This window comes from Medicago truncatula, chromosome 1 (genome assembly GCF_003473485.1).
Source record: "Medicago truncatula cultivar Jemalong A17 chromosome 1, MtrunA17r5.0-ANR, whole genome shotgun sequence".
In the NCBI taxonomy this organism is placed as follows: Eukaryota; Viridiplantae; Streptophyta; class Magnoliopsida; order Fabales; family Fabaceae; genus Medicago; species Medicago truncatula.
This window is the reverse complement of record NC_053042.1, coordinates 7413599-7485174: the sequence shown is the minus strand read 5'-3', so window position 1 is coordinate 7485174 and position 71576 is coordinate 7413599. Positions and strand designations below refer to the sequence as shown.

At 32.7% G+C, this 71576-nt stretch overlaps 7 protein-coding genes across 7 annotated transcripts; 2 read left to right on the top strand and 5 right to left on the bottom strand.

Moving 5' to 3' along the window:
• Positions 1 to 13506: 13506 nt before the first annotated feature.
• On the bottom strand, positions 13507 to 16445 carry LOC11414263 (cysteine proteinase 15A). The gene is made up of 4 exons (XM_003589300.4): positions 15834 to 16445; positions 15521 to 15640; positions 14320 to 14563; positions 13507 to 14165 (listed from the first exon to the last, which is right to left on the bottom strand). Exons 1-4 carry the CDS (start codon positions 16290 to 16292, stop codon positions 13894 to 13896), a joined length of 1095 nt encoding a protein of 364 aa, XP_003589348.2. The 5' UTR covers positions 16293 to 16445; the 3' UTR covers positions 13507 to 13893.
• A 5383-nt stretch (positions 16446 to 21828) lies between these two features.
• LOC11419223 (eukaryotic translation initiation factor 3 subunit C) lies at positions 21829 to 27497 on the bottom strand. Its single transcript, XM_003589299.4, has 5 exons — positions 27333 to 27497; positions 26470 to 26518; positions 26295 to 26327; positions 24383 to 26197; positions 21829 to 22947 (listed from the first exon to the last, which is right to left on the bottom strand). Exons 3-5 carry the CDS (start codon positions 26316 to 26318, stop codon positions 21979 to 21981), a joined length of 2808 nt encoding a protein of 935 aa, XP_003589347.3. The 5' UTR covers positions 26319 to 26327; positions 26470 to 26518; positions 27333 to 27497; the 3' UTR covers positions 21829 to 21978.
• A 16492-nt stretch (positions 27498 to 43989) lies between these two features.
• LOC11414553 (protein WALLS ARE THIN 1) lies at positions 43990 to 47160 on the top strand. Its single transcript, XM_003589297.4, has 6 exons — positions 43990 to 44326; positions 44840 to 44902; positions 45120 to 45236; positions 45340 to 45793; positions 46034 to 46185; positions 46691 to 47160. The coding sequence occupies exons 1-6, from the start codon at positions 44106 to 44108 to the stop codon at positions 46884 to 46886; spliced, it is 1203 nt and encodes a 400-aa protein (XP_003589345.1). The 5' UTR covers positions 43990 to 44105; the 3' UTR covers positions 46887 to 47160.
• A 1899-nt stretch (positions 47161 to 49059) lies between these two features.
• Positions 49060 to 50443, bottom strand: LOC11414552 (dehydration-responsive element-binding protein 2D). The gene has a single exon (XM_003589296.3). The coding sequence runs from the start codon at positions 50314 to 50316 to the stop codon at positions 49501 to 49503; it is 816 nt and encodes a 271-aa protein (XP_003589344.1). The 5' UTR covers positions 50317 to 50443; the 3' UTR covers positions 49060 to 49500.
• A 2088-nt stretch (positions 50444 to 52531) lies between these two features.
• On the bottom strand, positions 52532 to 57778 carry LOC11411567 (probable GTP-binding protein OBGC2). Its single transcript, XM_003589295.4, has 9 exons — positions 57141 to 57778; positions 56144 to 56235; positions 55735 to 55818; positions 55226 to 55303; positions 54625 to 54825; positions 54423 to 54530; positions 53633 to 53707; positions 53158 to 53339; positions 52532 to 52997 (listed from the first exon to the last, which is right to left on the bottom strand). Exons 1-9 carry the CDS (start codon positions 57709 to 57711, stop codon positions 52898 to 52900), a joined length of 1491 nt encoding a protein of 496 aa, XP_003589343.2. The 5' UTR covers positions 57712 to 57778; the 3' UTR covers positions 52532 to 52897.
• A 2031-nt stretch (positions 57779 to 59809) lies between these two features.
• On the top strand, positions 59810 to 61948 carry LOC11419222 (thioredoxin H-type). Its single transcript, NM_001422387.1, has 3 exons — positions 59810 to 59958; positions 61133 to 61255; positions 61524 to 61948. Exons 1-3 carry the CDS (start codon positions 59869 to 59871, stop codon positions 61671 to 61673), a joined length of 363 nt encoding a protein of 120 aa, NP_001409316.1. The 5' UTR covers positions 59810 to 59868; the 3' UTR covers positions 61674 to 61948.
• Positions 61949 to 65687: 3739 nt separating this feature from the next.
• Positions 65688 to 70745, bottom strand: LOC11419221 (beta-galactosidase 5). The gene is made up of 18 exons (XM_003589291.4): positions 70236 to 70745; positions 70050 to 70145; positions 69811 to 69923; positions 69619 to 69685; positions 69430 to 69522; positions 69144 to 69287; positions 68824 to 68912; positions 68600 to 68705; positions 68420 to 68507; positions 68223 to 68341; positions 67986 to 68147; positions 67711 to 67889; positions 67428 to 67537; positions 67101 to 67210; positions 66901 to 67011; positions 66549 to 66662; positions 66258 to 66460; positions 65688 to 66164 (listed from the first exon to the last, which is right to left on the bottom strand). Exons 1-18 carry the CDS (start codon positions 70407 to 70409, stop codon positions 66005 to 66007), a joined length of 2238 nt encoding a protein of 745 aa, XP_003589339.1. The 5' UTR covers positions 70410 to 70745; the 3' UTR covers positions 65688 to 66004.
• Positions 70746 to 71576: the final 831 nt, after the last annotated feature.

Genomic DNA, 71576 nt, shown 5'->3' with positions numbered 1-71576 from the left:
TCCCTTAATTATCGGTACACACAGTTCGAGACATCATTTGGGTTGTCCAAATATACTTTACTCCTCCGTTCCTTTTCATTTGATGTTTTAATTAAGGAGTAATTAAAGTATATAAATATTTGTGTGTTTTTTTACTTAAATATCCTTATTTATCATTAAATTCACATATGATAAACCAAATGTCACAACTACTTTAATAGTTTATTGTGTTTTTCAACAAGGGTAAACTTGAGAAAACAATAATAAATTCACTAAAACATCAAAAAATTTAAAATATAGTTGAAGTTCTAAAACATCAAAAAAAAATGAATGGAGGGAGTTTTTTTTTTATGAGTAAAATACTCACTCAAGAGTACAATATAAATTAAAATGTTACTTGAAAAATTGATTTATATGTGGCCTAAATTTTTAACTATATAAATTGACTTTTAAACAAACACTTTTGTTTATATTAGTAACGTATTATAGTAATTTCATAATTTACCATTGCTGAATTTTTCTACGTATATCTTTTATCAAGATTTGGACCACCTCCGATAAAACTTCTCTCTATCTTTCTCGTGCATTATTTTTCTATCTATCTCTCTCTTGATTATTTTCTCTTTCTTAATGTCTTCCTCCTTTTTTTTACTCATCTTTACTCATCATCCATTCACAATTTTTTGTTCAAGAGAGACCACAATCACAACCGCGTATGGAGGAGGATGCAAACCCCTTGGACCCTCTACGAACTGTACCGATTAATCTTCAAATTAAGTTAGATCACAATGAACGGTAAAATTCTCTCTCAAAAGTTTTAATGCTAGTATAATCTCGTAGCTAGATTCCAACTAAAGACAATTTAGTTGAGTTAAAATAGATTCAAACCATTTTATTCAAGCATCATCGATTATCATTACTTCTTAATTCAAGTGGTTTTTGAAGAGTTAATTTATTTTTTTATTTTTGTACGGAAGAGTTAATTAATTTATCGGTGCTTATAATTAGAGGACTCTTTGTATTTTCAATAATAAATTTTGCGTATAAAAATAAATTATGGTTATTAGTTTCATTACTTCATACTGTTCCTTTTTTTAAAAAGTTCACATGCCTTATTTCGTTTCTTTACAAAAATGTATTTATTTTTAAAAAAAAATTGAATGGAAAATAGTCAATATATTCTTAATAATAGAAAAAAGGTATATAGTAGTATCTGACCTAAAAACAATATGTACAAGTGGTATTATATCCAAACAAAAAAACACTCCCAAGGGTAAAAATAAATTACCTATCTTATCATACAATCTAAAGGATTTCCATACCACTCGTAAAGCAAATAAGATAGGATGTAAAATGATTTAATTTTCTTAGCAAAGAAGGTTAAATCTTTTTACACCCTACAAATTAACTATAAAGTTGTATGTCAAACCAACAACAATCCTCCGATTCTCCACATTAAAAAAGGTTAAATCCATTTACACCCTACAAATTGACTATAAAGTCGTATGCCAAACCAGCAACAACTTTCTAGCGACACGAAAAGGTCCCTCGATATAACTGTCAATAAACCAAACCAATTAAAAAAGTATACCTGCAGATCGAACAAGCAAACATGCATTTTGCCACGAAATGATCCTCCATCTCCTTAACTTCTGGGCACTACGGACACTTAGGCTTTGTTTGGGAGTTTGGAGGGCATGAGAATGAAGGGTGGAAAACATAAGGAAAAATTGATAAATCTTTAATATTTTCTAAAAGAGTATTTTTTAGATAATGATAAATTAATTTTTATGATTACTAAATTTTTAATTTTAAAAATATTTTAATATAAATTAAATTTTAAGAGTCTATATAATACCTATGAAACTCTCCTCCAATACAATTTTTAAATTCTCCCTAATGAGGTGGATTTTGTATTACAAAGAAAATGAAGCCTCAAAGCCCTTTTATCTCAACTTCCTCTATTTCTTCCATTTGCTCGTTTCTTTTTTCAAAACTCTCATCCCCCTTCCCCTTCAAACTCACAAATGAAGTCTTAAGATCCCCCTCATTCTGAATCACACACCATCCTTGAATAAATTCCCCCATTTTGGCAGTTAATTAACAAACAATTGCCAACAAAAGGATATTTTTAATAATAAAAAAAATGCTCACTTGAATTCTAAGCCATATTGTTGTTTTATGTGATCAAGGCCCTGTTTGTTTCAGATTTTTTTTCAAAAAAAACATTTTTTTTTAAAAAATCACTTTTTTCATTTTTAACTGTTTGTTTAAAAAATTTAAAAAAAATCTATTTTGACCCTAAAATGAAAAGCTATTAGGATTAGTTCTTCTCAAAATCTATTTTTTTTTCAAAAACAAGAACACATGTACAAATTAAAACTCGTATTTTTTTTTTAAAAGGATTTTTATGGATAGTAGGTAAACAAAAATAACTTCAAATTTTTTTAAAAATCTCTAAAAAAAAATTAACACAAAATCTATTTTTTATAAGCTGAAACAAACGCACCTCAAATCTATCCAACTGATTAATTAGTTGTTATTTGCTTAGTTCATTAGTCAATGTGCTTAACTGATTTGCTATTTTCTCAGAGAGAGTGCTTATCGCGAGTAATTCAATACATGATCTGATCAACTATTTTTGTATTAATAGAATTAAAATTGAAGTTGGTAATAAAATGAATTAAAATTTAAGATTAGAGTTACTTACAACTATCTAGAAATGCAATTACAACTGTATTGTGATCGTAGGGAATTGATTATCTCCACCGGAAGAAGAAAAAAAACTATAGAAAATAAATTGGAGTCTTGACCCCATTAACAAAGTGGAGATCAATGATAATATCTTCACCGTTTCAAAAATGATAATAACTTCACATTATTATCTTAAGTTTTTTTCTATCAATGGAAAGAATCTTGGTTATGTGATCTTATAATTTTTGATAAATTATGTTTTGATAATTAACATGCACGTTTTGAGGGACTCTTTACAAAGGACTCAATTATATACAGGCTCCTTAAGAGACTTAAATATCTACGAAGTGTACTGTGTACCACATCATATTAATGAATTAATTAATATCAACGTTTTGAAAACATATTTTTTAATTGAAAATAATGTTATTCAAGACAGTGTTGCAATAAATTAAACATGTTTGTTTTCACTTTTAATAGCCAAAATGGTTTCTGCATGTGTTATTTATTTTGGCATGTTTGCTTCGATTATAATTAAATATTTTTTTAAAATTGATTCAACTTGAAACTAAATTTGGAACTTTTAATTATAAAATTGATTTTAATATTCAAACTTATTGTTCTTAATAAGAATTAATTTTATAAAATTAATTCGCTCTAAATCAATTTTGTAATTTTTAACCCACTTGGGTTGGCCTGGTGGTAATGAATTGGAACTTGGAAGTGTACTCCTCCTTAATGTTTCAAGTTTGATTTTTTTTCGGTGCCAATTTAAATGGATTAATTCAGATTCTTAAAAAAAAAAATTGTAATTTTAATCAACTTGGAATCAGACAAGCACTTCAAATTCAATTTTCTTTTTGAAGGAATATACTTCAAATTGAATTGTTTGTTGGCATATGTCCTGCCAAATTTGTGAACATGAAATTGACTTTGATCATGATGCCAAAATAAATGTACTGGCAAATATTTATATCGGACAGTTAATTATGCGGCAATGACAGGAAATGTTATTATTCACTAGGTCCTAAGATTGCGCAAGTTTCAAATCAACATGAGCTGTAAAAAAACCAACATGATTTACTCACTATTCACTTCAATTTTGTTTTCTAAATTTTAACTATTCACTTAACAAAAAGAAACGTAGTTTGAGTAATTCACTTGACTTGAATAGTTAAAAAGTTTCCAGATTCTTAATTTCTACAAGAGAACTCAGAGAAACTAGGGCTTGATATGATGGTCACACACACACAACTAGGGCTAGGTAGGGTTTGTGCAAAGAATAGAAAGGAATATAGGTGATGGCCCGTAGTATGCCAACCAAGCTGTTTTCTCTTCTGCTTGTTACCTGCTCAGCAACACACACACACACACACACACACACAGTGGTCCTAAAATAAACAAAGCCAGTCACAGGACACTTTACTGCACCTATAGCTGTAGAAATTGCATGTGAGTTGTGCAAATGAGAGAGACATAATTAGTTTCTTCTGCATAAACAATTATTAGTACCTATTTTTACAGCTTTTAATATGCATAACTCGCCGATATATAGTTTTATTTTACAATTAAAATGTAAAGAGATAAGAAGAGAGAGATCTAGATAAGGAGGTAAGTGGTGGAATCACTTTTTAAGGTAGCATTAGTGGCCTTTTATGCTGGATTTCAGTGTAGAATTACAAATTGGGAGACATTTTCTTTTGTGGAAATCTTGGTTCTTCTTTTAGAAAAAGACTTTGTTTCACTTTATCCTTAATTTGAGTTATATGTTTACTAACAATATTTTCACGACTTTCAAAGTATGGATTGTATTGAAACAAACTCTCATAATTAGCCTTTATCATTTTAGATTATTTATAATTAAATAAAATATTGTGCGATCAAGTAATTGAGCTCAAGCTAGTGGTTAATGAATTTTACCAATGACGAATTATTATCTCAATTTTAAAAATATTTGCTACCAAAAAAGTTTTGAAATATAATAGTTCTCTTCTCATAATAGTTATCCTTTTACATGTTTTAGTTTTAGTCCCCAAAACTAAAAAATTCAAAACAGTTTCCAAATTAAAACTGTAATTTTAAAAAATAGTTTAGCAAAAAAGTTTTTAATTTTCAAGTTTTTAAAAACTAGAAAAGAGTTTTCGGAAAGTGTTTCAAACGGACTTTTAGTATAATTTGACCCAAAATTCATACATCTTGAGATGTTTTAAAAATTAAATACGTCCCCTTTATTTAAATAAGAAAAACAAACTATTACAGATATATGCTAAGAGTTTTTCATGCATAGATACTTCAAAAATCTCAACAATCTCTAAATTTGTTCGTAGAGGGTGATGTTTTAATACTTCAACAATCCCCTTATTTGTGCTCGGAGTATTAAAAATTACACTCTAAGCACAAGTAGAGTGCTACATATGTGCCATTTAAGTTGTAGATATGAAGCACAAGTGCCATTTAAGTTGTAGATATGAATTATATCTTATCTTTTGTAAAAAAAAAATTAATTTAAAGTTAAAGGGAGAAACTTAAAGACTATAAACCTTAACCGATGATTTTGATATTGTTAGGTTGAATACATCTTTGGTGATGCTTGCCACTTCCTTTACGATAAAAAAATGAAACTTTATTTTGGAGTACACTTGTGTGTGCATTTAATTTTCATACACGGTTAAACATCACAATCAAATATTTATAATAAGATGGTTATTATTGATCGTCCAATGTAATTACTATAAAGATCAAACTGCAAAATTGTAAAATTTATCAAAACCGCAAACTTTGAAATTTACTAGGACCAATTTGTGCTTTTGAAAATTTATCAACCTTTAATTAACTTAATTTTTATTTGATGCATTCAATCAACTTACTCAGACTCGATATTGTCAAATATTGTTTGTTTGGTTATATGTTTAACTTCTTGATGGGTCTTATAAGTTATATAACTTTATGGATTTGATGGTTGCTCTTTTAGCCTTTAATTTGTTATATATCTTAAAAAACAATCTTCCGTAATTATTTTTTAAGTCCTTTAAATACACAAAAAATACCGTTCAAAAGTTGTCTTTCGATGGATTAACAAGACAAACAGCAAATAGAGAGTCAGAAAAGCAACCCATCTATGATTTTGTGAATGCATCTCTAAATATTTTTGGTCTTACTTTTGTGTTGGGTCCTACTTTTTACCTCTTTGTTTTTTTTTTTTTTTTTTTTTTTGAGGGAAAACCTCTTTGTTTTTAAAAGCTCACATATTTTTAAAATGGTGATTTAGAATACATAAATTGTCTTGAAATCTATTTCTAAATATGTATCAATTATCCATATGTATTGAAAAAAAAAATTAGTTGGAAAAGTAATAACATAAAAATACTACCATAACATGTAAAGTAGCATAGAGACGGACAAATTTGTGCTTTATTGTATGTGTTTTATTGAATAATTTTTTTTATCAATGGCAAAAACGAAAAGAGCAACAAAAAAGGAGAGAAAAACTAAAGGCCGGGGAACAAGGATCCCCTGGCATCAGCTAAATTGTAGCTTAAAAGGGGAGATGGATAAGTTGGGATGATCTTGAGCTCATGAGAAAGCGATGCACCCAATTTAGCAAGTCAAAGTCAATTTGCACAAGAGTTTTCTTCACATAAAGTATGAGCAAACACAATATTTCAGTCCAGCGACATAAAGGAACAAATGTTATTTATAAGAGGAGCAAATTGGTGAGTAGATGGAACTCGGTCCTTGCTAAAGGTCAAAATTGTTTGAGAATTTGACTCGCAAATGATGTCTCTAAATCTAAGATCCCAAGTAAGTTTCAATCCGTAAGAAATATCACGAAGTTCAACATTAATTTTAGTAGTATGATCACAATTTGCCACAAAATTAGCAATTCAACCACCAACTAAATTTCTCGTAAGGCCCCTAAAACCTGATCTTTCAGGGCTACCGATCGAACTACAATCAATATCAACTTTAATAACATTATATGGAGGCGGTGCCAAAAAAAAACAAACCTAGAAGCATGGATAAGAGACGATGACCAAAAACCTTGGCGAATTGAAGAGAAAGTAAGTTTGATTAAGGATATACCAAATATGAAGATTAATGTTGGAAAAAGCTTTATCATTTCTAGAATTCCAAATAAACCAACATTCGATGAGAAAAGGTGTGTTATGATGGCTGATTGCGTGCATTTTATACCATAAACTATGATATTCATAAGGATCATTGTGAAAATCAAGTTTGAGTTTGTGCCAAATTTGCATGTCCTTCAGACAATCAAGCAACATATGCATCCAAGACTAGATGGAAAAAATTGAGAAAATTCCTTTTTTCACATAGGAAACTTCCTATTGACACAAGTAATTTATATAATTGCCCCCAGCGGCAGTTAACAATTGTTAGCCTCAGCGCTGGCAGTTAACAACCGCTGGAACCTAGCGGCAGTTAACTGTTGTTCACACCAGTTAACAGAACCAGTGCAGTCTGCACTAGTTTAGCCCGGAAAGTTTGTCATATTTTACCTATAATTTCAAACGGCAATTCCGGAGGAAATCAAATCGAAACAACAACATCCAGCAATCACAAACATAAACATTTCATAGGTTATCAATTATTCGGTAACATTACACAAAATCGATAATGCGTTAACGTTTCACAATTGTTTGAAATTCGTCAAATTTTCCACATTATGTAACACATTACACGTAATGTACATTAATTACTAATAAATGCGAAACTCAAATATATATATATATATATATATATATATAGAGAGAGAGAGAGAGAGAGAGAGAGAGAGAGTGTCAGGATTCGTTGACATCAGGTGTCAACAGATTCGTTGACACTAAATCATGATCATTCATTTATGTTGATCTAAAGGTTCACATTTATTCACTTACGAACCTCACGTGATCTCTCCTTCATTGAATGTACATGATTAACATGGAATTTATTTCTTACAAACCTCACGTGATTTCTATCATCTCAATTTATTTCTATCGTCGAAGAATCTGCAGTTCTACGAAGCAACCATTAACATGGAATTGGATATGTTGTCCATGGAATTTGTAGAAAAAAGCTTCCTTTTCTCCTCCAATATAATTGTTTTTAAAACTAATCATATTAAAAGGGAAATTCAATTGTTTTAAATCATGGATTCAGTCATTCAGATATGCAATTGTGGAAAAAATCTTTCTTTTCTATCGTCTCAATTTACAACCTAATAAGCCCAAATTGATTCATAAACTCAATTCAGATACCAATAATCTCATTTCTATTTGTGATCAATTTCATAAATTCTACACAAATTGGATTTTATCAAAAGGGGATATGTCTACATGGGTTTTGTGATCCATATGAGAGGAATTAAGCAAAGGGAAATGAAGATGAAGAAAGAATAGCGATATTGGATTTGGTGGAGAAAAACAAATTTTCGTAATAATTTAATTTTGAGTAATTGAAAAATAAATAAAAGTATGTGATGGAAAAAGATTCTGTAAGTAATACTCACATGAGTTAATTTTAAAAATTATTATTAGTCATTGATCATAAAAGATAGAGGGTTGAGATTTGGTGTCAACGAATTCGTTAACACCTGGTGTCAACGGATCCTGACTCATATATATATATATATATATATATATATATATATATATATATATATATATATATATAGTTAAGGTTAGTTACATATTACCCAAAAAAATTGGTCATTACATTATATATTCCAAAAAATACGCCGCCGCGTATCGACCAAAAAACGGATTAACACCGACCAAAAAGTGTCATATTTCATCTAACAAAAGCAAATCATCTAAATGTTCCTTTAACCGGAGTGTCATCAAACATAATTGGATTGTCTTCATTTGTTGGTTTTTTTGGTGGAACTGGTCTCTCTTTGTCCTCAATCTCCATGAGTGCTTGGAAACGCTCGTGTTGATCCAAGAATTCATAATCCCATGTTTTTGCCTCATCACTCCTATGATTTCTCCACTCCGTGGATGATGGAGGTAGTGGACAACCATCTTTCAACGAAAGAATGACAAAATTATTTTGGATTAAACCAAGACAAATCATGTTGCTTTTCGGATTAACCGGAGGCGCACCTCTAAGTGGAAAAAAAGTCTCGGAGACTCCAATATCAAGGGTAGTCATCTCCACCACCGGCCTATTGTAACAAGATGCAACGATGTGTCCCAATGTCAACCATTTGTCGGGAGGTGCAAAGCTACTAGGATTTTTGGGAGGATGCAATCCATCCAAAATGTACTTGTAATGGTCCGCGCTCGCATATACCTCGATGTATTTGTTTCTATGCTCTTTCAACTCTTTAATAAGTGCTCTCTGCACCATAACATGACTTTCTTCCGTCAAACCCACGCGTTCGGCAATAGCCCTAAACCCACAATGTCCGTCACCAATAACATCCACAATTCCCTCAATGTATGGTCTCATGAATTTTGGCATGTAATACATAGGATTCGATGGATCATAATTTCTTGAAACCAAGCTAGGCTTAGGAACCGGAACCGGAGAAATGCCAATGCGAGCACCTTTTCTTTTAGGTTGTGAAGATTTTATCCGTGTTGAAGATTGACTTTTCGGATGTTGAGAATCAATAGTCTCCCACTTAGATGGGATCCTACGTGTAGTTTTGATTTTATTTTTTTTTTGGAGCTCCTTTGGTTGGCACCTTTTTTGGAGGTGGTGACAACATTGTGGTCTCCGGAAACACTAACAACCGCATACCCTCTTTGATTTCTAGTTTCATTTGGAACGGAACTCTTTCGATACGTTCTTGGATATCACGCCACTCCTCCGCGATCGAAAACAAATCTTCATTATTTTCTTCTTCACCCATATACAACTTATGCCAATGCGGGTGTATCTCATCCAATCGAATGGACTTGTTGTGACGGATTTTCATAGCAATGAAGCATGCACAAGGTAGGCCATACGACGTCCTTTGAACACAAACGCAAGTTTTCTTCTCGATGCACAAGGTTTTCCTAGCACGCGCTTCTTCCACAAAAATAAAGTTCATGGCTTGTCTAGACATGTGACCCCCCCAACCCGGAGTACAAAGTGACATCTTTGTACCTATGTTCCAAGATCGTAACGCTCCTACCAAATGATGATTGTATCTCCCCAAATTGATTTGCCAACATCTCATCTATTTTATGCCAACAAGTACCCAAATCACCTTTGGAAGTGGAAAATATTCCTTCACCACACCACGAACTTCTTCAACTCTATTTGTGGTCCTACACCCAAAATGTAACACAAGGTCCGTCCATGCGCTCACTAGATTGTCCTTAAAAGGCTTCAAAATGGTAGTTTTAACATATTCAATAAACTTTGGATGATCCTTACAAGCATCTTGGAATTCCACTAGATTACCCGCATATAACTCTTGAGTAGGAGATTCAACCAATTTTTCTCATGCATCAAATATGATATCAACTAACTTACTATGACTCTCCTCGTCGACAATCTTCTTTTGGCCATCCACCACAACAACATTTTGTTTAACTTTGCAATCGGTGATGATTCTTAATCTAACATTTTTGCAAACATGGAAATAACAAAGTATTGCACTACTATCGGGGAGAACATTTGTTACGGCCTTCATCATACTCGGGTCCCTGTCGGTCACTACCACCTTAGGCATATCACTATTTGGTTCAAGAAGTTTAAGCAACATTTGCAAAGCCCAAGTAAAGTTATACTCCTTCTTTTAACGTCATAAATGCAAAACTAACCGAATATGTCAAATAGGTTGAGGTGACTCCAACTATTTCAAACAATATGGCATTCTATACAAGTTGGTTTTGTACGTGGAATCCATTATCAAAACAGTCGGAAAAGTGTTAAACAACTTTACTGATGTTGGATGAGTCCAAAATATGTCTTGAACGGCTTGACTTTCCGGTTTTTCTCTTACGTAATGAACATATTCATTCTCTTCCAACTTTGAGATTAGATATTGCATCTCCGTCAAGTCATCCTTTTTTGCCTTTTTAAATTTGTGACGTTCATTGTAGACTTGCTTGATATTTGTGATGGACTCTTTCCTTTTCTTCTTCAAATTAGTCAAATTATTTTTTGATTTCACCGAAGAATCGGTCAAGTCATATACAATCTTCTTGTCGTCCTCCATTAATCTTCCGGCAATAAAGTGCCCTGCTACATACCGCACCATCTCATGGTTGTGAACGCCATTAAGAATAGCCAATTTCCAAGCATTGTTTTCCCTCACGACATATCCACGCACCTTGAACAAACACCCACATTTTCTTGATCCCGTTGCTTCATGCTTCACTTTTGTCTTCAGTAATTTGTGCTCGTCGCTCCGTTCACAAACCAACTCCAACATAGCATTTCTACCTTCACAAGATCTTCTAATGATAACCGTAAATCCAGTCCTATTTGCTTGTCGACGGACCCAATCGAGCAATTCCTCTTTATCTTTCCATGCATCTCGTGTCGAAAAGAAATGAGTTGTGTCCACTTCGTTGTCACGAAGTTTACACACATCGAAATTGACGCTTGAAGCCTCTACTTTAACGGAAGCTTCAACCTTCACAGAAGCTTCGACCTTAATGGGAACTTCAACGTTAACGGAGTCGACAACACTACGTTTTCGATCACTCGGATCAATCAAATGTAATGGATTTTAACGTTGTAATACATGTTCATTGATGCATATTGTGTGTAGAAACGTGCTAGCAAGTCCTAGCAATCGATCAGCAATGATTTGGAACAAGATTTTGACACAAAAATATTTGAAATGGGATTTTTTTTTTTTAGGTATGGTGAGGTAAGGCGATGAGTGAATAGGAGAGGTAGGGTTTTCTGGTTTTAGGGGGGAAAAAGCAACGGCAATTAACAACCGCTATGTCCCAGCGACAGTTAACTGCCGGCGCATCTTCCAACGGTTGTTAACTACCACTAGGGGCTTTTTAGTAAATTACTTTGTCAATAGGAAGTTTCCTATGTCAAAAAAGCAATTTTCAAAAATTGAAGAGTCAATAAGTCACATAAATTGGTAATGGTGACAACACTCGTTCTAAGTCCGTAATGGATTTTCATTTATGCACCCCCTCCCTCCTCGTTTTTGCAACCTACGTCGCTAACTATACTTGGATCCTAATCCGGTGACTTTAAGACAGAAAAAATATCGTGACTTTGTGTCTACCTCTCTATTTTATCTTTCGTAAAACACACAAAATTACACTAAATTCACAATGATTTTCCCACCTTAAAGTCATCGAAGTGAGATCCAATTATACATTTATCATACAACATTCTTAAAAAAAGTTTTTTTTTTTCCCTTTTAACAAATTAGTTCATCGTTTCTAACCAAAAATATTTCAAAAGCAACATGTGTTAAAGAACGAATGAAGTGATTGATTAATAGTAAAATTCCATATTTTCCTTTGGAGGCTTACAAGCCTTTAGAAAGGAAAAAAAAAATGTTTTTTAGATCTAGAACAAGCACTCGGGTTGCCTCATGCTTGACCAATACCAGTTGATGTAGGCTTCACGACATCATGTATCCACGTGTTGATGGTAAGGGGAACTCCCAAATGCTTTCTTCCAAATTTCCAAGATTAGGTAGAGGCTTAATTGGGGAGAGTTCCAGAAAATTTTACACTGGGGTTAAGAAGTTATCCCTACATACCACCCAGTTTGTAGCTTGTAGCTAAACAATGCAACTTTAGATTGAATATGTGACCATTTTCACACTATAGCCTGATAATCTCCCCCCTCTTATTTGTCATTCTAATTTTTTGTTTGTCCCTCTAATATTAGTTTTCTTAAAGAACAAAAAGTAAAAAGCCTGTAGTTTAAGAGGAAAGGTTATGAATTTATGATTTTCAGCCGTTGACTGATCTAGTCAGTCACTACAGTTTGAGGTCAAACTATATATCACTTACAAGCTTAGCTATAAAGCTTGAAACTAGTTTTCAGATAAAAAAGCTTTGGTAGATTGATTGCTGCACTATTACTAGCATGATCTGATAAAATATAGCCTACTACTAACTCAAAGCCTGGAAAAATCTCTTTTCAGGTTACCTTTACTTTTTAGATTGATAGCATTTACTAAAGTGAAGTGAATGCCTTTGTTTGGGAGTTTGGAAGGGAGGGGAGGGGAGGGTTTTAGAAAAAAGGAAGGAGCAGGTGGAAGAAATAGAAAATATTAGGAGGAGAGGGTTTTGGAGATTAATTTTTTACTCATAATAAAAAATCTCCCTCATATGGGGGGAACTCAAAAATTGTATTGGGGGAGGGTTTTAGGGGGTTATGGAGGGTTTATATGAATTTTTCAAATTCAATCCATAAGCATTAGTTTATTATTCTCTAAAAAACTGTTTTTTCAAAAAATGTGAATTTTTTATCCATTTTTCTATATATTTCTAACCCCCCAAAGCCCTCCCCTCTCTTCCCCTCCAAACTCCCAAACAAAACTTTAAGATAGTATAAGCATTTCCCTTTACCAGTATTGCTAAATGTTACGAAAGACTTACACACGAAAGAGAAGAATTGTACTATGATCCAATTTAAAAAAAGAAGCTAGAACTGTCAATTTGTTTTTGACGGAGATAATGGGTTGGTTATTGCATGCATCTACGGCTCTCGTTCAGTCTTGCATTTCTTCTCTAATTATTCCCGTACAAATAAGCATTTCCCTTTTAATAAACATTGTTTAGTAACAAGTATATTACTAAGTTGGACATTTTGAAGTCCAAGTCTTGTGAAATTAGAAGTCCTGCATATGCAATGCACCATACAAACACTATTCATACACAAATTCAAAGGTAATACGCACAGAGAGAAGATAAACATTTTTGTATTATCCTAATAGTCATCATGGCAATACACGATTATAAGAACTGACATTGAGTGTGGAAAGAACCACTCTTATCCCAGTCATGCTAAACTGATATTCTGATATTTCACATATGCTCCACAAACTAATAAAGTTTATACTTATTATTTTCCAATTCATGTAACTGCCATGTTGCAATGGCTATAGATAAACATCACAGGAATAACAAGCATACATAATTCCTAACTACATAAATAACATGATCGTGGCAGTTTCCTGATACTATGCGGAAATAGTTTTGCCAAAATCAGAAGATAGATTCGCAACTTCATGATAATATATTTACACAAATTCAACTAGCTTATTGTCACATGCGATGAGAACCACCAGAATCAAGATTGAGCTGCAGCAACAGTGGAGACCATGGAATCCACTCCACATACATTTCGGCCTCTGCAGATCTTGTAATATCCTTCCTCACCCCAATTCTGGCCCCATGAATTCTTTATGATCCAGTAAGGTTTTTCCTTCAATCGAATGGGAGCATAGCCACCTTGGCCAAAACCAACTAGAAGAACCCCATGATCCAAACGTGCTTTGGCACAGATGTATGGGCATGAGACACCACTCATATATGTCTGCATCCACGCTGCATTAATAGCAACTGCACCAAACAAAGCATAAGTCAGTATTTCTATAATTAGCCATTCAATTCATATCCATAAGAAATTAGTGATGATCCAACAGATATATCTATGTAAAGTGTTAAGAATACAAGTGAGGCAGTAAATAATTTTTCATATAGAACAATCAGCTACCTGCAAGAGGGCCATTCTTTACTAGATTTGCAGCAATTTGGTCTTCGTCTAGAGAAACGACGCTGAAGTTAGATACGGAAGCTACAACCTTGCTTTTGTCAAACTTGCAGGATCCATCTCTTCCGGTGTAAGCATAGTCCTTTTCTGACACTACTCCCCCAGACTGGAGTATGTATTCGAAGGCGTTGTTCATCAATCCACCGTTACAGCCAGAGTCACATGATCCACGTTCCTCTGGATCACACTGCAAGATTCATAGCCATTAATTAATATACATCAATGATTGAAACATTCTGGTATCTTTTACAATAAAAAAAATGGACATCAAATGAGAATACAACAAGCATGGACACAAAGTTTAAGGGGAAATTCAATTCAATATTCTACAGATTAGCATAATATTATAATATTATGGATGAGGATAAAACTTGGAAGCCAGCCATCTTTGACCTCAGGTTTAAAAAACTAAGTCAGCTAAATGTATTCTGAAATAGAAATAATCATAATCAAAAGAGGTCACTTATGTTTCAAAGAAAAGACTCTAGGGGGGTCGTGTCCCAGAACAGATCAAGTCTGCAAGTCTTTCTCAGAATCTAACTACTGTAAAGAGGGAGTGAGCCCTTTAGGCATGGTCATTTCACTTCACTTCTATCTTTAAAAAAGAAAGTACTTATAGTCTACCTTACTTTGACATCAGAGCGTGTTTGCCCATTGAAACAGCTAAGAAGAATCATCGCAAGCCAAGTGATTCAACTCTACTCCATATAGGAACACATTATGATCAGAAATTCTCAGCACTTAAACAATTTTGATTTAGAAAATTCATTATTTACAAAGTCAAAGAAAATTAAGATAATCATTCTAAAACAACTGGTTCCATTTATTCTGATTGACAAATTTATCTCATCATACGCAAACCATAACCAACTCAACCAATATGTGGATTCAATTCAAATTCAGTTCACCAGGTTTGTAATCCACGTGTAAATAAATAAATAAATAAACAAACAAATGAAAACTTGTACAAAATATATGAACAAAATGAACAAATAAATATATATGAAACCATTATTGATTCGATTCAATTCATGAATTAAGTTTAACCAAACAAATAATCACCACAAACCATACACAACAAATTAAAAAGAACCTACAAAATTAAACAAAAAAAAAAGGAATAATCAAGTGATTGAAAACTAACCACATGATCGCAGTCCACAAGCTGTTGCTCACTAAGACTCGTTAGCTTCCCAGTCGCCAAATAGTTTGCTCCTTCCAAAGCTCCAGTAGTACTAAACGCCCAACACGAACCGCAAGAACCCTAATCACACCAAATCAAAACAAATCATTAATTAAATCACCATAACCATGCTTAATCATTAATTATTAACTACTTAACTACTTTATCCGTTCCAAAATATAACAGAAAACTGAGTCTGGTTCAAAAACTGGATCAGATACATCACTTTTGTTAGACTCAATTTTCTGTGTAACATAATAGTGGTTGTACATGCCTGATCCTTGACGGGAGTGACGGCACCTTTCTCGCGCCAATCGAAATCCTCTGGAAGATTGTTAGTAGGAAGAATCGGAGCCTTCTGAGCGTGAGCCGGCAAACGGAGACGTTTGTTAAGTCCAAGAAACTGACGACGGAACTCAGACGCCGTTAAATCAGAGAATTTAGTGATTCCGTGTTGCGCAGAAGGATCAAGCTTCTGGTGAAGCTTCGCTTTGATAAGATTTGATTTGAACACACCAAATCGGTAATCGTGTTCTTCTTTTGTTGCGTAGTTTTTGCTGAACTTTGACTTGAATGATGTGAAGTGATGCTCTGCGTTTAGTATGTGATCTTCTGCGGTGTCGACAACTTGTCGGATGAGAAGATCGTCGGAGTTTGTGTCGTCGGAGAGGGTTGTTGCGGCGGTTGCAACGGTGGCGAAGAGGAAGAGAGCGATGAGGAAACGGTGGGCCATGGTTGTTGGGAGAGAAAGTGGATTTGGTTAGAGTGAGATAATGGAATCGAAGTTCTGTTTCAATGATATTTTATAGGAAACTTATCCATTGGGATTGGGACACGTGTTGTTTAATAAATGGTGGATTGTTTCTGCAATTTGAGAGTGCACACTTCTCCAAATACCTACTATGTTCATTGATTTTGTCATCCAATTTTGTTTCAACTTGCCCAAAATTATGGGAAATATAATTCCACCTTATAACGAATTTTCCTTAAAAAATAATATTATTGTATTTGTTTATGAATTTAATTAATAGTGTATACTTTAATATACTCTATGGCCCCATAAAAAAATATAAATATACTTCCTCCGCAAAATCACACTTATTAAAAAAACTAAAATATAGTAGTTTGTAACATAGTTTTTTGTGTTATCTTTGAAATAAATTTTATAGGAAGATGTAAAAACAATTTTCATTGGTATTTGATTATAGAGAAAATGAAAAAAAGAGCAAATTGAATGCACTTTGCATTTAATTTTCCTTTGGAAAAGATAATTTTTTGAAAAAACTAATTAAATATGATAAAAGTTAGGCTTTTTTGCTTATAATTTGGGACAAAGAAAATGAATTTTTTTTACTTATAATTTAGAATGGGGGGTATATGATATATAGTTTTTTACACATTTGCCAAAATATTTATTGTCACACCAATTAATAAATATGAGTTATATTTGTTAATTCATGTGACAATATATAAAATAATGGTATAATGACAAATAACACTAAGTGGACTCTTTAATTTTTTATCTTTTAGAAAATTTTTAATTTATACAGTTTGTTCGAAATTATTAGTTTAATTTTATTTTTTTTTAACAATGAAAAATGGAATATATAGAACACAAAACAAGCAACCCCCACGACCCAAGGTGTGCTAAAGGAGTTACTAAAATACACAGTGTCAGTCAAGCATATACAAAACACATTAGATTATGCCCAAACATTGTAAGGGTTCGAACACCACCTATCCGTGCCAAATATAAACGTAGCCTTTTTGGATTTCAACCATGTTAGGGACACATAATTCACTTTATCCAACAACCTGGGAATAGGAGTTACAACATTATTAAACACCCTATTATTACACTCATTCCATAAGACCCAAACACAAAGGAGCCAAATGAGCTGAAAGAATAACCTCTTTGCTTTGCCACCACCTGTTGAATACATAAACTGGAAAAAAAATGATTGGAGAAAACAGTGGTGTCGACACCCATAAAACCAAGTCAATGTCGCACCATAGGCCACAATGAAGAAAAATCATAGCAAGCTAAAAATAAATGTTGCGCCGTTTCTATGGAACCACAATTTGAGATACACTAAGAGGCTTCTGATGAGATGACCCCTCTCGTCACCAAGTTTGATTTAATAGACAATCTGTCCCGAAGCAACATCCAAACAAAAATAGAGACCTTCAACGACACCTGGTTATGCAAAATCATAGATGATTTGAATCCGCAAGAGGAGTATCCTTTATTGTTAGCAACTAATAAGCACCACGAACTGAGTAACCCTCTCGAGGGCCCGGTAGCCACACCCAACGATTTGAAACATTAGCATGCAAAGAAACATCAAGCAGTAAAATCCTACACTCCTCTAACGCCTCCTCCTCCCATACCAACAATTTCCTCCTCCACTTCCACGCTTCCCCCCGCGCCACACTGAGTGAGAACAAATTCGCCACTGTAATGGATTTGTTCTCGTATAAATCAAACAACCGACGGTAACGCACACACAGATGGACTAAACATAACCATTTATCATACCAAAACAACGTATCAAACCCATCTCCCACCTTCTTCGACACACATTCCCTAAACCAATCACCACCCACACCGCCACCCCCATCCCTACCCGAGCTACCTCCTTCCACCAAGCATAACAAATCCGGCCCTCAACCTCCCACCTACTTCGCCATAGCGGGCGACTAAAACTCTATATCAAAAACCACCCATATCAACCAACATCCTCCAACACCACATGCCTAAAAAAGCATAATTAAACTCCCTCAACTGTCTAACCCTCAACCCTCCATACTCCTTATGCAGACACACATTATGCCAACCTATCCAAAAGATTTTCCTATGGTTCTCACTCCCACCCAAAAAAAAAAATTATTTAATAAAGATTCAACGGAAGAGATTATACCTGATGGAGCTTTGAAGAAGGAAAGATCATAGACAGACAAAGAGGTCAAGACAGACTTTAACAAAACCAAACGGCCGCCAAAGGAGAGAAAACGACTCTTCCAACCAGACCCTAGCCTTAATACGATTCACAATAGGATCTCAGAAACTCAATCGCCGAGGATTATATCCAATAGGCAGACCCAACTACATGAAAGGCACCTTACCCACCTTGCAACTTAAAACAGCTGCGACCTCATTTAACCAAGAGGGGGCGATGTTCACACCAACCAACATACTCTTAGAAAAATTCACTTTCAACCTAGACATGGCCTCAAAAATAACAAGAGCAGCTCTTAAAGCTCGGACATTAGCCCAAGTTTTAGTTCCCAACAACAGAGTGTCATCATGATTAGTTTAATTGTTAATGTAAAGACTAGTAAATTGGATAATATCGATGATTATTTAGGTACAAACCTAATCTCTTTTTTGGATAAGGGGAGAAAACAACTACTCCAACCAGACATCCTAGCCTTAATACGATTCACAATAGGATCTCAGAAACTCAATCGTCGAGGATTACCTCCAATAGGCAGACCCAACTACATGAAAGACACCTTACCTACCTTGCAACTTAAATCAGCCGCTGCCTCATTTAACCAAGAGGGGGCGATGTTCACACCAACCAACATACTCTTATAAAAATTCACTTTCAACCTAGACATGGCCTCAAAAATAACAAGAGCAGCTCTTAAAGCTTAGACATTAGCCCAAGTTTTAGTTCCCAACAACAGAGTGTCATCATGATTAGTTTAATTGTTAATGTAAAGACTAGTAAATTGGATAATATTGATGATTATTTAGTTACAAACCTAATCTCTTTTTTGGGTTTATAAGTTTTCAAATGATGTCTATTGCTTCATATATAAACCATAATAAAATAATATAATTCGAATGACAAAAATATACAATGTTTATAAGGTCACAATCATTAAACGTGTATTTGGTTTAGCTTTTGAGATTGCATAATCATTTTTTTTGTAAGTCCTTCGACTTTTACGAAAAAGTATCATAAGAATGTAGAGTTCGGTCGTGAAATAATGATAATCTAACTAAGAATTGTTCTACGCAATAATTAAATTCGGATTTTTCCAAATAATTCGTCTTTGGTGAAACAAATTTATCACTTGAACTCAATTACTTAAGTTTGCAAAATCATGTTTAGATAAGATGTGCAACCAAAAATTTACTAAATTATTTAAGTGCACACGTAAATGATAAATTACTTTCAATATATAGTGGTGTCAATTTTGTGTATAATATAATTTTATTTTATACAGATTTTTTTTTTTAGAAAAATTTATTTTATACAGATGTAAATGTAAAAAGCATCCTCTTTTGTACCAAAAAAAAAATGTAAAAAGCACAATTTGAAACGGCATAAAAAAAATACACAATTCGATGCAAAGTAATACTCGTGGATTGGCTATAATTGTTGTTTTCTTGCAACTTATAAATTCCTTTACTTGTTTTTTCTTTTGCGTCTGACAATAAAGTTATCAAGATGAGAGGAGAAAAAATATCTTCTTTATTCAAATTTGTTTGTACATTTCTATCCTTGATTTTTATTTGATTTTGTTGTCACGTTGTCGCTATCGCTCATTTTAAATATTGTAGTCAATTTTAGGAAAGAAGCATTAAGAAGCAACTTATATTCCATCCACACACAAAAAAAGAAGCAACTTATTTTTTGGTACACTAAGAAGCAACTTTTGTTGCTATCTAATTTCTTCACCAGCCGTTGATTTTTTTAAAAATATATAATATTTTGAAACTTTACAATAGTTTTTTTTAATATAAGTAATCATACTTTTAAATATAATTTCAAAATAATTAAAATTAGATCATACTTTATAATATTTTTTTTTTCATTTTTAAAAGTAATTAATTGTTTTTAGGAATAGAGATATAATTGATTAATTACTAAACTCCGCAATTCATCTATTCCTGTCATAAGTTTTTTATTTACGTAACAAATTATTTAGAATAGGGAAATATTAACTCGTACCCTTAGAGCAGCTCCAATGATAATCTTTATAAATGATTATTTTGTGGATCCCATTGTAACACATCATTTTGAAACAACCCACTCAATTTCAATTCCAATCGCGAACTCTAAAAAACTTATATTGGATCCCATAAATTTACCTCACATATTAATGTTTTGTTCATATTTAATTGTACTGCAACTTAATATATTAATTTTAGTGTTTTTAATTAATATTAATATGAAAATATTTGAAAATAAAATTAAACGTAACAGGTAAAAAAAAATCAATTTAATAAAATGGTAAAATAAATTAATACACTGCATGTTTACTTATCAGAAATGGTAACATATATATTATTAAGTACAAGTCAAAAAAGAAAACAAAACTGTGGTGTTGATATTAGTTTTTTACTCAAAGTAACCCATGAGCATTGTTACTTCAGCAGGTAACGATGGCTCCAAGCTGGCGGACCTCAATGGTTATACTTGCAAAATAACCAACTTTTTCCAACTCCATGCTGGCGGACTGGCTTGAAATAACTGCGTTTAAGTTGCTCTTAAGGTACATGTTAAAAAACTTAAAGTAAAAATTTTATTTAAAAAATTGTGTCAATTTATTCTTTTAAAAAACCAGCACCAACCAAACGAATCCTAACCATATTCATTTGGTTCATATGAATTTTTAAAAGTTAATCAAACCAAATCGAACCGTTAATTTCTTTTATCTCGCAGCTTAAACCGAATCAAAGGGACTGCAAACAACCTTAATAATAACATTAAAATTATAAAGGGACGTTCTTAAAATAAATGCAGATGTTAATAGAGAAGATAGAGAGAGAAAAAACAAACCATTATTCAAGAAAACCTTAATTATCCTTAAAAAAAACCTAATTAAAAAGAGAGTTTTTTTTGGACAACAATTAAAAAGAGAGTTTGTATGGATTAAAATTGTGCACTTATTGTACGTTAAATTATGCAATGTTGTATAGGTTAGAAAAACTTATACAACATTGCATAAGGTTAAAAAAACCCATTTATAAAACTAGACAAAAAAACAACTATTGAGATTTTTATAATAATTTTTCTTTCTCTCTCTTAACCTAATTAAGAATTGGTTTTATAAGTTTTTTTTTTTTTTTTTTTTGAGTAAATGGAATTGGTTTTATAAGTTGTTCCATTAGTAGTACTACAATTTTTTCCGTTCATATATGATATATCATTACTCTTCATTCATTTATCACCGCCAAAAATCAGAATAAAGATTGGCACAACAAAAAACACTGGGAATTTGGGGAAGGGGGATGGAATTGAGAACATGTATAAATAAAAACACAGAAATTTTCATCAAAACTCCAGAATCTAGATTAAGTGCATAATGAAAATAAATGGTACAAAAACGAAAGACAGAAAACAATATCCTTTAAAAAAACAGAAAGTTGTAATACTGAGTTAAATGGAGTAAAAGCAATGTCAAGCACGAACTCCCCTAAGGCTAACCATGCGGGTAGAAGTATCTCCGTGGGGTCCCCTCAATGCTGAACCCCCTTGAGTCCTCCCTGAATTCTGATAGCCGCCTCCACCCGTTCCCCGTCCTCTAGAATAGCCACCACTCCCACCAGCTTGACTGAACGATAATGCTCTTCCTCCACCGTATCCCGTACGTCCACTGCCTTGCCTTGTTTGAGAATAGGACAAGTCTTGCCACCTGCCACCTGAAGACGTTCCACTACCACCGCCAGCAGCTGCAGCGGCATAATCCTGCCCATCTCTCCGCCTTGGAGGCAGATCCAACCCACCGCCGCCTAACCTTGCTTCTGTAGCTCTTTCATTACTCTCTGCAAGGATAGATAATTTCTCAGTCAACTGGAATGCCAAAGCCTGCACCCTTGAGTGTTCAACATTTCGGAAAATAATGCACCCAGTTGGTTGATCCCAGCTTGCATGAAGCTCCTCATTGACCATCATCCTACTGACAATACTATGAACACGAGGAAGAGAGAGATCGAAAAAATTTGTGAGCTGAACCACGCTCAAAGAATCATATGATGAAGAGAAGGTAAATAGGTATGTCCTAAGTGCCTCTTCCTTGATTTTGTCCTTAAGCATTTCTAGCACGGCGTCTCGATTTTTCACAAATTTCCAGACGTCAAGAGATGCAATAATGTCAAAGGCCTTCTGGAAATCTCCATTAATAAGAACCCTTGTGGCAGCCATAACATGATCCCTGACAGTTTCAGGAGGACCGGTGAATGTTTGTTTCTCGCTGACCTCAAGCAAGCGTCGGAAATTCTTACTGATGATCTTACGCTTTGCATCATGAACATTGGCTGCCATGTTGGGAACTTCCAGCAGCATAGCAGATGTAAGATGCACTGATTCCAGGAGCTCAAGATTTATATGCATATGATATGGCATCTGCCGTCTTCTTTCCAACCTTTCCTGAAAGATAATTAAAGAATAGTTGACAGTGTGTTAAAGATTAAACCCTCACATTTTCATGGCAGCCGAAAGAAACTGACCCGGTAGATAGAAATATGGCAAAAAATGCCGATTAGGATTTCGAGAAATCCAATATAAAGTATGAGCCTTTATTGTTTGTGGTATTCACAACATCATAAAAATCGTAATCCAAAATTTTGGGGTTTGAACCTACCAAGACAGAAAACTTTCTGTGATATCTAATACAGTAGAAACTCTTTAAATTAATACTCGGTAAATTAATAAACTCTCTAAAATAATAAATTTGTCCGGTCCCGACTTGGGCCAGTGTAAAAAATTGAATAATTCGATAAAATAATAAGATAATAATTTTTTGGGAGATCCCTTTATAATTTTCGGTCCCAAGAAAATCATAAATTAATAATTCATAGAAACTGAAAAAAAAAATATTACACTTTGTTGAAATATGATTCAATAGTTGTTTGTTTTCCTTTAAAGTTCAAGTCTGTTTGGAGCTCATCTCTAACTTTTCTTATTGCATCCAATAGCTGAGGTGTTGTATTTTTGTATTGTATAATTACGATAGCCACATTGGTATGTACAGTATAATTACTTAAAAACTCTTTAAATTAATAATTATTAATTTATCGATAAATTAATAACTCTCTAAATTAATAAATTTCTCCGGTCCCGACATTATTAATTTATAGAGTTTCTACTGTAGAATGTACTCATCTTTTTTTAAGAAATGAAAAAAATGTCATGCTCTGATTTCACTACATGGTTATCTAAAAATCTCACAAAAGTTCCCTCATCAATTTCAGTTATGCTAAAATTCAGGCACACTTTGTTAGTCAAACTGAACTACCAATGGCAAAAATAAAAAATCTTGAATTGAGTGGGGTAAGAAAAGGCCACGCTTTCCCTCATGCTTTATGAGTTTAACATTATCCTTCTCCCTTAATTTGATATGGTTTATACAACAAGGAGACTCAACACAGTATTTGTAAACAAAACAGACCCCCCCCAGTAACAAGATAAAAACAAAAATGAATAATAACCTTAGAAACAAAAACAAAAGATACGTGATTCAATTGAATATGATGATTCAAATGAAATTCAGCAGCAAAGAGAGCAGAAATATGCAGCCAATAATCAAATTTAACTTCTGTTTGAAGTAGCCCAGTTGAGCAATAATATTATACCACAAAATTGATTAACCCCCACTCAATGTCAATGTAAAGATAAATAAGGCAGCTAAACTGCAATCCAGATCACCTTTTATTTTTTTTCTATTTCTATGAAAAATCAAACAGAGATTTCTTTAGAGCAGTGACATTGGATCTATTAAAATTATATTACTGAACATCAGATATAACGTAAGCACTTGTATGCTATGGGACATCTATTTGAAAAAAAAGCTGGGATTTAGTACCTGTTCTGGGGTCTTTTCATGATAACGGCTCTGTGAAACTCCTTGCGCAAGCAATTCCTTCACCCGTCCACCAGAATAAAGTTCAGACAAACAGCCATGCGCTTCAGAAACCAGCCCAGCCCGAAAAGCACAAAGACCTAACTGTGACATAGCCCTGTTAAAAAGTATTTGTGTCGAAATGTCCATGTGGTGAACATTTTCTTGCAAATGACTCATAAGCAACAGATCACGGGCTACTGCAAACTCATCAAGAAGAGCATGGTGATATATATCACAAAGCATTGCGCGTGCTTTAGTGCGCTCATCTCCGTATTTATATATCAGTGATACTAACACATCCATTAAGGTCCTGCTATTTTCCGGGAAGGTGGGTTTCCGCGCCACAAGTTCCAGGGTAACAACAAACGGAGCAGGAATTCTTGTATCCTCAAAACCTTTTGGCTCCTCACTCATCTCTCCATTATCTCCCTCTACTGTCATCTCAGCCAATTTTCTCGTTGCTTCGTAAACCTCATGTGGTTTGTAGTAAATGAGTTCAACCCTCTTCAAGGCTACCTTAGAAGAAGCTTTGAAATCTCCAATGCTTTCAAGATATTCCTGGACATTCTGTGCAAGAACAACAAACTGAGGCTCATCCCTGAGTCTCTCAACATATTCCCGTGTGTGGGGATCAATGCACTGCAAGCTCTTGAAAAACTCGGCATCTATTTTTTCTAAGAAAGCAACTAAGTTGCCCCAGACATTAATGGGTCCGTTATAGTCATCCCCTTTCTTAGTTTCATTCTCGTCTAGCTCCACAGAATCATCAACCTTTATGTTTGGGTGCTGCACGAGAATGTCGAGAATGACCAGCATGTTCTGCACACACTTTTTCCACACACTTATGGGCATATGGCCACTGAGGCCTGGATTAACATCAAACTGAGCAGAAACCACACTGAAAAGAATTTGCAGCTTCTGAGCAGGTGTTTTAGCAACTTTTGTTAGGAAGGTAAGCTGCTCAACCTGTTCAAACCTTCCAGTTCCCTTCCTGCCCCTGGCTTCCAGAATCTCTTTGAACTTCTTGTTAACCGTGTCCCATGTGATCTCACTAGGCTTTTTCATGAACATTTTTTCCAAAAGCCTGTCTTTCTTGCTAAGTTTTTGATCCCAAGGAGCATCGCCATCATCACCAGGCCTGTCATTACCAAGCTCAGAAGTTTCAGAATCCGATACAGGCTCCGGCTTCCTGAGCTGATCAGGTTCAATCATCTCATCATCGGACTCATATTCGTCAGAGTCTTCATCGTCTTCATCCTTTTCGCCCTCACTCTCAGGACTCTCCCTGCATTTGATAATCAAGTCCTCGTATTGCTTATTGTTCTTCTTTAATTTTTGCTTCATTGAGTTGAAGGCTTTGGCATTGCTGGGACTCATCTTCTTTTTGGCATCCTTATTAGCAGAAGCCTGAGCGAGGAAATCTTCAAGCATTACGAGCGCCTTGATGTAGAGATTGGGGATCTTTTGGGACTCGATAACACGCATAACTTTCTCGAGCTGTTTGTTGATCTTGTCAAAGCTCTCTTGCAAGCTGACCCAGTCATTGATCTTGATAGCATTCTTGATCTGATCAACAGTGGAAGCCATCTCATCAAAACGCTTATCTTTAGCAGACTTAACAACACGCTTTTGGCCATCATCATCGTCGCTGTCATCAGCATTACCACCAGCCAAGTATTTGCTTTTACCGTTTGGATCTGTTGGAGCGGGTTCAGTATCACTGGGTTCGTCATCAATATCAGTGGGTTCATCGTCGGTATCACTTTGATCACCACCCTAACAATAGAAAAGAACATATTATTGGATGAGACAGTGAGTGAGTGAGTGAGTGCGCGAGTGCGAATAAAACAACAAGAGTAAGAAATGAACATACCTGGTAAAAGAATCTGGAAGTCATGGTAGGTTTCTGTGTACGTACGTATATGAAATGAAAGTAACAACAATGTCAAAATCATATCTCAATTGTGTGTTTATCGATTAGATAACATAACATAACACGAGAATAACAATAATAAACAACAAAGTCGAGAATTAAGGTTATGGTGTACCTCTTGTGTGATTGTCTTGTCTTGTCTGGAAGATGGATGCTGAAGAACCCTAAATCAACAACAGATTAATTTAACAACCATAAACAAAAATAAAAAATCTGCTATCCAAAGTAACATTGGGTGCTGCAGACATCAAGCAAAAACTAGATTATGCAACACCAACACATACTGTGTACAAAAAACAGCAGCAAACATACTAATATAACAGAACTTATCACAATGACTGGTAAAATACATTTGAATACCACATATCATACAGAAACCACATTTCAAAGTGCTAGTACTATTATTAGCCACAAGTACATGCTGCAGAAATGAGTTGGAAATGTAATATAAATTTGAAAACTAATATAGCAGAACTTGCTAGTGTATTGATACCTCAAAATCATTGTAAAAGCAACAAAATAGGCTTCGACTAATCAATTCATAAACGGAAAGCTACGGTTCAGATTCAAACTATGACAAAAAAAGTAATGTGTTTTGGAACTCAAAACACATATATTTAAGTTCATTTTCGATAGGGCACAGAGAATTAAGGGAGAAAATGTATTGGAGAAACATGATTGTTTATAAGGAAATAAATAGTTTGAAATGCAGTAGCAGAAGAATAGTGAGCTCATAAACAAGTTTAGATATTGCAACTTTGGAATTAGAAAGTAATGAAATTAAATCAGAGAATCCAAATATATGCTATTTTTACATAGAATGACAGGCCACTCAATTCAATAATAGAATAAGATCATTCTCATATCAACATAAAATTACCAAGTTTAGGTTACAATGATGAACCAGACTAAATACAAAAAACAATACATAAAATTCCTCAAAAATACCCACAACTCATTGAAAATTTAGAAATTTACCTGGAAGATTGAAGTGAGAATCGCGTGCGTGCGTTTAGAGAGGTGAGAATCGGAACGGACGAGTTGGAACAAGAAACCACCGTCTTAGTTGAATCAATGTGATTTCTCGGGTCGGGTTATGTTTCAACCACAAGGCCTCGCCCAGCCCACTCTTTTTTTTTTCCCACCCGCCTGCAGTGCTGATAGAGCACATTAATTAAGAAGGTGTGACTAACCCTTCTATTAGGAAAATGAAACTATAAAATAAAGTTATCACATCACAATTGTTCTTTCTTTTAATTTCAAATTGCATCACGACCAGAAAAATAACAGTCTACTCCATGGATGTTTTACCAGTTTACCTTGAACAGTTTTTTTTTTAATTTTTTTTTTTTAAGCAATGGCAAAACTAATTCATTTCATTCATGATCAAAGAGTACAAATTAAAGTGTACATCATAAAAAACATGGGGGCTAGGATTAGATAAAGAGGCTCTAGCAATGCTATGAGCTACTTTATTTGCTTGCCTCGGAACAAACGATACCACATAATCGCTATTGTTAGCTATAAGGCTTTTTATATTGGGAAATAATGTCTCCTAAGAGCATACACATCGCCCATCCATATGGGTGGTATCACACTAACCAATGCTCTTGTGTCATAATATCATGGATAATTGGCTTTGGAATTGAGTAGTTAAATTATACATGGTAGCAATGCATTACTACGTTCCTTTTCCTGTAATTGTCAGATTTTGTAATACTTTGAGTTTTATTTCTTTTAATTAATAGTATATTGTAAGATAAGTGAGACCTATTTTAAAATTTTAAAGGAGTGATATGGATATATAGAAAATGTAGTAATATATTATGTGGGATCCATTTATACCACCCATATAAATGACATGAATGTGGTTGCTCTAATTCATTATGGGGTGCTGTAGGCAGGGATAGTGCATCTGCTACAGGTTTGCAGTCAGTTTCAAACTCCACATAGTGCATTCCCTTCTCTATAGCTGTTTTGATGGCCTCTAGGAGTCCAATAGCTTCAGCTTCCATAGTGGTAACTCTATAATGCAACCAATTTGATTTCCCAAATAAAAATTGACCCATTGAGTCTCTAAAACACATACCATAACCCATGAGTGAATTGTTGTTAAACAAGGCACGATCAACATTACATTTAATAACACCGTGTTGGGGTTTGGTCCACCTTGAACAGACCATTTAGTGTTTGTTTGATTCAGCTTTGAATATAATTGATTCTAATAGAATTGATTCTGTTAGAATTGATTCTGACAGAATTAATTTTGAGAGAATTGATTTATTTTTGGATACAATAATGCAGAATTGATTAAACAAACTGAATGTTGTTTGGATAGTTTTTTTTATCAAAATTGCTTTTGAATGTATAATTACTAAAATGGAGATAGCTAAATTCAAGTAAATGTGTATATGTAGATCAATACTAAATGTAGATATATTATTTAATTTAAATAAATAAATTTTCTATATTTAATTTAAAACATAATAAATACGATCATTAAACTAATTTTTTTTACAAAATATTTGTTCATATATTTTATATTTTTTGATAAAATATATTTGAGTTAAATAATACTAGAGTTAGTTGCCAAAAATGATAAAATATAGCGTAAAAGAAATGTAAAAGAAAAAATACAGTAAATTTGAATGGGGATACCGTAAAGAAAAATTCAAAATTGGGTAAGTCATGACCATATACATTTTTTTGGGGCTATTTTTTTTTTTGTCAAAAAAAAAAAAGTTTTCTAATTAAATTTGATTCATCAAATTAAATTACAAAGTAAAAAGAAGGAGAATTGATAAAGTAAAATAATAGGTTGTAATAATCAAAATAAAAAATTTAATGTAAAATTGATTCTAGGAAAGCTAGAAATTAGGATTTGTAGCTTTAAAGATAATTGCTTTTGAAGGATAGAATTAATTCTTAAAAGTCAAACTTCGTAGTATACTTATATGTAAAATTGGCTTAATTTACTTTAGGGTGCACTCAAACAAAAATTTAATTCAATCTTACCTTTGCGTAGTCAATACCTATGTTTATATCAGTTCTATTTAGCACCATACTATCATCCGCATATGATTTAAACCAACCGCACGTTATTGTTTGTATATGAGCAAATATCCCTACACAATCTACTTCATCACCCAACAGTATTTTGTTTCGCAACAACCAAAAGCCACCAAATTAAATGAAGAGCATTTTTCTTACGCCTAAATATGTAAAATTTTCCTTTAATTTAGCGCGTTTTTGGTTTTAATTCCTATATATTTTTTTTGTTTTAAAATAAATCTATAAGTTGTTAGCTTTTTGGTTTTGGTCCCTAACGTCAACTTCTAAAAAAACATTGTGTTGGCAAACGGAGGCTAGCGTGACAAAGGTTGAGAAGGCATTAGTGGCTTACGTGGAGTCGTGGACTGGCAGAATAATAAGTGAGTAGTTTGAGGGACCAAAACCAAAAACACAAATGTTCATAAAGACGAAATTGAAAGAAACTTAAATATCAAAATTTCAAATTTAAAAACAAGATCTTCTTTTTCATTCCTCTTTTTTCTCTTGTTCATATCTCCCTTCCCTGCCAATTTATTTATCTCCCTAGAAAAAAAAACATCCGACAATGTCTTCTCATTTCATTGCTAATTCATCTTCAATTGAGTTGCCTATATGTGCGTGCAACAAAATTATGAGGATGTTCATCTCCAATTCAAATAAAAACCCTAACATTGTGTATGGTGGAGGAGAAATAGGGGGAGAGAGAAGTTGAGGGGAGAGAGATAGAAGAGAAGTTGGTCATTTCTCTTGTTTGGAAACCTAAGAAATAAGGGAGAGAGAGTTAAAACTTGTGGGAACCAATGAGGTAAACTGCTTAAATCTTCTAGAAAGCTGCATATTGAGTTTTAGTGTACCTTGTGGAGGAGGGATCCAATGAGCTAAGAGACGCGATGAGTGTGGGTCCAAACATGATTGAGATAATAAGAAATGCATTCATCATATAACAAAAAAGTCTTTCGCACCACATCTTGAATACGCAAATGTTGATCCTCCAAAATAGAATTGTTTCTCCAACACCAACTTCATAAACAACCTTTATGATACCTAATCAATTTATTAATTTTTCCTTAAATTATATTTGATCAATTCAATCTTTCAAAATTAAAATTTCTACTTTATTTATTACAAGAAGACCAGAAGAGCATAGTAACCCAAAACAAGAAAATACCATGAGTGGGCTGAGTAGAATGCCCAAAAGGGTCATCTCTCAGCTTGGAAAATTGTTTGACTATGTTATTCACAGGTGAGAGCTTCTGGACGAGAGTAATTTTGTTTTTTAATAAGCACTTCTATGCCATGTATTCATTCCCTCTCACAAATAATCAACGAAATTTTTGTCTATTCTCTCCTTTTTCTTCTTAGGTGGCACTCTTGAATATTATAAGGTTTTGTTTGAAAATGGCAATGTTTGAGCTTACGCCTTACAGTGAATGATCTTATAAACTCATGTGATTAAAATAGATTTGTTTGTCAAAAAAAAAAAAAATTCTGCCAAGAGTTTATAACATTTTTTTACTGACTTATATATTTTTTTTTTTATAATTGACTTCTAATAGGGTTTGAAAATTTATAGCTTACGAATTACGATTTCTTTTCTCTCAATTTTGTCCTTATTATGAAAAAACATTAAAAATTAATTTTCATATTTAACTTTTAATCAAGCATTACAAATTCAACTCCCTAATTATCTAGTATCAATTAAATTAATTTATTTGTTATCCTATATAATATAAGATCATTCCATATTAGTTAGCTAATTAGTCCGCCACTCTTTACCAAGCAAAGTCTAAACTAGAGAATCCCTTATCCAACAGTTGATGCTATCATTCATTGGTCCCGTCCTTTTTTTTTTTTAAATTAAAAGAAACCCATGTTACAGATTTCTCAATACCTTTTTATTATTGGAGGAAATCATGTTGGCTCATTTCTAAAATGGTAAAATGTGGAAAACTTTCACCTAATAATAAGTTTATGTATTGTATGTATGCATCATAGGATTAGTTTTGTAAGTTTTTCATGACACGTGAATTGAATTTTTGAATGCAAATGAGATAGTGATAATAGCTCTTAGTATTTTTTTGGAGTCAAAAGATAGCGATAGCTCTTGTGAAGCACAAATGCTTACACCATCATGGGTCTTCTAATATGTAATTGATGATCCAAAATAATCCACAATAGAATCTTCTTTGTTAGCTTTGTTAGATTTTGCCTCAACTTTTCCCCACACCGGAGATGTCAATACACCGTCTTCTTCTCGTAATCTTCCATCACTAATCGCATGTTTGTTAAGAGTCTTTCATATTACAAAAGATGATATGAACATGTGTTTATAAATGTGGGTAATCTTTATCCCACAAAACAATTTTACGATATTATGTTAGGTTCAACCACTATGTTCAAGATGAAATTAGAGCATCCTCCAAGATCCGTTGGACGTCCTTCTTTATTTTTTTAGCTATTCGGCTACCCACCATTTATATCTATGCACTAGGTTCTTTATTAGGTTTAATAGTGTTAGGCGTGAGAGATTGTGTTAATAGTCCATAATTTTTAAGATGGTATTATATTCTCCTCCAGAATATATTGAGTCACCTGCTATATTAGTCTTTCGTTATTAGATCACCTACATTTTATATTCACAGGTCAAGCCACCAGTTTTTTAAAGTTGAATTAGATCGGACCATAATATTTAAGAATGTTAAAATTTACCCCATACGTTTGACATAATCACGTTACATCATTATAAGTTTTAGTGAAAAGTTAACTTGTGCCCTCAAGGCACGTGTTAAGAAAACTAAATATAGTAATATAGTATTGAAAATTGTGCATTTAACATCTAAAAAGTTTAAAAGTTTATTTTCTAAATACAAAATTTATTTTTCATTTTCTTTTTTAGTTCTTAACTTGTGCCCTAAGCATGACCCTAAATTTTACAATAAAATGGGTTCTACAAAATCATTATGATTTCATCAAAATTTATTGTGGTTTCAAACATGCATTAAGATTACCTTTGCTCTTTTTTCTACTTGTCACCGTTTCTCATTTTCCCATTCTAGGATTTAGGGATTATTTCAAAAGTAATGCATAGATAATAATACATATCAATTATATGTCAGCCTGATTCAAAAAAGAATAATAGATGATGATGCAAAGTAGTATAACGTTGGAACAATGATAATAGCTTTCTGGGATTTTAATTATTAAAGGTAAATAAAGCAATACATAGTACAGACAGAGAAAGAAGGAGACTCTGAAAAAGGAATTTTAATTTGTAAAGATTGAAATCCTGGACGATGACTTAAATTCCTACAGAGGTAATCATAATGGAATATATAGTATGGTCAAAAGGGTATAGTTGAAGATACAATTAGAGTCAAAACACACTAATTACTGTCGTTTACTTCTTTAGATTACTACTAAATGAAGCTAAATTGTGAGTATTAGGGATTGGCGCAACACATATTAAGTTTTAGAATCATGATAACAAATGATATAAGAATGTATATTAAGCTGGGTTAATAGTGATTATTCATGCAATATAGGTCATTTTTAGTTTTTTACTTTGTAATTTTCTTTTTTAGTTTTCGTCATTGTGATTTAAAGATTTTTTTATTTTGGACCTTCATTCATTTTAACCGTACAAAATCGATGATATAACAGAGGATATATCGAAATTTGCTTAAATTATAGAGGGGTAAATCGAAATTTTGCTTAAATTACAGGGGACAAAATTTTAGTTAACTGTGGTATATTATTATATATGACAACCTTTTTACGATTTTTTTTTAAGTTAAATTTTGACATAGACGCATGTGAATATGGCTACAGCTAACCCTAACTTTTGTATGTGTTTTGCATGATAGTTTGGAGTGGTGTCTATCCTGGAGCTGGTGGAACCCTTATGTGCCAAAAGTTCCAAACAAAAAAGAAATTAAGAATCCATAGTGGTGTTTTATCTTGCAGTAATATATCACAAAAACGTGCCAAGTAAGTGCCACATATAGGACCCGTAGTGGAAGAGGTCTTGCCAAATAATGGAAACTTCTCTAGTTTGTTTGGTTACAAACTCCCTCTATGTGCCTCTCACCATCCAAGTTGAGATTGGCAGTCATGTGATATATCAATGTGTTTTTAAGACTCGTACACTCAACCCAAAATTTAAAATACAAATATGTAGCAATAGAATTTGATATCTCTCTCTCTCTCGCGTTTCAAAAAAGAATTTGATCCCTTGTATCTTAGCCTTCGTAATTACAAAACATAAAGTTACAGAGATGCCAATTGTAACTTTTAGTCTCATCAGGCACGGCCTTTGGCATGTGCAAGGTGAACTACACTGTCAGGCCTCGTAATTTTAGGAACCTAAAAAAAAAAATATAGCACTCAAAAGTGTTAGGTATAAAAAAATATATAAAAAATCAATAGATATCTTGGAATAGTTTAGTAGTAAAATAGAATGCACTTGAGTCATCGGTCTTGAGGTTCAATCCCGAGCATTTGTATGAATTTGAACCAAATATAAAAGTCTCAATTACATACACAACTACTAGACTATTATAATTTAAACTGCATTTCAGAGTTATCTATGAATGTAGAAAACTTCTATATATCTTGAATTTTTTGTCATCTATTTCCATTAACAAGTACGTCTTTAGTAAAAATAATTGCTAATTTTAATTTCGGTGACTAATAACCATAATATGAGTGTTATTTTCAATTTAAATAGAAGATTAATCTTTTAAAAAAATTGTGCATTTTTTTATTAGGGGCCTATTTTTACTACGAGAGACGAGCCTCCAATTTTATAGGGACGGCCCTGAGTCTCATATATCCGGTGAGTTAGGATTGTTCCACCTTGAATAATTTTTTTGGATATTAAACAACATATATAAATGAAGAATCATATATAGGTAATAGGTCTAGCCCTTGGGTCGAGCAATCCAAGGTAGTGCTTTAAGCCTCAAAATTTTGTATTGAAACAAGGTCTTAAAATTTTTTATTTGGCTATACATGTTTCTCTTGTCAAACATATACAAGCAAAATGGTTGGAAGACTCGTCTCATTTGTGCACCATAAAATTGATTCAATAGTAAAAATTAACTTGTGCATGATGTAAGACTTGTTTCATTTGTGCATCATAGAATTGACCATGATGTAAGACTTGTCTCATTTATACACCATAAAATGTCACATTTTTATTTAGTGAAACAAATCCATTTTCTTAAATATTGAATTGGGTTGAATTAGTCGTTTGGTTGAAACCTAATTAGAGCTTTGAAGAGGAAGGGGGTATGCTATCAAATGTTCAATGTTGTACGTATCTATAAAATGGACACCTAATTAGAAATTTTAAGTGTACAAAGCATTTGCATGTATTGCTAAATGTTGATAAGATTCATTCCCTACAAGTTTAAAAGTCCCCAACATAACTAAACATTAGCAACTAATATGACCGAAATTAAGTGTACATGTTAATTAAAAGCACACGAGGTTGGCTTTTATGTTATCAAAAATCAAGTATTTCAACATCATGTTTGGGCATGAAGAGTAATAGTGCCCCTTGGACGAATTCAACTGATATTATTTGATTTGATTCCTTTCAATCCTCTCTTTTTTCAATATCTTAATGATAGATGTTTCTCATTGTGTCATGCAAACTTCTTTAACCAACGACATATGCATGCGATTTGAGGTCACTCAGGTCAGTGGATATTATTGTTTTCATATAACATTATTATTACGTACTAATAATTCGTATCAATTGATTGGATGCAGCTATTAGAGTTCAAAGAGATTGCTATAAAAAAAAAAGGAGTTCAAAGAGAATAATCAATTAATTAAGTTCAGATAGATAAATTTAATGATTTTTTTACAAGCCCAACAGTTTTTTTTTTGTTACTAATATTTATTAATTAATTGATATAAGAAGTTAAACTTAATTGTTTTTAATTAGTTAATATTAGGGTATATTTTAGACAAGTGTCCTTATTGCACAAGTTAAAAGATGATAATTTACCAAAAAAAAAAAAACACATGTTAAGGAATAGAAATAAATGAATATATTGTGTTGAGAAAAACAATTCTTTTTTAAAACTTTCAAAGAAATGAATACACGATGTTCAAAATAAATTACGACTATAATTATTTCTTAACATGTATTCTAAAGCATATATTAGTATTTTCTTTAATATTAATAACAAGGGGCTGGATAAGACGTCGTTGGTGGAGAAATACTTACTTAGGGACGGGCTCAAATGTAAAAGTTTTGGGAGCACTCACACAAATGAATGATTTGATTAATTTATTTATCATTTAATTTTCTTCATTATTGTACGTGTGCCTAAATAATTTTATTTTTGTTTGTATGACTTTTTCTCATTGGTATCCGCTTTCTTTTCTTCAATTTCTTTCTCAATTTTACATTTCAACATTTTTTCTTGTTTTAAATTATTAAAATAAATGGACAAAAAAATATTATTAATCAATTAAATTTATTCTAAAATAGATTAAAATCATATTTTGTTCTTTTTTAGAAAACAAATCATAATTTGTTCTAACTCAATATATCTCGGTCTTTGGCCCAATTATACTATTCAGATGAGGTCCAAATATAAATACTTGAGGGTTAATATGTATTTACCCCCCTCTAATTTGGACGAGTTCTGGTTTACCCCTGTAAAAAAAAAAGTTTAGATTTCAACCCTATAATATGAAGATTCTCCACAAAACACCTCTGTAAAATGAAGATTCTCCACAAAACACCCCTGACCCCATCCAGCCGCTGACGTGGCACGCCACTGTGTAATTATTTTAATTTTAATTTTTTTAAAAATCTGACACGTGTGTAGTGGACACTGACGTGACATACCACTGTGTAATTATTTTTATTTTTTAAAACATGAAAATAAATTTTAAAAAATTTAAAAATAAGAAGAAAAAAAATAAATTTTAAAAATAAAAACGAAAAAATAAAAAAATTCAGTAAAAAATTAATATTTTTTACCAAAACATTACAAAATTAGCTTATATTATTTTTTCGAATAATTTTAATTTAATTTGGATTTTTAAATACAGTAAGTTTAGGAATTTTTTTATTTTATATATAACTTTTTGGGATATATATATATATATATATATATAAAGAAAACAACCTATTTCAACTCTTTTGGACTGACTTTTCTTTTCAAGAATAAATTTAAATATTAAAAAAAATTCCAGATTTTTTTTATCGACAATTTTTAAATATTAAAAAAATTCTCAAATCTGTAACACATCATAAAAAGAAATTTGGAATAAAATTTTCGAAAATAAATCTGAATTTTTCTATATTTTTAAAAATAAAAGTATTTTTCAGATTTTTTTTATTGAGAAAATTTTAAAAACTTCTTTTTCGAAAATAATTTGAATTTTTTTTTCCGAAATATATATTTTTTCGTAAATTATAAATTTTGGAATTTCCGAAAAATATATATTTCAAAATTTTAAAAAATATTTTTCGTAATAATAAAAGTCCTGAATTTTTTTTTACTTTTACAATTTTTTTAAAAAAATTTAATTAATTATAGAGTCTGCACGCCACATAATCAGATTTGCATAGTCAACATGACACTCAGCTCACCACGTCAGCAATTCTGAACAGTGACATGGGTCAGGGGCTAAAATCAAAGAATCTTATTTTATAGGGTTGGAATCTAAACTTTTTTTTTTACAGGAGATAAACTGGAACTCGCTTAAATTAAAGGGGGTAAAAGACATATTAACCCAATACTTGATGTACATATATTGTCAAACATGTGCAACATTGTCAACCAGTTCTACCATATCCAACACACTAACAAGTAACAACTCATATTCGAATTCTAGGCGAGACGTACCTTACACTGATTTGTTTCCGTAGACAAAATAATAAATGTCACTCTAAAATGCACACATACAAGTGAAGGAACTGATGTTTAAACCTCAATTATAACATCTGATTTAACAATCTTAATATTTTTGTTAGTTGATCTACGATTTGTGGTCTGATACTAATTTTAGGATAATAGATTACATATTGCCTCCTTCTCTTACATATTGATCCAAAAACAAACAAACATAGACAAAGTTATCTTCTTTTCATATTTGTCCAAAGGTGATGCAATTCAAAATGGCGGTACTAGTAATACTGTAATAGTCAAAACCAACCGTAGCAACAAACAGAAGAGTTAGTGTTTGTTTCCTGAAAAGCAAAATGTGTTCCAGAGGAGACCAAAATTCAGAGGTAACAAGCTTGAACAGTGAGAGAGGAATCGTGTGGGTGGATCTTTTGAAGATTCTCTCGTGCACAATAAACATATAATTGTCAGCATCAACAGTGTACTCATGCAACCCAAAAGATGGAAAACTCGTGGAAAATGCAATTAACACAACATCCTGGGCATGGTTCAGTTTTGGCCTTTAGATTTTTATTATAGGATTTAATTAGTATGCACATGAATTACTTTTTTTAAGGGAGTACACATGAATTACTTAGGCAAACTCATGAGAAAATCTCTAACCAAAACAAGTTATTGTACATTTTTCTATGTAAAAATGTTTAAGTGAGTTAGTTTTCGAGACTCTATTGTGGTCGAAGCAAACATCAAAGTTCATATAAAGTTAAAAAAAATTATTTATAAATTGAGCTTCAATAAAATCTGTCTAATGTAGATGATGTAAGCATCACAACCAAGTTTGTGCATTCAATTTCCATTGATTCTATGGTTAATTTAAATTCAAACGTAAGTACTAACGATGGTTAAAATTTCATTATCACGAGAACACTTTAAAAATGATGCTTAAAAATTCATTATGATAAACATGCAATTATTTTGACAGAATGATAACATACCATTAACGATGCTTAATTGAGTCAAAAAAATTAATAACGATGCTTAAAATTAATGGTGATATTACACCACTAATTTTCTTTTGAATAAAGATAAAACACCATTAATAATACTAAAAAAATGTTTGTTTGAAGTTTGTTATTGGTAATAATTCTTTTTTAGATTCTTTCAAAAAAAAATCCTTTTTAAGATGATGTGTAATAAATTAACTGGGTGTTCCCAAAACTGATGTGTTGTGATATGGATAATTGCTTCAATACACATCAAGTGATCCTTGAATCAAAAGGTGATGAGAGATATGGGAGAGAAGAAAATTAATAAATTAAATAGGTTGAGAAGATGAAAAAGAGACCATGACATGGGTGATTGATAAGTCAAAGTAAAATCGCTACAATATTAGTAAGAAAGTTATTAATAAAACTCAATTAGGGTTCCAATTCAAGAATCAAAGAGGAGACATTACCACTCACCATTCTCATAGATAATTCTAATTCATTAAACTTGTAAAATGAGAGTTTTTTTTTTCAAGTAGTGTTTAGATTTTTTTTTATTTTATCAAATAGTTTAATGGTTAAAAATCCTCCTTCTAAGATAAATTAGTGAGGTGTTCGGAGATTTAAAACCTTATACGATACTCCCTTTAGTCCTATTTATAAGAAAAAATTGACTTTTTAGATTCATTGTGTAATTAATGTATCTTGTCTAGAATATAAACCAAATACTTCATCTTGAGTGTCGTTTTAGATTGTTACACCATATTAAGAAATGTAATAATGTTGTCTATAGACATGCTACTTTTACTAAAATAGCCTTGTTAACTATTTGTGCATTTCCGATCATTATAAATTAAAGTAAAATGTGGTACTTTGGAAGTAGTGTGCATAATAATAATTAAGGGGGTACTATTGGAAAAAAGTAATTAATAGGGCATTGGAAACTGAAAGTGACAATTATTTTGAAATAATTTTTTTTGGCTAAAACGACACTCATTTTGAAACGGAGGGAGTATATTATTTATGCAATGATTCAAAAAAGTCAAATATTTTTTATAAATAGGACTGGAGGGAGTTTTCTTTTAACTGAGTTAGAGTCACAAGGACTTTAAAATAGAGTCTTACTATAATATTCAAAGAAATATCTCAAATATCCCTAAAAATAGGTTTAGACTCGTGAGGACTTTAAAATAGTCTTACAATAATATTATAATATTTAAAGAAAGATCTCAAATCCCTAAAAATAGGTCATAAGACCAATTCTCTAAGCCCATATTAGACCAATTAATTAAAATAAAACTAAAATTATTTTTAAAGTCTTAACTTGAAATTTTTCTTTGCTACCTTTAAAACATTGATAGCTGGCACACACATACACATCGTAAAGAACCAAATATCAAAATATTGTGTTAGAAGTGCTATATTCAATTTGTCAATTTTTTTTAAATGGTAATTTTAATCCCAAATATTTTTTTTAATTCTAGTGTCATAAAGGTAAGTGTAAGCAAAATACTTTTAATTTTTTTGTAAAGAGGATCAAAAAGTGTAAGATGTTTAGACCAGTATGCTTTTTTTTTTCTTTTAAATTTAAGAATGATGATGGTCGCATTTTAGGGGAGGCATCATGTCTCTTAAAGTAAGGAGGTTCGATTCAGAAGCCAACAACCCGCACATTGTGCTAACTTTGGTAGTGGGAACCTAAGTGCAAACACTTCTTATCTAATATCTATAGCTACTGAAAGTGACCTTAGATTTTTCTGCTCAATTAACTAGTAACTATTTCACTTTTTTAGAGAAGTAACTATTTCATTGATTATCACTCTTAATTAACAACTAATAAAAAAGAAAGCACGTATATTTTTGACAAAAATAAAGCACGTAGTGTTTACTAAAAGGTAAAAGGAAAACGAATCCCGGCATTGGCAGCAGGCTGCTACTTTTTACTTTTCTATAATCTATAATAAGTGCAAGCATTCACATTATCACATTTTACAAAGATGGTAAAAAAAATAGTAACAGACAAGGTCATGGTCTTAGAAATCGTGGTTGAGTCTCACGCAACCTCATAAAATCGATTTATAAAGTGATGATTGAACCCTCTAATAAATACATGTTTAAATAATCTTTTATATGATGTAAGACTCTTTAACACGCTCTCCCTCACGGATATCATTACTGAGCTTGGCGCGTGGATATAAATGGTGGGTGGCTCGATAGCGGAACAGATGACCCATGAATCTTGGAAAAGCTATGATACCATCTAAGAAATGTTCATACCATCTTTTAAAGAGGAGACACTCCTCACATTAGAAAACCGATTTTGTTGGGATATGTTAGACCCAATTTAAACACCTAGTTCTAATTTTACTTATTTTGGGTTTTGTTTTGTTTTTGAGATGCCTCCAAGTATCTCAAAAAGTGGTATTGACGAGTAAGGATCCTCTCCATTTGTTTAAAATAGATGGAGAATGTCATTTTTAGCGAGAGATAAGTACAAAAAAAAATTGATAGTGGATCCTACCATTAAGTGAGTCTCACCACTATTAATTATTTACATTTTTTAAATTCTTTGTTTCTTTATCTCTCAAAATGAGAAAAATTAAATGAAGAGGATCCTAACTCGGTATTGACATGAGTGGAGTAAGGAGGTGTGACTAATGACATAATGGTGGAAAGTTTATCAACACAAACTGACATGTTATGAATGGAAGACAAACAATGAGAGTGTAAACTTTGCTAGAGAATGGATATATTGTTGCTATTAAGATTGAGAATTGTGAGACGAAGTTATCGATGTTGGACCATGACGAGATCCTGATCGACCAACGACATTAAGGCAAGAACGTTATACAAGTGAGTTGGACACCACATCTTAACCAAAAATTTTAAGACATTCATTTATAGACCTTCTCACTTATATGTAGCTCAACCTTCACTTTTTTTAAGTAATGTGGAACTTTTAACTCACACTTGCTACACCAAAGAATCTATCCCTTAAGTGTGAGTCCATTCCACATCCTTGATCTAGCACCAAGAATAACTCACGCTACCCAACAAGTCAAACCATGCTAACATGTACATTAGGGTTTCACCTCTCCTCCTTTCATCACTTTCGTTTTGTCAGCTATGAGCTCTGTTATGATGATTAATGTGGAATTCAGGAATACTTTCAAACTAGTGTTCGTATGGATGGGAATAATCAAATGATTGTTCTGATGTGTTAAGTGTGAGTTAAAGTTCAATATTTTATGGGAGAGTTGACGTTGAACAACATATACATGAAATGACTCATATACTTATTTTTCAAAGGTTTTGGGATAAAGATGTGGTGTCTATCATCACATATGTAATCACTCTTAGTCCAATGTGATTATCTAACCTAGTGTTGGCTCTTAAGAAGTCTCAACAATGGTATTAGAGTTCGGTTGGAGTTGATGGGAGAGCGGGAGTGATTCCTAGTGTTGAATCAAACACGTGGATATGCTCACACTTGAGAGATGTATTGTTGTGATATGTCAAGAATGAGTTAAACTTTTAAATTTTAAGAAAGAATTGATGTTGAACACTATATAAGTGAGAGAACTCATATATCAATTGTCTTAAAATTTTAGATGAGTATGTGAGATACAACCTCACTTATGTTGTTTATTCATTCTTGTTAATTATTATATTCACCAATTATCTAATTATAAAAAGCTAAACATAACATAAATATTCATATTCTAATAAATTAACCAACAACCATAATGAATTTATCTACATCCTTCTAAAAAATTATGCACGACTCATTATCAAAACTATCTTATGAAACTTGAGTTTTATGCTTAACATATTCGTATCATAAGAACTACTCCAGTAAGGATTTGGATTGCATGCCGTCAAAGTCAAAACTGCATGTAATTCTTGGTTTGAGAGATGCATTTTTTGTCGCCCAATGGAGATCATTTTGTCCAAATTTAAAGCTTATATTTAAATTAAAAAATTACTTTAAATTCAAAACCGGCTGGTTTCAATTGAACGACCAAAAATTATTTTGACTGCTTGACCACAAATACAATCCGGATTTCTCCATTGATATGATGACCTTAGATCCATCTCCAATTTAGTGCCCACACTAGCTAATTATATTAGGATTAGGTAATTGTTATTCTCGATTGTTTATCAATCTTAAAGTAGAAGATACTAGTACATGGTCATCTACTCATCATATTCATGAGCACACATAGTCATATACTATAGAGAAATGATATTTGTACAACTAATTTATGACAATTTTTGTACAATTTTCTCTCTCATACTTATATGATGGTCTTATCCTCTCTCCTCCTTTTTCTCTCTCCATTGTTTTTGACCAATAAGAAGAGAGAAAAACAAAGTTATCAGTAAAGTTGTCATGGAATGGATGTACATATATCATCGCTCTATACTGTATAACTAAATACTTGATCCTAATAATGTAGTTTTTGATTTGGAAAAAGAAGAGAGTATAGTGGGCTAGTGGCTACTTGCTAGTAGTGTGGGGTAACATCAATTAGGGGGACCAATGGTTGAGGTTAGGCTTTATGTTTAGGCTTTAACAAGGGTGACAGTTGAGAATGCATGGGGTATCCTCCACCACCACCAGTACCACTCGTGTGTGCCAAAAAATATCCTGACATAGAAGGCTTAACGATGTGTTTCGTCCTTGCAATTAGACGTCATTTAAAAATTAGTCTCTGTAATCGCTAATTTATTGGTGAAATGACATTTTTACCCCTTTCTTCATCTTCTTCTCATAATAAAGACGAGGGTATTTTTGTCCATTCCCATGCCATTTTGCTAATTTGATGACGTGGCAGTGATTAAGTTGGTCAAAGGACGAAATTTTAAATAATTAAACAATGCAAGGATAAATTACCAGAATCAGCGATTACAGAAACTAATTTTTAAATGACACCTAATTGCAAGGACGAAACATATCATTAAACCTACATAGAATCATAAGAATTAAGATATACCAATTAACATCTTGCATGAGAATCAAACTCATTTGTCCAATACATAATACACTATCACACACAAAAGAGTTATCGAACAAGGAAATACACAAAAACTAGATCGAATTTCCACTTGAAAAAAAAATTCCCCTCTAAGACCAACCCCTTCCATTAACTTCGCATTAATTCTTGAATGTATCAACAATTGATACATATTTATCCATAGCCAAATTAAATAATATACTAAATCTCTCCACCAACACCACACCTAGACAGAATCTTCTGCCTTCACGAACTAACTGATTATCCTTTTACCATGATGAATCTATAATAATCGTCTTTGTCGCGTCTTCACGAAATTTGGTCCATCAAGGTTCGTGCATTTTTAAAACTCTCACATAACAACCTGCCTGATACATGATGATGTATAATCCACATTTTTATTTAACAAATGCAATATTAATACAAGAGAGGGAGAGAATCTAAGTAAGTATATTCTTCTATTTGGTCAATTCTTGCAAAGGCATGAGTTTTCTCTATGGTTTTGTTTTGTTTTGTTTGTTTTCAATTTGAAGCCAAGTGCGGTTGGGGTTGTCTTGTCAGCCAAACAGAATTGATTAAGCAAAGAATGTGGGAGACAATCAAAAAACATTAAAGGATAACAAACAGTTGACACAAATTCTTTTTAGGACTATTGTGGGCCATACCTCTCTATATTTATATCCCCCCCCTACTTTCATTTTCTCTTCACCACTTCCTACCTACCTTTCTTTTGCTAGGTCTCAATTATTTGGTCAAAATTCAAGCTATATATAGTCTATAGTATACTCTATAGTACACATTAATTCAATTATTCTACAAACAATGGCTGATTTAGGTTCAGCTTCTTCTAAGAGAATGTGGTGTTCTATTCCTGAAAAATTTCAGCTGCATGTGGCCATGTTGGCCTTGCAGTTTGGTTATGCTGGTTTCCATGTTGTTTCAAGAGCTGCACTTAACATGGGAGTTAGCAAACTTGTTTTCCCTGTCTATAGAAACATCATTGCTTTGCTTCTCCTCCTTCCATTTGCTTATTTCTTGGAAAAGTTAGCACCATTCCTCTAACAATTTCATTAATATTATTCACCTATCAAATTTTGTACAATTTAGCATATTCTCTTAAGGCACGTCTTAACACTTATCATATTTTATTTTAGGTTTTGTTAAGAGTGTCTGAATGCGATTTTTAATTAAGGAAATGTTTATTGAAAAAGTTAAATTGTTCAACTTTTAATATATTGAATTCATCAATTTTTATAAAAATTTACTACTATTTAAGATCGTTAAACAATATCCTTAAGAAGACACTAGATACATTCTCTTTTATTTTCTTATTTTAGTCCCCACAAAAAATTATTAATTAAAGTTGTTAAAAAATTTATTGGACTAAACTTGAAAGATATGTAATTTTATTGGTATTAAAAATATTTTTAACCCTATATTAATTGTTAAAATAAAAAAAATACATATATTACTAACATTTAGTATTTTACTTGTGTATATGTTGTTTATTTATTATCTATGATTCTCACATACTTGTTTCTTTTCCTTTTGTTCAGGAAGGACAGACCACCGATTAATTTAAACTTCCTCTGCCAGTTCTTTTGTCTCGCACTTATTGGGTATGTCTAATTATATAAAACCATGCAAACTTTAATCAAATTATAATGAATCAACTAAATTAATTGTCAGCTCATTGATAAAAAAAACATAATTTTATAAATTAAAGGAATAAAGTTTAAATTCACTTTTGAAAGTTGTAAGATAATCATTATACTTAATTATATTAAATTAAGGACTTTATACCTTTAATAATTATATATATGTTGAATTTAACAGGATTACAGCAAATCAAGGTTTCTACTTGCTTGGGTTGGATAACACATCCCCTACCTTTGCATCAGCAATACAGAATTCTGTCCCTGCCATTACATTTCTCATGGCAGTCATACTAAGGCAAGTAAAAAAATTCATATTATTTGACAAATTAAACTATATATTATGTGACACATTAAGTAATGCTAACCAAAAAAATTAATATGCAAAATTTAATCAACAGGATAGAGCAAGTAAGACTGAATAGAAAAGATGGAATTGCAAAAGTAGCAGGAACAATATTTTGTGTAATTGGTGCATCAGTGATTACATTATATCAAGGACCAACTATATATAGTCCAAGTAGTCACTTAAATAGTGGCACAAACACAACAATAATAACAGAAGTAACAACAACAACACCAATGATTGATTTTGGGACAATGTCACTTGGTGATGCTAAGGGAAAAAATTGGACACTTGGATGTCTTTATCTAATTGGACATTGTTTGTCTTGGTCTGCTTGGCTTGTGTTTCAAGCACCTGTCCTTAAGAAGTACCCTGCTCGTCTTTCTGTCACTTCCTATACATGTTTCTTTGGACTCTTGCAATTTCTTCTTATTGCTTTGGTTTTTGAAAGAAATGCTCAGGCTTGGATTTTTCACTCTGGTGGTGAAGCTTTCACTATTTTATACGCGGTTAGTTATACCGGTCTTAAATGTATTTTTGGTCCCCTACTTTTCAGATACAGATTGCATGCAGTCAAATTTTCATGCAATTCTATTGTCAGAGAATCTATGACCGTCTGATGGATATTAGACGATCCAGATCATCTGAATTCAAGTATGATTGCATGCAATCAATATAGGACATCAATTTTTTAAAATTTCAGAAATTTTCTTGACCACTTATTTAAACATGTATTAATTAATTTGCAGGGAGTGGTGGCATCTGGAATTGCATTTGCAGTACAAATATGGTGCATTGATAGAGGAGGTCCAGTGTTTGTTGCAGTGTATCAACCTGTTCAAACTTTTGTTGTAGCCATCATGGCTTCTATTGCTTTAGGAGAAGAGTTCTACTTGGGCGGGTTAGTCCTAATCCTAATTAAGCTCCTTAATTCAAATGTTTATGATAAATTCTGCTCTAAACACTCACAAAACACTAATTTTATTTTTGAATGCTTGACAACTTTGACCGCGTATTTTATGTATAATGATATTGTTTCCCCAAAATGACCTAAAGTGAGACGAAAGAATTTTTTTTATTGTTTGAACATTTATCATCTGAGTTGTATTTACTAAACACCTTGTCGGTTTGATACTCTGATTGCGATTTTATTTTGGTATTGATTAATATAAAGTTTATTATTTGATTTAATATTTAACATATTGACACAAATATCCTTATGGTCAAATTTGTTACCTAATTTATGATGAGAACTTAGAAAAGTAGAAGCAAAAAATCATCATAGGATATACTACTATTGAATGGAAGATCATGTCTCGTGTGCTTGTATTAATTAACATCAACTTTATCTTTTGTTCCCTTTAGATTTAACTTTATTGATAAAATAATATCCCTTTATATTACAGGATCATTGGTGCAGTGTTGATAGTAGCTGGACTATACTTTGTGTTGTGGGGTAAAAGTGAAGAGAAGAAATTTGCAAAGGAACAGCTTGCAATTGCATCATCAACAGAACATAGCATCATTAGACCCTCAAGCCACGCTAAAGCATCACTCACTCAACCATTCCTATCTTCTTCTTCTTCAACAGAAAATGTTTGATCAATCAATCAATCAATTAATTTACTATTACCTTATGGTACCATGCTTGTGTGTGTTGTGATCTTTTCTTTTTATTCAAATGCTTTCTTAGTAGATTATTTAGATTTGGAGTTTTTTTTTTTTTTTTTTTTATTTTTATGGGAAAATGTTGTAATAGTGCATGTCACTAAAAATGGGGCCTAGAGCCTTGTGAAATTAGTCCCATATGTTTTTATATATGTTAGTTAATTTATTTATGGTTTGATTTAAGGAAAAAATTATTTGAGATTACAAATATATAGTCATCATTATCGTGACATGGAAGGAAGGGCACAAATTTCTCAAGATTAGAATTGGTTTCAAAAGTATGGTAATTGGTAAGCATGAAGTTGTATTGTGACTCTTAAACGGAGTCATCATTTTGGTAATTATTTCATGTCAATTAAAACGACTACATAATGACTTAGATGCATGCTGGTAAAAATATCAAGCACACTTATAGTAATTAATTACTAAAGCTAATAGTGGGTGTCAGAAATGAGTTTGCAAGAAACAAGCTCGATATGAAGCATAAAAAATGTCTTGTGATGTATGCAATAAGTGATAAGAAATGGTCGAGGGCGTGTGCATGTGATTTAGGATTTTTAAACGTAAAGTGATTCTATAAATATTAAATCTCTATTTTAGTATATTTCTATGCTTTTGAATAATAAAAAATAATTATTTTGAACCACAAATATACAACTTCAAATATATTAATGTTTAATTTCAGCTTATTTTTAACCAAAACTCATCTCACAATCAATTTTGAAATACATACTAGCAAAGCTTTACCATAGTGATTTTCTAGAGTTTATGATTCATTTGTATCTAACAAATCTCACTTATATTATCGATTTACTAATAATACATAGATAGTTAAGTTTGACTCGTTTCAATATAGGATGATCCAAATCCCAAAAACTACTTTGAATTATGATCTATTATGTCGATATAAAGCAAGTATATGGAGATTGATACCAAAAAAAGAAAGACAAGTATACAAAGTTTGTTTCTACTTTCTAATATATCTATACTGCCCCCATGAGGCTACACGCGAACCTGCCATGTTGATTCTTGTGAAGACAAAAACAACTTGAGTAGATTAGGGGAAATTTAGGTTATTGATCAACTAAAAGTACCCAAGATCATATCATTAAAAGGCTATGTAAATGGAACATTAGACTAGGAGAAACCAATTTTTGAGTACTTAAATAAGTACTCCCTCCGTCTTACAATATTAGTCGTTTAAGATTTTTACACACAAATTAATAAATGCAATAAATTAGTCAACAGACATAAGAAAAACGGGAGTGCATAAAGAAAAAGCAAACAAAAAAAGAAGGATGAGAAGCCTAAACTATTTAGCCGTGTCAAAATAACGGTGCGTTTTAAAGGTAATGTGGAGTTTCGACCAAAAAAAAAGAAGGTAATGTGGCATAACCATGCGATAAAAAGACTAAACTATTTAGTACATTGTTTGTATATAAGGGTTATATCTCATTTGTACATGAAAAGTACATGACATAATACGATCATACATCATTTAAAGTAGCTTTAAATTGCATAAATTAGTGACAATAGCTCACCTTATCTTTCCAAAGTCAAACTTAAGGGTAAGGTAAAGAGGTAAAGGGTATGAAAAAGGAAACAAACAAACCAACATATTGTTCATTTGTCCAAATCTACATTTTTCAAAACCATGATTCTTAGAGTGCGTGTAGTGTGAAATCATGGGGATTGTGACTGCATACAAATAATCTTATTTTGCTTTAAATTTTGGAGAAAAAAGTGTAAATAGTCTTATTTTGCTTTAGAGTTTGGAGAAAATGTATTGTCCACTATTCTCTTTCATTTATAGATTTTTTATGGAGGTAGAATATGACTTCTAAGAAAAAGTAGTTGACTTGTAAAATTTAATAATTGTAGAAAAGCTAAAATATATAGCTTGGCTTGGAAAATATACTAGTTAACTTAACAACGTCTATCTATAGAAAAACATAATAAATTTTGATTCTATATTTTTAAATAAAATGAGAAATTATGCAATTACATCTAGTTAGTTAAATTAAACTTTTATTTAATTTATTTATCTTCAATTGTTTTAAAATGACTTAAACTAAACATATTTGTAATGTATATAAAATTATTGGCATAAATATAACATAACATAGTGCTAAGCAAGCACCATATTCATTCATAACCATTTGTTCACACCATGTAATATATACACTATTTGACACTATAATAAAGATCCAAGACAAAAGTGCTAACAAAATCACTATGTCATGGTCTTCACTTTAGTCAAGTTTAACACACATTATTATCATACATGTAACATATTTGCTACTTATAGTATACTAATTGATCTTTCACTCCTTATGTACCTAGCTAAAGGAAGGAGTACCATAAATATATACACACTATACTATGTGTATATTATAGTATAGTATACATGTACCTAATGCAAGACCATATCTATATATACACTCTCACACACACACACACACACACACACTATATTTTATATATGATTGATTATTTCATGATGATATATTTAGTTTTGTAGTTTGAGTTTGATTTGATTGATGTTGATTTACATGCACCATGGAGTTTGTAGAGAATCCCAAGCACCAACTTCAGCAAAATTTGCACCTGAATTATAAATTCCATCAGCATCATCAACAATCATTGGAAAATCCATTGAAATTGCAGCATCTAAAGACATAGCAGCTTCTGTCCAAATTGAATCATCATCAATTACTGGCATGGTTTCATAATTCACTGTTCCAAAAAATGAATCACTACTAATCTCCATACCCTTTGATTCCATTGTATTTGTAATAGTACTATTACTATCCAATGGAAATGACATAACAGAATTATCACTGCTATATATTGGTGTAATATCACCACCAACTTGTTGAGAAGACAGAGACACAAAAACAGGACTATTATTGTTGTTGTTGTTCATGTTTATGTTGTTGCAAATATTGAAGCTATTGTTAATGTTATTGTTGTTGTTGGGTTGAATTTGAATATGAGGATGTTGTTGTTGTTGTTGCATTTGAGGTGGTGTAGGAGAGGGTGATGAAGTAGTATTTTGAGGGGGTGTAGAAAGTTCTGGGAGGTTAAGTTTTGCATCAGAACCATAAAGTTTACGAGCAGCAGCATCATAAGCTAAAGCAGCTTCATGAGAGGTTTCAAAAGTACCAAGCCAAAGACGAGCACCACGATTAGGTTCGCGAATTTCAGCCACCCATTTACCCCATGTTCTCTGCCTCACACCTTTGTAAGTGCAACTTGCATTTTCAGGTCCTCCTTTACCTCTCATACACCCTTTTCTTGAACTTGCTTGTGCTGGTCTTTTCAGCTGTTTTCTCTCTTCAATTCCCATCCCTGATTTCATCATTTTTTTCAGCTTCTACTTCTGTAGTTTGTGTTGTGTTTATTACTATGACACACTCAGGTTTCAGTTACAACAGAGAAAAGAAGAAATGAAAATGTGGATGGATTTGAGTGTGTGTGTGTGTGTGTTATGGACCAAAACAGTATTAGAGTAAGGTATTTATATGTGAAAACAAATGTGTAGTAATGTGCTAAATACAAGTATATGAAACGTGGCCCTTAGTGAGTTTGAGCTGCTACTTGTCATCATGAACAAGGCTAACCGTGTCAACTATTAGCCTTACTGTTGATATATCTTGTACACACTTGGCTTAAGCTTTTCTATATAGTTTAATTCTCAAGAACAAAATTCTCACTTGATTTCCCTTTTTCCTTTGTTTTTGTTTGAAATCATTAATGAAGGGTCATCAATTAAATGAATGTAGGTATATTTCTTTAGGTCTGGTAATTCAGAGATCGACCAACAGAAAAGTACTTAAAGTATGATCGATAATTGTTTCTACTAAAATTTGAACTAGGATTTTCGAAATGACACATTGTTAACTCGAGCTCATTATATACTTGAGTCCAATCATATGGTTAATGAATGAATGTAGTATATAATAAAGTAATGTTGATTTGGATAATAGACATTTACTATTGGGTAGGTTCGGTGACGTTTGGAGGAAACGGTTGAAGATAAGTATTCAAAAATCACATTCACATGAGAAGCCTTTGTACGTGGAAAGAAACAATCCCAGGTGTTTGAAAGTGCAAGAGAATTGGAATCAGTCATCAATGTGGCTAGTAAAAGAGCCAAAAACTAACTAGATTCATTGGAATCTTACACCACTTGCAGACACATTTACGAGTTTACCAATATTGATAATATCCATTATGCATTGCACCTGTGTGTATGACTTTATTATTTTGTTAAGGTTCAGATTTAAGAATCTCAATTTGATATGATAAGTACTAGTAGTATTTTGTACTACATTGCTAGTATATATCTTGTGCATTTTCTTTTTGTATGTTGAAGTTAAAAATTCAAAGTGGTTCCTCTATGCCTCGGTTAGGAATATATCTCTTGAAAGTCTAAACATAAAAGAACTTTGTATTAACATAAATCAAAAAACTGAATTGAGTGATTGTGATCAAAATAGATACTAGAGATATAAAAGTTAATTACATATTAGTTAGGAGTTAGTTGGTCTAATATACTATTTGATGTAACAGTTACAGTTCTCTCTTAATGAATGTTATTTTCATTTCTTTTTTCTATAATTTTTCTTGTTTATGAGTTCAATAAAAAATTCTATTAATAGATGGTCATTAGATCATGATACCATATAAAAAATGGGGTATCCCCTCACCTTCAAAGTTTTAAGGAGAAATTTGTTCTACTCTCTAGTTTTTAAGGTAATGGGAAATAACCAAGTGATAAGTAGACTAAACTATTTGGTACACTTGTGTATATAAGGAGGCTTATCACATTTGTAGTGGAAGAGTACATGACACAATATGGTCATACATCTACATCATTTAAAATAGCTTTAAATGGTATAAAACTTTAGTAGCTAACCTTATCTTCACAAAGTCAAACACAATGGGTGCAGTAAAGGGTATTCAAAAGGAACCAAACAAATCAACACATTGTTTGGTCAAATCAAGGTTTTTCAAACCAAAATTCCTAAAATCCAGGTTCTGTGCATTCACATCTATGTGACTCAACCTTGGAAATACATATAGTCACACACATCTCAATCGTCTAATCAAGATTAAACATTCTAAATTTTAATCTCAACATTTAGATTTTAAAAAACCATAATCTAATTTTGGATTGTCCAAGATCAAACGATCGAGATGCACGAGTGTGCAGTCACACTGCGCTGCACCTAATTCAAACCCCGATTCCTGAGTGTTTTATTTCTCATTGACTTTTGTTTGTTTGCGAGTTTAAGGTAACTGGTACATTGTAAACTTCCAATTTGAATTTTGACCAAATTTTCTGTTGCACAAGCACAATTTTGCTTTTAGGTGTCAAAGCTATAGTTATTATTATATGGAAACAATTGAGTTGAGATATTGCAGACAGATGCAATAAAATATAGTTGATGACCATATTAGCAATTTACATTACAACTATTGATCCATGAATAGGCGTCGCTATCATTTCATGGAATTACCGGTATTCAAAAGCTAAATAACTTGGAGAAAAATGAACACAAGGCAAGACAAACTTAACAATGGCCTGAGTGTGCAAAATTCAATATTCAATGGAGTACAATGTTTCTTTGTCCTAAGAATATATCAATATCAATAATATTAACATTGCAACAATTGATTGATACAATTTACAACAACGGATATATTTACATGTTAAATTGTCAATCTTGCTCGTAAGAAAATCTAAGGTCCAGGATTGGACTATCACTTGATAATACTTCCAACGTCTGACATCACATTAGTATCAATAAAACCAAGAGTTAATTCTTTTAATTTTTGTTCTCTGATAATGTCAAATTAACACCCGAACCAAATTATGAGTAGTCTTTGCCGAAAGCGCCATTGAACTGCAAGTGTTTGACAAAGTTAGGACGCAAATCTCACCGTGGCACACTAGAAACCAACGGTTCCTTGGAATCAACGCACTGCCTTAAAGCGGCCCTTATCTCCTTTAACATCTCGCTAACCCTGATACGCTTTCTGCAATAAGACAACATAAAATTTTGACCTAAGACGACTGGGTACTATGAAAAGTATGATATAAATTGTCTAAACAATTAGCACTATTTGTGAAATGAAATGTTATGAAGGAAAACACTTCAGAAAAGAAATATTATGAAACAAAACATCAAGCACTTACAGAACACTAACTCCAATAACAGAGTGAGGTCGTGGATAGTCCTCAAGTTTCTTTTCCTTTGGGTCACTTTCTTCAGACAATAATTGAGCCGAAACTTCAGAGCTTGGTTTTGGTTCAGAAGCTGCACCATTACTGCCAATTCTCATAATTTCTTGAGTCAATGTTGGAAGCCTGTCCTCAACCTGAAATTAAAATTAACGAACATTTTTATTGTGTGACTTATTTTTTCATATTACAAGATAGTAACACGGAAGGGTGAGCTTTGGCGCAATGGTAAAGTAGACGCCATGTGGCGAGGTGGCCTTGGGTTCTAGATGTAGAAACAGAGCCTCCCATCCCAGGGGCTAAATGTATGACCCTCACTAGACTCCACAATGATGGGAGCCTCATTAACTGAGCCTCCTTTTACAAAATAATAGGATATTAAAAGATATACTCAAACTCAGATTGAGGGTAGTAGTAGGAAACTACATACCTCTGGCAGGTCAATCTTATTCAAAACAACAATGTATGGTCGTTCAAGGTACTCGGGATTATACATGCGCAACTCCTGCAAAACAGAATTAGAATGGAGAGAATAAGCAAGATTAAAAACTCCAAAACATGAGGGAAATGATAAGTTGGACTGACCACAAATTACTTTATGCACATTAAACTGACTAAATTTTATGCACAAATTACTTCCTGCCTGTGACTCAAAATCCAAAAGCAAAAGAAAGGGGAAAGAATAAAGAACAAACAGAAAATTTGTGGCTATCAATGGATGGTTTTCGAGGTAAATTATCAGAGCTAATAAAGGTAATAGACCAATTAAACTCCCTTCCAAGCATTTAACTAAAAACTTGATTAAAAAATAAACGGCAAACATTATGTATACATGGATAATAAAACATAGATGTGTTGAAATATCCCTTTAGAGGAACCAAATCCCCCTTCTCTGATTGTTAGAAGAATGCAATCTATAAGATTATTCGGTACTCGTTTGATTAGTTTGGGATTTTTTGTGCGTTGAGGTGCGTTGTTTTTTCTAGTGATGGGGGCTAAATCTAACACATTGTCTGCATCGTTTTTGCAGTTGGTAAGCTATGTATATTCCTAGCATACCTTGTGCTGCTCACTATTGGTGATATATTTATTATTAATATTTGCTTCTTAAAAAATATAATGGAGTCTATACGGGCGTAAACCAAACACCCACAACGTCAAGTAAAGCTGTTAAACCAAGAAAAAACTTGAATCTAAATCATAAAATACAATGTACATACTTCTCTGACAGTTCTGTAGTCATTTACAGGGTTTTCAGTAGATGCATCAACAACATGGACCAGTAGCCGGGTCCTCCTTAGATGCCTCAAAAAATTGCGACCAAGACCCTGAAAGATTAAAAAAAAATCATATTTAATAATTAGCAGCTAAATGGTTTAAAAGATGGATATTTGATGGCGATATATATGCATTTATTGATACCTTTCCCAAGTGAGCACCTTCTATAAGACCAGGCAAATCTGCCAATGTAGCTTCAGACGAATACATCCCTGCTCCCAAGTTGGGATCACCATCAAGGCGTCCAAGATTTGGCATTAGTGTTGTAAAAGGATAATCTGCAATATCGGGTTTTGCAAGTGTAATGGCTGCCAGAAGCGTTGATTTTCCAGCATTTGGAAGTCCCTACAACAAGATTAACTTGATCTTGAACAGTTGAATGAAAAAGTAAAACCTTCTACAAAGCAGTCTTTCACTTACTCACAGCCAACGAATTTCACTTCGACAAAAAAACGGTAATAGCCAATTTTAGTTCACCATATTAAAAAAGGATTTATACAGTACAAAGAAACTAGATGAAACCACTCATGCTTTAGAACACATCACCACATTATCCTTCACAATCTTCACTAAAATCATGGTAAAATCAATACTTAGGTTTCCCAGAAATCTCAAAATTATCATCATTGGTAAAGAGATGAGACACAAAAACCACTCATCAACGTTCCACGGTTATTTATTATGAAGATAAAGTGAGAACACACAGAGAACTAAATAAGGCATTATGCATAGATACAATACTTACAATTAAACCAACGTCGGCTACAACTCGTAGGATCAACTCCAACTTAACTTCCTCCCCAGGTTGACCATGAACCAAAACCTGTAACAATTTTAAAATGACAGTGTTTTATCTTACATTAAGATAGGAACAAAGGTAACTAAATACTGTGACATCTACTTTACACTAGTAAATCCAGAATGTTCAAAAACTATTGTTTCTGGTTTCAAGATACATTTTCATTTCCTGATAAAACTGAATATGAAATTGATAATTTAAAAACATAGTTCCAGAGAGATTTGGACAGAAATACCGAGTACTGACAAATGAGCACGTATTTTGGACAGAAATTCGGTTGGTCTATTATGGATTGCAAAATTTAAACCAACATTAATTGAACTGAGAGAGCAAGAACAAAGCCCTGTTGATTCAATCCTTCAATACATGCCTAATGAAGTCGCTAATGATGGCTTCCAGAGAGATACAATCAAGTAAGTATTTCAGTGAACACATAAATAATCAATAGACTTTACCTTATCTGAGTCATCTCTCATCACATTAGTTGTTAAACTCGTCGCTTTTTTCCTATTGTGCCGTGGCATTTCTAACAAGCTAATCTGGTAAGACGAGAAAAAGTTTGAATCAGATTGAAAATACAACAATAATAACCAAGATAGGTGTAAACCACAACTAATACTTTCCAGGAAAGAAGATAATGTTGATACAGTAGTTTTGAAGGAAAAAAATTCCTTAGTTACAGAGTACATTACCAATGAGTGTGAATTTATTTATTCTATTGCTCTAATTATTCCGTTTTACTACCAATTGGAATCTGTACAACTTACCTACGGCTAGATTATGTCTTAAATGGATTGAACTGTCTGATTCACTAATCAATTAGAAAAATAATTAGAATTTGAAAGAGATTCTAATCTGTATTACCCCTCCTTGTCCGCCCCTCGCAACAAGAACTTCATCACCGGGTCGTGCTAAATCAGCTAACATCTTTCCTCGTTTGCTTTTCACAACTGTGCCTGTAATCCACAATAATAAACTCAATGAGGGAAATCAAGTTTAGTTTTTTATAGGTTGTTTTCACGAAAATGTGGTTTCACAATAATTTTAAACAGAAAACGAAATGAATACAAGGTGATAACTATTGTAATAGAGTAATGCTAAACAGTATGAAGCAATTTATTCACGAAATGGACGACAGTACAAAATTACTGACCATACATGACCAAAGTGGTAAGATAGAATTTAAATGATGGACAAAAACACTGACAAATTCAAGATACTCATTTCGTGACTTTCTTTCCAATTTGCTTTCGTAACAACGAGCATTTCCGATTGTAATAATATTGAACACAGATTGATTTAGAGTGAGAACAAGAAAGCAAACTAACACCATAACCAATGTTTTTAAAACTGAAGCAGACACTTCAACCCGTTAAACTATGAAAAGACACTGTTTATGATTCGGTTATTTGAGTGAATTGATGACAGTTTTGTCCGGATTCTAGCATTTGAAAAGCAGCGTAACCATAGCCTAGTGGTCACACCAGTTCAGTTTTTAACACATTGCATTTGACTTTGTATTAGTTTTTTTTTTTTTGGTTCTAAAGAGCTAAGCTGTGAAACTCACACATTAATAAGTACTGAAAAGTAGGGAATTGCGAGTTCAAACTCGCACTCCAACGTATCAAATGTCCTGTCGGAATTGGCTTATTTGAACTTATCTACAGACATAAGCACGTGTAACACCACTATTTGGAGGAACTTATAAAAACAACTTACTACATGTTCATAGACTATTTTCAGCTTATATCCAAAAGTTATAAAAAATAGCTTATACATAAACGCTTATGCTATAAGTTGCAAGTTTCCCTATTTATCCAAAGAGAGTCATAACATTAAAAAATGAAATTTGCAAACAAACCTAGAGGAACAGGAATACGAACGGTAGGAGCGGAAATTCCATTCCTCAAGTAAGAAGTAAAAACACCAACAGCATCAACATTCCCACCACGTTTCGCATTAAACCGACTCTTACTATGAAACTCCAACAATGTATCTTTTCCTTCATCAGCATAAAGAATCACATCACCACCATGACCACCCATTGGTAGTATCAAAGACCCATCAAAATCTCTCTTCAACGCGCTTTTCTTATGACTATTATCAATAATCGCTTTTTTCGTTTTTGATTTTGGTTTTTCAATTTCCTTTTTGGGTTTTTGGTTTAGTATTGCTCCGTGACCACCGTCTCCTCCACGAACGGTGATGATTACTTGGTCGAAGAATTTGTGAGGTTCTTTGGTTAAGGCTGGTGAGGGTGGTGGTTGCGTAGGGTTTAAGGTTTGAATTCTGCATTGTATTGTTTTTCGTTTGTGTTGTTGGAATTTGAAGGTTCTTTGTGGAAGTTGAAGGAAGTGATTATTGGAAAAGCGCGTTTTGGGTAAGTGGATTGTGAGAAATGAAGGTGGTGGTGAAATGAGTGAAGAAGCCATTGTCTGAATTTTGATAGAAGAAGAAGATAAAACCCAGGCCGATATAACTTTTGTTCAAATGTTACTATTAGACATTAGTCACATTTTTTTTGTAAGACAAAATATGAAATTTTTAATTTTAAAAAACAATTACAATATTTTTGCTCAAAAAAATAGTAATTACAATTTTAATTAATTTAGACTAAAGGGATTTTCTTTGTAAGTCATAAGTTGTTTTTATAACGCGTTTAAGAGAGTTTATTAAATAAGTTGAATCTATCTTATAAACATGTCATAAGTTGTTTTTATAAACTCTCTCAAACAATCTCGTGTAAATAAACTTATAAAAATAAGTTGAATACAACATAGGGACAAGTCAATTAGTCGGCTTTCTCCTCTCTAAAGTGAAGTTGATTTTGACGGTGGTTTAGTTTTGAAGTGGAAGGAAGAAGAAGAAAAAAATGTTGTGACTCTGTTTTTTTCTCTCACGTGTTTACCATGCCTTTTTTTTTTTTTTTTTTGTTCATTTATTTTAAGGGAAAATATCGGTCGACCACTTTTATGTTGTACACCTTTGTACCACTGCTGATGTGGCATGGATATTTTAGTGCTTTCACACTTTTTTCTTAGATTCATTCAACCACCTTCCTCACTCTTTGTGTTCGTCCATCTTCTTCGTACCACAACAACAACCTTGCCATAACCACCTCCTCCTCCTCTTCTTCTTTATACCACCACCGTTCAAATCTGGAACTCACTGCAACGGTGAGACCGTGGACGAAAAAACCATGGATGACGACGGTGACACTGTGAACGACGACTGTGACGAAGACACGATGAGGACGACGAAAGAGGACCGATGGAGGTGGTGAGGACGGGCGGATCCGCGATGTGAAAAGGAGGTCGCCAGAGAAGAGGACGGTGACACATGAGGATGAGTGGTGGCTGGTGAGGAGGACGATGGTGGTGGTGGATAACAGTGACAAGGACGATGGTGGGGATAACGGAGATGGTGAGGCGATGGGTGATGATGGCGTCGGATCTGGGACGCCCGGTGGTGGTGGAAGAAAGGGTGAAAAGAGAGAGAGTGAGCAACAATGAGAGGGAGGGTGGTGACGGAGTCCTACAGATCTCGCGGCGGAGGTGTGGCGGACAAAAATTGAGAAGATGGTGGTTGACATAGGTTGGAGAGGAATGGGACAAGAGAGGAAGTGAGAGAATACTGGTGGATGAGAGGGAGATGATGAGATGGCACTTTTTGGAGTATTTTATAATAAACAGAGACATGTAAAAGGGTGTCCAAGAGATGGATGCCACATAGGGATGTTTACCTATCATCACCTAAGGGGTTACAAGTGAGACACTGTGATTGATCAATGTCACATGACGACGCCGACGCCTTAATTATACAGGAAGGTAGTTCCACAACAAGACGGTAAATCAAAACAAAGACGTACCAAGATAACAAACAACATAACTCCGGTTCAAATGGGCCGATTTGTTATGGTTTTTTTTAATGACTTTTTATTTTTTTTGTTGTAATTCTTTTATAAGAGAAATTTTTAAAGAAAGTTCAAATAAAAAATTGGTCTAGTTATAAGAATGTTAAATCTTTAACATTTGAATATCAATTATTAAATGTTTTTTTTTAAATCAGTTTTTAAATGTTGAAAATACCCTTTTTATTTAAAACAAAATAGTTTATACTATTTCACGAGTAATTCTAAAAAAAAACCATTTTTATAAATACAAGATAATAACTATTTTTTTAATCTATAACAAACGGGGGACTCGTATATATCATCATAGAGACTCATAGCTAGAGTGACATTGACTTAGGCTAGACTCTTATCTTCTTCTTCTTCTTTTATTTTTTTAGGGAAATTAGACTCTTATCTTGTTGACCGTTATAAATCGAATTTCTTAATTCAACATTGACAAATTATTAAAATTATGATCAAAAAGGAATTATAATCAATTTTAATTATGAGGTTTTGTAAAAAAAAAAAACGTTATTTATGAGGTAAAAGTATAATTGACGACATCACATGTACACTTTAAGAATATTCTTTATGAAATGAAATATTATAAGAATGAGGCATCATGACATATCGTGCACATATATGCAATTTATATTCTCGTGTAAACTAAGCAAACTAGATTCGAAAGAAGAGAAAAATGGCAGCTGAAGAAGGACAGGTGATCGGTGTTCATACCGTTGAACAGTGGAAGGAGGAGATCCAGAAGGGAAATGACTCCAAAAAACTGGTATTCATCAAATACTATATATACATAACTTTATGTTCAATCTTCTTCATATATATTTGCTTTTCAACCCTGTATATTTTGATCCAAAAGTGTTTATGAATTGTTCAATATTCATAAAATCTAAGTTACATGTATATTTTAGTGTATTTGGATTAACAATTTAATTTAACCACTCAAGCTTTAAGTTGCCTTCTAAGCATCCGAACCTAAGCACATGAGAGGAGCCACCGCGGTGTTAAAACCTTAATTATAGTGGTTTCCTACTAAAGTATGATTAAATCTATGGTGCATAGGTGAGATAAGTTTTATACCATGTATACAAATTTGCTTTTAATATTGGATCAATAAATCTTACCATTAAATCAAATGAGATATGATTGAAATTATTGATCCAATTAATGAAAAATAAAATTGTACAAGTTGGAAGATGAAATATGATTAAACTATTTGAATATAAATTGTAATCTATTTGAAATTGGCTAGAAATAATGAGCTGAAAACCACATATGAATGTCATAATCATATTTTTATAAGTTCATCCAAACACTTGTGCCAAAAAATAAACTCTAAACCAGGGTACCATTCTCTAGGTTAGTTTTTTTAACCTACATTAAATGCTTAATTTAAAATCAAATTTTTGTATCGTTGTGTTTTGAACTAAGCATAATTTGCCATTTTTATATGGTCCAGGATGAACAAACTTGCGTTACGTACCTTTCAATGTTATTATTAGCCTCTAAAACCGTGACACTAACTTAGTAATTCACTTTTTTATTCGAAGAGTTAACATCAACAAAGAATTTATTTTGTTGGTTGAAATGACAGTTGGACATTTCAAAATGTCATTTTCATGTTTGCCTTAATTTATAACCACCTTTATGTGCTTATTTGTTTTGGAAACTTTATGCATTTATATTAGTTGAATACTTTTTTAGTTTAAATACAATTTTGTTGTTGTTTAAGTTGATAATAGCATTATACATAACCTTTGAAGCACGTACACCGACACACCGACGCTGCTATTAATTCGAAAAAATTACATAATTTAGTGTAATTATATATGTCGGTGTCGAACATGACACGTTTTCCGACACTGAGACACGCCTAATCCGAAAATTATCCGTATTTCATAGTTGATAACGCTTATAATGAATTGCATTTCATTGAATAATAGATTGTGGTGGATTTTACTGCTTCATGGTGTGGTCCATGCCGTTTTATTGCTCCAATTCTAGCTGAGATTGCTAAGAAGATACCTGAAGTCATCTTCCTCAAGGTGGATATTGATGAAGTAAAGGTATAACCATATCTTAATCTATATTACCTTATTCTTTCTCAAGTTTAATACATGCTTAAAATCACGTTGAGTTTGAAGAAATCACAACTTCAACGAGATTTTGATGAAACTCTGAAGTGTAGCTTTTGTCAAAATCACAGTAGGACATCATGATTCTGCCAAACTCAGATAACACAATCAAAATTTACCATGTTCTGTCATCTTATGATCATGCTATAGTAACATTGTTTGGAACATGTTTCTAAGTTTCCAATTTGGCCTATTTCAGAGTGTTGCTAAGGAATGGTCTGTTGAGGCTATGCCAACATTCTTGTTCTTGAAAGAAGGTAAGGAAGTGGATAAGGTAGTCGGTGCTAGGAAGGAAGAGCTGGAAAATGCAATCACCAAGCATAAGGATGCAACTGTTGCTACTGCTTGAAGTATTAGATGAAGATCATGAATAATAATATTACATTTATCCTTTGTCGGTTTTCATGTTTTTATTATGCTTGAAAATAAATTGTTGCATTGGCCTACTTCAATTGACTAGTGAGTAGTGACTAAAATTTGTTTGTATCATTATGATAATTTGATGTAAATGCCATGGTCCCTTTGTTGATGGTTGGCAATTATGTTGATGAAAATGGTCCCTTCTTCTGGTTGATTACTATTGACCAACAATTAAGCTGATATATATATTGATGATTTTAATCTAAAAAAAAATTATTTGGAGAATTTTAACTGTGAATGTCTTTTTTGATTACCAATTACTAGGATTCAAATTCACTATTTTATACTCCGATCAATTTCAATAGTGGTAAAAACAATTATACATACAATACTCGCTCTGTCTCTAAATAATATTCCGTTTAAGGTTTGTGTATTATTTTTAAGAAAATGATTAATTGTTGGACTGGCATGGATAGACCATTCTATTTGGTTGTTTAAGTCAGGCCAGTCAGCTCAGCTCGTCTTCAGTCAACGCTGGTTTGATTGTTCAAATCAGGCCAACTCGGCTCGTCTTCAATCAACACTGGTTTGATTGTTCAAATCAGGCCAGTCAGCTCAAATTGTTCAAGTCAGGCCAGCCAGCTCAGCCCGTCTTCAGTCAACATTGGTTTGATTGTTCAAGTCAGGCCAGCTCAGTTCGTCTTCAATCAACACTGGTTTGACAGTTCAAGTCAGGCCAGCCAGCTCATCTTATCTTCACTTTATACCATGTGTCATGTACAGATGATCAGCGCGTCTCGACTCCACGCGCTTGGTACGGATGAGTTGCACCCTATTCCACGCGCGGCTGTACAGAAAGCAGACAACCAATGGGAGGCTCTGGATCACAACTTAATGGGCTTTGAATGATCAAAGAAAGGCCCATTAAACCAACACTTTGATGACTATAAAAGGGGACACTTAGATGTTTGAGAGAGGAGATTCCAGATGGTGAAAACAATGTATTATTCATTTACTTTTTAAGAGTGCTCTTGAGACTCCACCTAAGATGTTTCACTGAGTAGCTCACCTGTTGTAATTATCTTGTGTTTACATACGTGAACAATTGTGTTGATTTTAATGATAAAATTAATATTATTTACTAAAATAACCTTATTAATTCTAGTTAGTGGAATAATTAAGTTGGACAAAATTCAATAAATAAGAGTATAATAATGAAAAAATGATAAAGTTGCATTAGTATTCTAAAATGACAATTATTTTGAGAAAAAATATATTAAAGACACAGTTATTTTTAGACGGATGAAGTATGTACTATTTGTATTGAAAGTCAGGGCCGGCCCATAGCCCGTCGAGGCTGGGCGACGACACCGGACCTCCAATTTTTTGGGGCCCAAAATATATATATTTTTTAATATGTAAGACACGAAAATAATGATTATATATCTATTAAAAGCAAATTTATTTAATCTGTACAGCTTGCTTTAGTGGCATGGCCATTTTTTGTTGAGTGTGAGGTCATGTGTTCAGTTCAAGACCTACCAAAGTGTGATTTTTAATTTTATTTTTTTAAATAACTTATTTATTTTTTTGGGGCCCAGATTTTTTTTTTTTGCATCCCTTATAAAATTAAAACCGAGCCTATGAATTTGTTAAGACGGCCCTGTTGAAAGTTGAGGAGTAATTTTGAAAGTGGAAAAAATCAACACAAGAGTTAAAATGGCTCTTTTTTTATCTTTATATACAGTAAGAATAGATTAAAAACTAAAAATAAAATTAAATGAAAAAATTAGAAATAAAAAAGTCAAATTGCTATTAAAGAAGTGAGACTGAGCTCTATAGAAAGGGAAGAAATTTGTTGTTGATAGTAGTCCATATGCAAATAAATAAATGGTTAATTGTTCAAATTGACCATTTAATAGATGCGAAGTCTTTATTTAAAAACACAGATGCGAAGTCTGAAAAATGATTATGTAAATATAGAAACACATATCTTAATCTTGTAACTTGATATTCTTCGTATTTTTTACCCTCTAATATACGTGACGTCCAAATTTTTTTTTCTAGAAGTTGAATTTTTTTTTTTGCTGGAATAGTTAGACCATTAAAATATGGTTTTGGTCACTGCAAATATACCTCGTTTTGGTTTTAGTCCTTGTAATATTTTTTTGTTGTTTTTGGTCCCTGCAAATATGCCTCGTTTTGGTTTTGGTCTCTGGCCCCACTTTTGTGATGATTTGCAACGTGGCACATGATGACTAAACCCATTTATTAGAAAAATAATCCCTGCAAAATCTTTTGATTTTTAAAAAGGTCCTTGCAAAATATTTTGCAGGGACCAAAAACAACAATTTTTTTTATAAGGACTAAAACCAAAATGAGACATATTTGCAGGGACTAAAACCATATTTTAACCTTAAAATATGTTATGCCATAAAAAATTAGAATTTTCCGACTAAGGAATGATTAATTATGAATTTTTGTTTCCCATAATTATGATTTTATTAAACAATTCATAATTAATTAATTCATTGATAAAAACTCTAAAATTTCATGGTGAAGATTCTTATGATATTCTAACCATGCTTACAAAATTAGTGAACGAAATTTGTATATGCTTGCTCGGAACAAAATTGCAATTCAACATGTTTTGGTTGAAAGATCAAAATAGATCGAGGCGTCTAAGAAATACTTTGAAAGTTTGCATATCTTTTCCACATATTTTTATAGACGTTTCTTCAAACAGTCAACTCAAAATTCGATTTCTAAGTCAATATTTTTGTTGTTTTATTTTTTGAGTTTTTCACAATTTAAAAATTTATAATTAATTCATACTTTATCGAAAAATTCTAATTTTATGTGGAATGTCATATTTTAACGCCTTAAGCTGTTATGAAAAAAACACCAATTATGAAAGAAAGAAAATAAACTTCTAAGTCACTTTCCTGACTTATTCAGATTGAAATGTATATAAAAATGGACAAAAAAAACCAAATTGAAATGAAAAAAAGATAAAGGACCAAAGTGTTATCTGAAATTAAGTTAAGGGACTAAAAGTGTAATTTTGCCAAAAAATTATAGAGTTTTGTTTTTTTGAAAAAATTATTTATTGTAGAATTAAAATATATGTTTTAAACTCCACCTAAACTATAGGTCAATCTGAATAATTAACGGATAAATAAATAATTAAATAAATAAATAAATAATTGTGATATTTGTGTACATAATATAACTTGCCCTACAATGCATCCACTACGTAGAAAAGGATTTGAAGATGAAACGCAAAGCCCCGTCGTCGTACTCCTCCGCCATGAAAACCCTTAAAGATGACACGCATCGCCGACATCGATTTCTCGTCCTCCGACGAGGCTATGCTTCTCCAAGAAGCCCTCGATTGTCCCATAGAGTTAAAAGCCAAGGAACTCAAACACATCATCGCCATCCTCAAAAGGTCCGAAACCCTAACCCTAACCCTAACCGGCCAACTCCCTCCCTTCTCGCACTCCTTGGGGACGCTGGTGAATGGGAAGGTGGGGTTGAGATAGATTGTTCAAAAGGTGGTTGTTGTATGCTTATTCCCAAAACTGCTGAGAAAATGACCACGGATGGTGCGCTCTCTGATTCTGAAGTTGTTATAGAATTGGCTAACTATTTGTTGCTTTCCGTGTATTGTTGTCTCCGCATGATTTCTTGATCAGGATAGAGAGGGAATTGAACTTGCCTGTTTTAGGCTTGCTCTATACTGATCCACACTCCAAAATTTAAGTGGCTGGGGATTAGGCCAACTGATATTATGGATTCCCCATGACGAAGAAGGATGTGAAGGTACACTGTTGAAGATATGTTAGAGGATGCTGATTTCAAAACTCGTCTAAAATGGCATTATGTATCTATATTTAATGTGCTGCTGTTGTCATTATATGGTCTCTTTGTTGATGGTTGGCAATTATATTGATGAAAATGGTCCTTGATTACTATTGACCAACAATTAAGCAGGTATATATATATTGATGATTGAATATGCCAACCAACTAAATAATTGCATGAGTAGATAGATTCATTGATATTAGTTACAAACAAATTACATAGAAAAGCACTAACATGTCTGAATTTTGTAATTTTCTCTCTTCCAAGTAAATACATTGACACTCAAGTTCAAAGAATAAATTAATAATGAACTTGGTCACACACCTCTCGTATCAATCATGCTATGCCAATGGAAACTATATAGAATTCCACAGCTGCATAAATAAAAAAACTTTATTCTTCATAATTATGGCACCTTGTAATTTGATGTCATGTCAATCACCATTTTTGTTCTCATCCTTGTGTTGTATTAGTCATTAAATTTGGTTTACTAGATCTTGGAGTATGTATTATCCTCTTCACCAGAGATATTTTCCAAGGATTCCCTCCTAATTCCTCAAAAACTACCATCAAGTTGTTTTTTGGTTTTAACCAGGACCTTGGAACATGGTACCTGCAAAATTGAAGTAGTTAGTACTTAGTAGCATTTTCCTAGAGATAAGGAAGTAATGTTGAAATTCACTTATTTAGAGAATAAAAGTAGTACCATCTTTGAGTAGGTTGTCCACAACCAACTTGGCATTTCGCTTGACGATAAGTTCCAGCATAGTTGCAAGAATTACAGTTACCCTTTGCATAAACCATCCAATATCTTCCTATGCTTTGTCCATTGATCCATACTTGACCCTTTCCCATACTGCTCATGTCCAATGCTAATGGTTCAACTCCATTAGGTGCATTGAAATGAGCCTGAAGGTTTCAAACTTGATTAGAAGCTATTCATTATAGACTGCAGTAGATATTATTGTAATATAAACCAGTAGCTATCTGTTCTTACCTTGTGCCATTTCAACTGTGGCTGGTTTTGGGAAGCTAATGACTCGCTCACCCAGTCAACAGATGAGACTCCATTGGGAGACACCAAATTCATAGCTTCACCTTTTAGGCCAACCTGTTTGTGCAGATACCGTAATTAGAAAACGTTTTCTAACTTGTATTTGATGAAACATGTTTGTTCAAATTACATTACGCAACAGTACTATAGCGCCTCTATAGCCGCTATTTCACAATATTTTGTACTAAATAGTGTATTGCAAAACAATAGCAATTTGTTCAAATTCTGCTATGCAATAGCGTTATAGCCCCTATTTAACAACACCATATAGAAGTTAGATTTGTGTGCATCATACCTGGTATGACCATTTTTGCCCTGTCAAATCCTTCTGTCCATGGTCAAGATCATGAAGCAAAACTGGACCTGTGATTCCTGACTTCCATGATTCAAAATGGATTCCACCATTCTATGAAAAAATAAAAAAAAATAAAAAGAAATGAATGACTAGAAAAGAGATGATAAAGTTCAAGTTGGAGTAATAAGCAAGATACTAACAGGCAATCCAACAGCTACACTGAGAAGTGCTATTTTGTTAGTTCCAGCACGTAGGTCAATAGGGCCGTTAAATGTGAAACTTCTGTCTTCCCTTGTCCCAAAAGCCGAGCCTGCGAAAGGAAATAGGAATCTGTCGATTAGTTGAAATTGATTGAACGAGAAAAGTTGATTACACTGAGTCTAAGATACATTTTATACAGTGATCATACCTAAACTAACAAATCTTAAGCAACTTGCAACTAATAATAACCAACTTCTAACTACTGCCTAAAACCAACGCCAACTAATTTTAACCGAATTATCTCATCTTGGTTTAACTATACATGCCTGAAAATTTCCCATTGATAAACACATGAACAGCATCACCAGAGGAATGCACACTAATACTTGGTTTGTTCCTTCCACGAAGAAATGATTCAGATGAACTTATGTCAACACTGTTACATGAAAACCCGAAAACAGTAAGATTTCAACTGCATAGAACTGAGAAAGGAAGGAAAAAACTAGATGGCAGAGAAATTCACTTTAACTAGAGAAAGCCAATAGCACTTAAAAAAAACTTTTAATTGATTTGGTTGCTGTTTGTAAATCTAGAGGGTAATCTACTAACCTTGTTATATACCATAGATAGTCACTAGTGTCTCTGGTAGCATCTATCTGTTCTAGAAGTCTAGAAGCTGTGATTCTAGAACTTTCCGCTAGCGAAGATACATCTTCATCATAGGTCTCCCATGATAACAACTTAGAATTGCTAGGCAACATTTGGATTTGTGAAGGTTGAAACCTCATCTTCACGAAACCATAACAATCAATTCATTAATAACTTGATGCAAAAAGAACAATGCTAATAAGAAATACTTAGATTAAAGACCCTTTTATTCTTACTCTTGCAGTGTTAAATACATCTGTTCTACAATCAGGGAGGATACTTATGGACCAAGGAGGCAAGTCATAGTGCCTATTATTGAAGGTCACTCTTGCAGCCGAATTCGAATGATAGTTTGCTAGAAAAGCTGCACAGGTTGTTCCTGAAGAGAATACATGTGCCTGGAAACATAGATCATTGTTATCACCATGAACGTAGTTTTTTTCTTGTTATATCAGAGGAATAACAAAACTAACCTGTTCATATGCTCCTAATGATGTAACAGTAGGATCTGAAGAAACCAAGGCATGTTCACATTGCTTGATAGCTTTATGAAGGTCCTTCAAATGACCATATTTAGGTTCTCTTAACAAACCTGAAATCAGTTAAGCACTCAATTACAACTTGCTAATGACCATATTTAGGTTGTTTTGAAAGTATAATTATCTCTAACCATATTCATCAATTGGAGCATCATAGTCATAGCTTGTAGTTATGAATGGTCCTCCAGCCGATCGTCCGAAATTAGTTCCTCCGTGGTACTATCATTTGTCATTAATCACGATTAGTACTCATTTAATAAACTAATGAAGCATATGTTTTGTTTAACTGAGAAATAGATCAGGTAACCAACCATGTAATAATTAAAAAACGAGCCACCCTTTTGTATGAAACGAGCAACTGCGAACGCGAGATCCTCAACTGGTCGCTGGGGATTCGATCCACCAAATTCTGAAAACCTGATGACCAAATGGAAATAGAAAAAGGAGAAAAGAAGAACAAAAGGGTAAAGAATTTAGACAAATGTGTCCATTGTTTTCACAACCAACTTCATAAATTATGGTATAAATAACTTACCAACCACTCCAAGACTCAGTCCATAGTTTAGGCTTGTATGGTTTATTGGGAGAGAAATCATCACAGTAAAAACCATTGCAAGCATTTATCTGTAGGAAAAAATTGGATGGATCATAAATCATACTCTATTATCTTAACTAAAAGCTAGTCATATTTAGATTAGCAGTGAGTTTGTCTGAATCACTTTACGCCTCTGTGACTTAAGCAAAAGTTACACTTTGAAACTTCGATAAAATCACAGTGTCACTGTCATTTCATCAAACTCGCCGTCATTCCAAATTTGCACTAAATCAGGCAAGATCATGAGAAGGGTCACTCACCACTGGATCTGGGGCATCATCTTCCTTACACATCACCCAAGGGACACCTGTACCTAATCCAACAGCCATTTTTGCAGCCCAGTTTGAGTATGCATGACCAGAAGCTCCAAGTGCTCTTCCTTGTGGGCCATACTCATTCTCAATCTACAAAATACATCAACAACACAAGTTTACTCAACAAAGTTAAGATCAGATCCACTCTTTCTTGATCTTTCATAACATGCAGGAGACAATTTTTTAACAATAATGTTCAAAAAGTCAAACTTGAAAGTAACTCACTACTTACTTGTGAAAGAATTATTGGACCACCTTGTGACTGAAACAGCTTTTCATTCTTCATCATTTGAACAATCTTCTGTGTAAAACCTTGCATTGCAGCCTAAAAGAAAAAAAATTCAAAAATATAAAATTTCTTTACTCAAACTATTCAATAATTTACTACATAAAAGATTGAACTGAGAAACTACAAATCAACCTTAAAAGGACCATTATCTGTTCTGAAACTGATCCCAGGAACATACTTCAACCAAACAGGAAATCCTCTACAAAAAAAATAAAATAAACATCATTGTAAGTAAATAAATAAATAAAAAAACATCATTGTAAATCACAAAATAAAAAAAAATTACACTAAGAAACCAAATAATAAATGTCTCAAGTTGCATACCCAAAGTTCCACTCAGCACAAACATAAGGTCCAATTCTAAGATGTACATAAAGACCCTTTTTCTGCACTGTCTTAATGAACTGTACTAGATCGTACCTTCCTTCAAAATTGTACTGCAACACAAAACATCATAAAAAAAAAAAAAATGTAAATTAAACTATAGAAGAAAAAGATATATAAAATTTTAGAGAATATTGAAAGTTGATCATCAAAACAAGATCCAGATTCCAGAATAGTACATTGCCAGGAGAAGGTTCATGAACATTCCAAAACACATAAGTATCAATAACATCTAACCCTCCATCTTTTGCTTTTTGAATCAGATCCTCCCACATCTACACACATTTCAAATTTCAAAAAGAAAACTCACAAACACATAAAAAAGTTGAAGTGAAAAAGTGAGAGTAAAATAGTATAGTATATACTTCAGGGGTGCTTCTTGGATAATGAATGGAACCAGAGATGAGGATTCTCCTTTGGCCATTGATGATAATAGCTTTTCTATCATATGTTACAGTACAATGAATAACCTCAGAACCAAGAAAGAAGATAGTGAAGAATAGTAACAGAAGAAGCTTGGAAACTGAGTTGGTTTCCATAGCTTTTCTACAATGGAGGGAAAGTTTTTGAAATGGTAATGAGAAAGTTTAGTTTTGCAGAAGAAAGAAATAAATAGAGTGAAAGAGTAACATGGGTTGTTCTGTTATCTCTGTGAGTGGGACTTTGAATCTGATCTTAAAAAAACACAGTACCTACGACAATGTTGTTAATAATGTTTTGTCTCTGATTTATGTTTCTGATGGTATTTTTTTTTTTTTTAAACTCGGTATTCGGTTCAATGATTAAATAATCTGATAGATCAATTTTATCGTTCACTAACAAAGGTTCAATCGAATCCGAATAAACTTTGTATAGACTGACCCAGATATATGAATCGTTAACATTTAGAAGATGAATTTAATTAGTATGTTCCATCCGTTACAATTATTTTACACATGTATTTAATAATGTATAGTCATATCAATTAATAAATATGACAATTCATGTGTATTCATATTAATTAATCGACACATGACAACATATCATTAATGACAACATATCATTAAATACATTGTATTGTATACTAATTAAATTCTTAACAGTTTGGATTAAACCAACTTTGCTTATAATAGTAGTAATACCAAGAAGTTTAAATTCTACACATGTAGGGTAATTTGGAATTTATAACTACTAGTTATGTTTGGCTTTGTTTTGATATTTGGGAAGTGTTTTGAATCTTAGGGAGTGAGGTACTAGAGAAAGGTGGTTGTTTTTTCCTTATTTTAATCATAGTGTATTTATTTTGCTTTAATGTCTTCAACTTTACTGCAACCACATTTAATTTTTACTTTACTCGAAAATAAATATGAAAAAGAAATCGGAAGTGTTGTTGTGGAGAAGCTCATAATTGTGTCGTGCTAGTTTTAAAGTAGCTTGCTTTCACTTCAAGTGTTTAGTATTTCGAAATTTCAAATTTGAACTTTTTTATCACCATACTAATCCGGGGTATGCGAATTCAATCATTTCCCATTCTCAATTTTTAGCAAGACTCAAATATTATTTGCGAGTTGTGGATACTAATCTTTAGAGTCTTGCTAAATTGAAAAATATTCATTATTATCTCATTTAATTACTTTTTTTTTTACAAAAATAAAATGATATTCATTCATTCAAATCGAGAGATTACATCACTCAACACCGCTAAAAACGTAAAGGATGAATCTGCG

What these genes read in the sequence shown, in the direction of transcription:
- LOC11414263 (XM_003589300.4), bottom strand. Translation starts at nt 16,292, where the DNA reads ATGGCCCACCGTTTCCTCATCGCTCTCTTCCTCTTCGCCACCGTTGCA. An exon ending in TTGTGGACTGCGATCATGTG is followed by an intron (nt 14,564 to 15,520) that starts GTTAGTTTTCAA and finishes TGAATCTTGCAG; the next exon opens with TGTGATCCAGAGGAACGTGG. An exon ending in AAAGAATGGCCCTCTTGCAG is followed by an intron (nt 14,166 to 14,319) that starts GTAGCTGATTGT and finishes TGTTTGGTGCAG; the next exon opens with TTGCTATTAATGCAGCGTGG.
- LOC11419223 (XM_003589299.4), bottom strand. Translation starts at nt 26,318, where the DNA reads ATGACTTCCAGATTCTTTTACCAG. An exon ending in CTTCCAGATTCTTTTACCAG is followed by an intron (nt 26,198 to 26,294) that starts GTATGTTCATTT and finishes TTCTATTGTTAG; the next exon opens with GGTGGTGATCAAAGTGATAC. An exon ending in ATGAAAAGACCCCAGAACAG is followed by an intron (nt 22,948 to 24,382) that starts GTACTAAATCCC and finishes ATTATCTTTCAG; the next exon opens with GAAAGGTTGGAAAGAAGACG.
- LOC11414553 (XM_003589297.4), top strand. Translation starts at nt 44,106, where the DNA reads ATGGCTGATTTAGGTTCAGCTTCTTCTAAGAGAATGTGGTGTTCTATT. An exon ending in TTTTGTCTCGCACTTATTGG is followed by an intron (nt 44,903 to 45,119) that starts GTATGTCTAATT and finishes TGAATTTAACAG; the next exon opens with GATTACAGCAAATCAAGGTT. An exon ending in CTCATGGCAGTCATACTAAG is followed by an intron (nt 45,237 to 45,339) that starts GCAAGTAAAAAA and finishes TTTAATCAACAG; the next exon opens with GATAGAGCAAGTAAGACTGA.
- LOC11414552 (XM_003589296.3), bottom strand. Translation starts at nt 50,316, where the DNA reads ATGATGAAATCAGGGATGGGAATTGAAGAGAGAAAACAGCTGAAAAGA.
- LOC11411567 (XM_003589295.4), bottom strand. Translation starts at nt 57,711, where the DNA reads ATGGCTTCTTCACTCATTTCACCACCACCTTCATTTCTCACAATCCAC. An exon ending in TAGCCGACGTTGGTTTAATT is followed by an intron (nt 54,826 to 55,225) that starts GTAAGTATTGTA and finishes ATCTTGTTGTAG; the next exon opens with GGACTTCCAAATGCTGGAAA. An exon ending in GTTATTGGAGTTAGTGTTCT is followed by an intron (nt 52,998 to 53,157) that starts GTAAGTGCTTGA and finishes GTCTTATTGCAG; the next exon opens with AAAGCGTATCAGGGTTAGCG.
- LOC11419222 (NM_001422387.1), top strand. Translation starts at nt 59,869, where the DNA reads ATGGCAGCTGAAGAAGGACAGGTGATCGGTGTTCATACCGTTGAACAG. An exon ending in GAAATGACTCCAAAAAACTG is followed by an intron (nt 59,959 to 61,132) that starts GTATTCATCAAA and finishes ATTGAATAATAG; the next exon opens with ATTGTGGTGGATTTTACTGC. An exon ending in TGGATATTGATGAAGTAAAG is followed by an intron (nt 61,256 to 61,523) that starts GTATAACCATAT and finishes GGCCTATTTCAG; the next exon opens with AGTGTTGCTAAGGAATGGTC.
- LOC11419221 (XM_003589291.4), bottom strand. Translation starts at nt 70,409, where the DNA reads ATGGAAACCAACTCAGTTTCCAAGCTTCTTCTGTTACTATTCTTCACT. An exon ending in TGTGCTGAGTGGAACTTTGG is followed by an intron (nt 69,686 to 69,810) that starts GTATGCAACTTG and finishes TTTTTTTTGTAG; the next exon opens with AGGATTTCCTGTTTGGTTGA. An exon ending in GTCCAATAATTCTTTCACAA is followed by an intron (nt 69,288 to 69,429) that starts GTAAGTAGTGAG and finishes TGTATTTTGTAG; the next exon opens with ATTGAGAATGAGTATGGCCC.